The sequence below is a fragment of the Entelurus aequoreus genome, linkage group LG11 (assembly GCF_033978785.1).
Source record: "Entelurus aequoreus isolate RoL-2023_Sb linkage group LG11, RoL_Eaeq_v1.1, whole genome shotgun sequence".
NCBI lineage: Eukaryota > Metazoa > Chordata > Actinopteri > Syngnathiformes > Syngnathidae > Entelurus > Entelurus aequoreus.
Window position 1 is genome coordinate 30,177,387 of NC_084741.1, and position 72,089 is coordinate 30,249,475.

The window sequence follows — 72,089 nt, forward strand, 5'->3', positions numbered from 1 at the left end:
CGCTTCCTCCACTTGTGTTGACAACAATTTCACAGATAAGGAAGAGGGTCAAAGTCTCTCGATCGTTGAAGTGCCTTCCCTGTCTGTCCACGAGCAGATCTGCCCAGTGGCTCTATCATTTTCTGAGCCAACTTATTCTGTTGACCCACTCCGAGTGGGTATGCCGTCATCCCTTGACCCTGACTTGTATTATACTGCTCCCTCCACACCAATTAAGGCGGCATCATTTTCCTCGCACCTTAAACATCGTTCATATCCAGGCTCTCCTGCTTGCTCACCCTCACCTGGCTTACCCTCAGACAGCGATGACCTCTGCTCCCCTATGACCTCCCCCTCTGGCTCTTACATGACAGCAGAAGGAGGAAGTTGGACATCCTCTTATGCATCTTCCACCTCCCCCTCCACTTCTCCCAACCTGCTGACCACAGAAGATGCACAGGAGGCTCGGGCTTGCTTTGTGGAATCCTTGTCCGAGATTGGAGATGAAGTAGGGGAGGACAAGGTGCGAACAGCTCCAGAGCGGGATGAGGAAAGACCAGGCGACTTGTATGTGCAACGTTCTCAGGATGTGATTAATCCACGGCTTGGAATAACTGGTACAGCGATACTTGAGGAGGAAGAGACTCAAAAAGATGATGAGACCATTATTTGCAGAGAAAGCCATCGTCCTTGTTGGGTGACTGAACATACACCTCTGCCAAGGAGCAGTAGTAGCCCCACTAGTGACTCACAGGAGGATGGCGGTGAGTCTGAGAGCTCTCTCTGTCCACTAGAGGAGGCCAGGACAGCAAATGAGGAATATTCAAGAATTACTCATACAGGCCTGAATCTGCAACTGGACCCATGTGTATCGGGGGAACATTATGGACAAACGACTGATCAGCAAGAGAAAACCTTCACAGCTGTGACTCCTGATACAGACAACATGGCTTCATCCAACAATAGTCCTGACTCACCTGTTGTCCACATGGATTCTTTTTGTTCTGGATCCTTTGGTAGATTTGGTCCTGGCTCTTTCATGTTCTCTCAGACAGCAAGTGCTGAAGATATACCAGAAGAAGAAAGGATGATACCTGTCTCTCTCATCCCATTTCCTCCTCACACAAGCCTTGTTTTTAAAGCTGATTCCTTTGAAATAACCCTTTTCCCCACAGAGGCTGAAAATGAAATAGTGACGGATAGAAACGAAGGCAAGAACATTGACGCATATGCAGCAGGAGAGGAGGAAGCAGACATTGAAGATGATGACGAAGAGGATGACAATGACTATGATGATGATGATGACATCAATGGTAATGAAACTGTGGACACTGGGGACGCTGGTGACAACAAAGACAACAGTCTGGAGTCTGGTGTGGAAGCCAAGGTGGAAGTAAAAGTGGTTGAAGAAGAGGGGGAAGATGACGATGAAGATGGCCAGTGCATCAGGAAATCAGTGGAGGGTGCTACAGATGAGGACAGCTCAGGATCCTTGCTTCATACACTCTCAGACACGTCTATAAATGAGGGGTTGGATGACTACTTCTGTTTCCAAGTTGATACTGATGACTCATTAGATTCTGCCTCCTATAATGGGGAGGAAGATGAACGCCTATACAGCACTGAGAGGCATGCACAGGCACCAGAATGCTCACCTTTGGATTCACTTGAATCCACAGAAAGGTCAGAATCACAACAAGGAAATGTCACTAGAATGGATAAAAGAGAATGTTTGCACACACAACTGAGCGCAGATGAGACAGTGGATAACTCTGAAATCACGTGTCTTTCTACAGACACTGCTGCCCAGGAACCCAAAACCCCAGAAACACAAGGTTGTGCCAGTCCATTGGATAAAACAAAATCTGTACAAATTGATGAAGGCTTAAAACAATTTGCTATTTGCACATTTACAGCTTCTTGTGATCCTAAGCCATCTGGTAACAAAACTAGGGATGCAACTGAAAGGGTAAAACATTACAGTTCTTGTCAAGAACCTAAACATAGCTCCTGTGTCCTTTCCTACCCTGACCCCGCTACTCAAGTCTACTCCTTACCTCCTGTTGGAAAAACTCCTAGCTGTACAGTACAGGAACTAAAAGATGAAGATGGTGGCAAAGAGCAAAACAAACGTGCAAAAGAAGATCCCACTTGTGAACCAGACAGAGATTCGTATAAATTGCTCATTAAGCATCATCGTTATCAAACAGGAAGTCGTGGAACTGCAGGAGTGAGTAGACTCATATCATCCCAGTGGTCCTCCAATAGACATGATACACCTGACGAAGAAGACCAGAATAAAAAGAAGAATGACAACACCTCAGTAGAAATTAGAAGCATTGAGTGTAGAGCCGCTGACCCGGGTTTCTCTGATTTGGGTACTGCCACCAATGATTTGAACAAAGGCGTGCTTCCTGTCCCCTATCCTAAAGACCCAAGTCCAAATCCCAGCAATATCCCGATCTCTGCATCTCCAGAGGTTATTTTTGGACTTGCTGACAATCTAGTCTCGACTCCTGAACATTGCCCTGGTGACTCTGGCCAGGAGAACTTAAGTACAGATGAGAGGGTGCTCGTAGTGGCTGGTTCACCTCACTTTCCTTTGGCTATCTCACCCAAAAGGGAAAACTCAGAAACAGATACAAGAAGGGAAATTTGTCCTGTAGCGGAGATGACTGAATTACATTTAGGATCTTTGTCTGAATTTGGAGTATGGGGAGCAGGGGAGTCTCTTTCCTTGTCACTGGGGAAGAAGTATGAATTAGAAACAGAGAGTGTACTCATGTGTGACACACAAGGCCAAAGTACACAGACCTCAGTGATTCCTAACATGACCAGTGAAGCATACCAACAATATCCTTATGGTTGTGTTCAGGCGGAAAAAGACAACAAGGATGGAAAGATGCATGAGGCAGAAGATGCAGAAGTAATAAGAGAGGGAACTTCTGAGTCTAATTTAGTCTGTTGGAAGTCAATCGAGGAGATCTCGGAGGCAGGTGGCGGCGAGCGGAGATTCCCTGAAGATGATGTCAGTAATCAGGACAACGGTGGGGATAACACACAGATGCATGTAACATGGATGGATACAAATAATAATAATGATGCTACTTTTGATTCACTGGAAGTAGCAATATGTGGAGGACTGAATGCGTTATCAGAGGAAGTGAAGCCTCAGTTTGAGTGTGTCAAAGTCAGAAAATCAGTTTCTAACATTCCGCTTGAAGAGATGCCAATGCGAGTTTCTGTCAGTGAAGAACAAAAATCACCAGACATTTCATCCACAAATGAAGGTCAGTGTAGCGTGTTGTTAAATAACACTAGTGAGAACCAATGTGCAACAAATGAACATCTCAACAGCCCACCAATGTCAAGATGCCAAACAAGTCCCAAGTGTCCGACAATCACTGCAGCGAGTAATATAGTACCTTCTTTACTACATGGCTCGTTTGGTTTCTTTATTCCTAGATGTAAATCTAATGCATCTGCACCCGTCAAAGATGCAAAAATGTGTTTGCAGTTAGAATCTGAGATTGCGGTGGAGTCTCAAACTCGAGGCGAAAGAAAAAGCGATGCCGGTACTATGATTGACAGAGTTGTTGACGAGCCAAAGAATACAGGTGCCTATAAAGGACAGCCGTGTGAGAGTTCTAACTCAGGAATGGATGAAGAAAATAATACAAAGAAAATGAAAAAGAGATGTGCAAAGAATAAAAAAAAAGAAGAAAAACCGTCACCCACACCAACTCTTTTAGACGGGTTTGCACATGATGCTGCTAAGGATACAATTTGCACAGAGAAAACTGATGCTACTAAGAAAGGGCGAAGAAGGAAACAACACAAGGCCATGAAGGCAGGCATTCATTCGGATTCCAGCCCTGAAATTCTTGATGATGACAAGAAACCTCCTGTTTCAAAACTAACTTCAGCAGTGGCGATTGAGGATATTTCCAAAACAAAGACAAGCAAAAAGGCCAACAAAGTGTCATCATTAGAACAAAAGACTGACAAAGGTGTTTCACAGATTCAAGAAAAAAAGTGTCTCCCCCCTAACGTCACACGCCCTAAAGATTGGAGCCGCAACTCAAACAAGCGTGTCAGAGAGAACCTTAATGTCATGGGAGAACTCGACAAAGAATCACATAAGGAACAAAGAGAGCTGGACAACAGACCAGAAGTACTTAATAACATACAAGAAGGGCTTGATAACAGACCAGTGTCTAATGGTCAAAGAGGAATCAGAGTAGACATTAATGACAATAACATACAGGATGATCAGATCATACTATCACAGGCCATCACTTCATTTTCTTCCCCAACATCTCCCGTTTCCTCTTCCTCACCTTTCTACGGAGCATCAACAGAGACAAAACATGAACTTATCACACCTGTACAAGAATCACAGCCGGCACTTTCAGTCCAGCACTTGCTTTCGCTATCCTCGTCCCACACAACCTCTCCCACCAACCAGCAGTTTCTTACAAACCACGTAGAGGCCACCGTCATTCATCCTACGCTGAGCAAACCTTTACCATCTTCGTCTTCTGAGATGCCAAGTAGTTTGTCCGAACCAACACAGGAGTCTTCTTCCATCCCTCCTTGCCGTAACCAGTCCTCCCCACAGTCTCACAAAGAAAACCAGCAAGGCTGTACAAAGGACACAGCCAAAGGTAAGAATTAAACATCTAGCACAATAACTGATTCAGTGTTCTTCACTAGAAGGATGATCAATAAATGTGCTTTTTTTAAGATGTCACTTTAGCACAGGGGGGATCAGACAAGAGCGAGGAGGATTGTAGACTCCCTGGTAAAGGGTCAATTCTCAAAGAGAAAACCGGAAACAGAAGTGGATCTTTGCAGAAAACCGGTCCATCTGATCAAAAGGAAACCCAACCTTTCTCTTCTTATCAGCTGACCGACAAACAGTCTGGCTGTTCAATCAACCACAAACATCCAATCTCTGAAGACTTCAAAAACAGCTGTAAGATTTGTTTCCATTTTATTGGATTGCATTAGGTCAGGGATTTTCAAACTGTGGTATGTTAACAATCACTTAATTGATTATTCAAAGTGATACTATTCAAACTGCGCGTAATGTTACATTATCCAAACATATTAAATATAAATGTTTATTAAAACCTCTGCCTTATTTTTAATGAAAATGTAGGCCTACTATGCTACTGTATCCTTATATTGGTCATTGTGGTGGTACTTGGAGAGCCAAGTGTTTTCTGAGGTGGCACTTGGTGAAAAAAGTTTGAGAACCACTATTTAGGTTATATCCTTTTCATTCCCATTATGTTTGTAGCAGTATTCTACTACACTATTGTATGTGTGTGTGTGCTTGTCTAGGTTCCATTGTGGCCTCCTGTAATGAGTCGGAGAGTGAAGGGTCAGTGCCTGAGCTAGAAGAGGCAGAGCCAGTGACACCTCTTCAATCTCAGGTGCAACCCTTGACTATTAAACAGTAGAATTATATCCATTATACACATTGACAAAGCATTAGAAAGAGCAGTCACTATTAGCAGTGCTCAAGAGGTACATTTTTTTAATTATATATATAATAACATACCTGTTTAGTATTACTTTTATTTACAGTACTTGTATGAAGACAAACAATTGTGCTAAAACAACTAGACGTACACTTGTAAAGAACATAATGTCATGGCTGTCTTGAGTTTCCAATAATTTCTACAACTCTTATTTTTTTCTGATAGAGTGATTGGAGCACATACTTGTTTGTCACAAAAAACATTCATGAAGTTCGGTTCTTTTATGAATTTATTATGGGTCTACTGAAAATGTGACCAAATCTGCTGGGTCAAATGTATACATACAGCAATGTTAATATTTGGTCACATGTTCCTTGGCAACCAACAAATTTAGCTGAACTGCACCAATTTTGTCAAGAGAAGTGCTCACAAATTCAACCAGAAGCTTGCCAGAAGTTGTGGATGGCTACCAAAAGCACCTTATTGCAGTGAAACTTGCCAAGGGACATGTAACCAAATATTAACATTGCTGTATGTATACTTTTGACCCAGCAGATTTGGTCACATTTTCAGTAGACCCATAATAAATTCATTAAAGAACCAAACTTCATGAATGTTTTTTGTGACCAACAAGTATGTGCTCCAATCACTCTATCACTAAAAAAATAAGAGTTGTAGAAATGATTGGAAACTCAAGACAGCCATGACATGATGTTCTTTGCAAGTGTATGTAAACGTTTGACCACGACTGTATGTGGGAAGTCAATGTAGAGGTATGGCGGTGTTGGGCCTCAGAATATAACCTAGCCTACTTATATTTTCAGCTAATTAGGTCAAGGACTTTACGTGTCAGGTTTCCTCAAATAATCTTCAATGTAACACCTGCACCTCTCCTGCAGCTCCTCTCCTCTGCAGACGAAGGCCCGAACAGACCGAAACAGAGCCGCAGTGAGAAGAAGGCCCGTAAGGTCAGATAAGACACTTAAAAAAACAATGTGTTCTTCATTTTGATGATCATAATGCAGGCATTATACTCTAGCTGTTGCTCTGTGTGTGCGTAGGCCATGTCTAAACTTGGTTTAAAGCCTGTCCATGGTGTGACTAGGATCACCATTAGGAAGTCCAAGAGTATCCTCTTTGTCATCAGCCGACCCGATGTATTTAAAAGCCCCGCGTCGGACATTTATATTGTTTTTGGGGAGGCTAAGGTAAGTACCTTTGTTTCCTTTTCTTTCACTGCATCGTGTCTGATTCCTCTCCGCTCTCTTCCTCCCAGATCGAGGATCTTTCTCAACAGGCTCACAAAGCCGCTGCAGAGAAATTCAAGGTGCCTGTGACCTCTACTCCCCTGGCGCCCCCCGTCCCACCCAGCCTCAGCATCAAGGAGGAGAGTGAAGAAGAGGAGGAGGAGGTCTATTATTGCATGCACCACTCACTGATCTTCACTTGTGACATTGCCCCTAAACCTTTTTCGATCTTTTTTCAGGTGGACGACGGGGGTCTGGAGCAGAGGGACATCGAGCTGGTGATGGCTCAGGCTAATGTGTCTCGAGCCAAGGCCGTGCGTGCGCTGAAACACAACAAGAACGACATTGTGAACGCCATCATGGTAAGGATGGAGAGAATGGTATACTATAGGGCAGATGGTCAACAAATGATGGAGTGATAGACAAGCGATGGAGGATTTAGTGAAAGTGATAGAATAGAAGACAATGGCAAGTGTCATTTTTACTCAGTAAGAGCTCTTTGTTTGAAGTTTCTCTCCACTAGATGGCAGTAGAACCTCACACTGTTTACTGGATATTCAAAATGGACATTTTACTCTCCTCTTTTTTCAGGAGCTGACCATGTGAAGGGTGTGGATGATCTGAATCCATGCTTGACTCTATGCCTAAAGACTATGCTTTGTCGCTGCTACTGTATAATGTTGCATCTCCAAAACCTGCTAAATAAATAAAGTCTGTAAGGATGCAAAGCAGTGGTTTATTGGAAATAATGCATGCAACAGTTGACAGATGGGAAATGTTTTTATATTGCCCCAATAACTGCGTAGCTAAAAACACCTATATTTGTTTGGTCAACAGTTTTATGTTTCAATGGTGTTTTGGTGTGTCCACATTTAGTGACGGAGCTAGCCCCGTCAGAAATCTGTTTAGCCCAGGCCTGGGCAATTATTTAGAGAAAAACATGTGTCTGCGGGCTGGCATATCTATCTATCTATCTATGTGTATATATATATATATATATACACTACCGTTCAAAAGTTTGGGGTCACCCAAACAATTTTGTGGAACAGCCTTTATTTCTAAGAACAAGAATAGACTGTCGAGTTTCAGATGAAAGTTCACTTTTTCTGGCCATTTTGCGCATTTAATTGACCCCACAAATGTGATGCTCCAGAAACTCAATCTGCTCAAAGGAAGGTCAGTTTTGTTGCTTCTGTAACGAGCTAAACTGTTTTCAGATGTGTGAACATGATTGCACAAGGGTTTTATAATCATCAATTAGCCTTCTGAGCCAACGAGCAAACACATTACACCATTAGAACACTGGAGTGATAGTTGCTGGAAATGGGCCTCTGTACACCTATGTAGATATTGCACCAAAAACCAGACATTTGCAGCTAGAATAGTCATTTACCACATTAGCAATGTATAGAGTGTATTTCTTTAAAGTTAAGACTAGTTTAAAGTTATCTTCATTGAAAAGTACAGTGCTTTTCCTTCAAAAATAAGGACATTTCAATGTGACCCCAAACTTTTGAACGGTAGTGTATATATATATATATATATATATATATATATATATATATATATATATATATATATATATATATATATATATATATATATATATAGATATGTATATATATAAATATACGCACACACACACACACACACACACACACACAAACACACTTATATCTGCTGTACATTATGTGTGTGTTTTGGGTACTATTTTTAGGAACACTAATACAACAACTCACAATGATGTCTGATAGAATGCTAAAAACGTTATGACCGCCTTAAAAAACGTATATTAACTATGAACGATAAAACACTGAATATTGACAACATATGAACGTCGCTCCTCTTTTATCAATCAAGCGAAACACAACAAAAATGCAACAAACGCGGCAAAATATGAATGTGAAGGGTAAAAATAAAACCCACCAACAATCTTTTCTTTGCAGAACTTTGTTGTAAAAATCTCCTTCCACGTCGGTCCCTGACACCCGCATTTCAGGTTGGCCGCTCTCGAAACACTCTGTGGACACAAACCACGCCCACACTGGTTGGTGCCTCGTCTGAGCTGCTGTGACTTCGATGACCATACTAAAGTTAAAAGTTAAAGTGCCAATGATTGTCACACACACCCTAGGTGCTGTGAAATTATCCTCTGCAGTGAGCAGAAGCGGTGGCAGCGCCCGGGAATCATAGTAATAGTAGTAACTAGTATATCATGCAAAAGCGCAGCTTCCAACCATTGAAATAACATCACTGCACATTATAATGGCAGCGACAGTTTCCATCTTAAAGATCAAAAAAACATTTGGGGGGAATGTCCGGCAGGCCAGATTAAAAAACTTAACGGGCCGCATGTGGCCCCTGGGCCTTAATTTGCCCAGGTCTGGTTTAGCCCCATTTTAGGGCCCTTCTATGCGAAACCAACTTTTCTTACCAATTGTGTGATGAGGTGTAGACTTGTCCAGGGTGTACCTCGCCTTCCGCCCGAATGGGACCTTGAAAGGGACAAGTGGTAGAAAATGGATGGATGATACCTGCATTTGTGTATTTAGGTCTCGAAAATGTAAAAATGAAACCATGGAGGCATTGCAGGTAGGGAGGGGTGTAATAATGAATCGGTTTTAACTTTAGAGATATGAATACATCATTTGGCGAGCCTCTGGAGTGATCTATATGAAATATGGATCGGTAGATGTCCGGTTAGAAAGTCTTGAATCGGTTGATTGTAGATCTGATACCAAATATGGCTGCTCTAATCTGGCGAGATTTATCTGATGACGTAATGACGACCGAAAGTAACATTGTCGTTTGCTAATGACGACACAGCAACTTGGCAGACAGTAATTCTGATTGATTGACCAATCACAGATAAATGGTTTAAAAGGTGATTAAAAAAAACACTTGGATGATTTGGCTAATGAGTCACAATTTTACAAACACACTGCAAATAATATATATATATTAAGTAACAGACACATTCACACAATATGTGGTATGTATATTATTTACCGTATTTTGGTCATTTTGATCAAATCCTTGGCACATTTATTTTCCTTTCCAGAGCAGGGCACTTCCGACTACCGGCAACTACTGTGTGTCCTACTTCCGGAAACAAACGCGAGTGTGTTATAATCATGGCAGATTCGGTAACAAACAATGAAGACAACTATATGTGGACAAATGAAGATTTATAACCTTATCTTTTTGAATCTGAATATACGGATGACGAGCTACTGCTTCTGGAAACCAGCACGAAGGAGAGTGAGACGTTGAGAGCAGACGGAAGCAGACAGAGTGAGGTGAAAGTCACTGGTAGCTGCAAAATGTGGAACTTGAAGCCAAGCTATTTCGAGTACCGTATTGTTCGGACTATAAGTCGCAGTTTTTTTCATAGTTTGGCCACGGGTGCGACTTAAACTCAGGAGCGACTTATGTGTGAAATTATTAACACATTACCGTAAAATATCAAATAATACTATTTAGCTCATTCACGTTAGAGACTAGACGTATAAGATTTCATGGGATTTAGCGATTAGGAGTGACAGATTGTTTGGTAAACGTATAGCATGTTCTATATGTTATAGTTATTTGAATGACTCTTACCATAATGTTACGTTAACATACCAGGCACGTTCTCAGTTGGTTATTTATGCGTCATATAACGTACACTTATTCAGCCTGTTGTTCACTATTCTTTATTTATTTTAAATTGCCTTTCAAAAGTCTATTCTTGGTGTTGGGTTTTATCAAATAAATGTCCCCAAAAAATGCGACTTATACTCCAGTGCGACTTATGTTTTTTTCCTTCTTTATTATGCATTTTCGGCCGGTGCGACTTATACTCCGAAAAATACGGTACTTACCCAAATAAAACGGAAAAAATGTCTCCGGCCAGCTGGAGCAGACAGACAAGGGTCCATCGAGTGAGTCAAACTTTATATCAACCATGATACACGCAACACGTAATGAGTGTCATGACAGACAACATACGCTGTCTGGCTAGCTGTGTACAAACAAACCTGATATGTGGGCTAATACTTCACAGATACTGTAATGTTATTATTGTTCATGTTTTTCAGTCAGTACAGATTGGTGTCCTTTCGCATTGTGTTGTGCATTACGAACTCAAACGCATTTCTTGTTGTAGAAGCTAGCTTATCTCTCGCCGTAGCTAGCTTTTACGGCTAATACCGTAGCACGCTGATGTGTTAGTACGCTAGAAAAATACTTCCTCAGTGTTCGCTCTTACAATAACAATGTAGCTACAGTTTGGTTATTATAAAGGTTACAGTATTGTTGGTGGTTTTTGAATGCATTTTTTAAGTGATTTAGTGGTAGAATTGATTGCTCCCATTAGCTGCATTGCTAACCACCAAGAATGAGACAAGTTTTACATGTTCGAATGCAAAAAAATAAATAGCCTTTTGTCCCTCATTCCCTAACCCTCTCAAAATGAATGTGAACAGTAAGCAAAAAAAAAAGCACAGTCCCTTTAAATACTTTACAGAAAATGAGCAAGTACATATTTTTACATTACACCAAAATAAATGACAATCAGATTTTGGCACTCCGGGTTTATGTAATATCAATATAGTAGTTCACACTGCTTAAAACCAACATACTGAAAAAAAACAGACAGATTTTCCAATTTAATTAATTACAGCACAAGTAAAAAAGACAAGAATCCTAGTGGATAACAGTGAAAAATACAAACCATGTTGAGCTCATGATCAGAAGGAATGATTTCACAAGTAATTTAAATTTACTTTGTTAGGTGCTCACTGTTATCTGTGTGTTAGCAAACAGTAGTACATACACACTACACCATTAAAAGTCATTTTCCGATGACAAAAAAAAGCTACTTATAGCCCAAACGGTTAAATGGTTTAAGTCCAATGCAAGACACTTCTCTAGACTGAAATGCAGGACACAAACTTGACTGAAATGGGTTTTTGCATCATGAGTCCAGGCATCTTTAGGAGGTCAATCCAGGACCTCTAGCCGGGAGGACGTTGCTCTCAAAGTGCCCCTGGTTGGTGATATTCCCAGCTGGAAAGTATCTTGCCACCACGAAAGAGGAGCCGTCCGATGCAATGGCTTTACCCACTCCCAGCGTTGTAGTGCTCTTCCACACCATTGCTGTGAAATGGCCTAAAAGCATAACAATGCATGTTCCAATTTAAAGTAGCCAAAGAGGTACATAATAGAAGTGGTAAAGTCAGTCAAAAGCTGAAGAAGCAAAATGAAGTTTACATTTGTGCAGCTTGCCAAATACATTTAGACTGCCACAGAAGGATTTGCTCTGTTATTTTGTTATCAAGATTTGGCGCTATCTGCCTTGCATTAGGATTTGTCTGATTAGCTTGTTGTTGCAAATTTGTCCAATGGATGACCTCGTAACTTTACGGAGTTAGAGGAACTTCAGTTTTAGAAAGCCACTTTTACAATGTTAGCAAACAACTGGCTTGACAACACAGCTCAAAACGGTGCACGGTAACATATTTCAATACCTTTGGTGCCTGTGACGTCACATTTGGTTGCAGACTAGGGCCTTGCTCAAACACTTGGCGGGGATCAAGCTCTCAAGCAGCACTCAGTTGAACTGCCTCAAGGTAATGTTGTAATTTTCCATGTCGACAACAAAGCTGATAAAAAAAAGCTTGAACGCAAGGTAAGACTCCACTTTTCCAAAGTGCACTAGCTTGATGCTCACACACACACGCACATAATGTCATGGCTGTCTTCAGTTTTCAATAATTTCTACAACTGTTATTTTTTGGTGATAGAGTGATTGAAACATACTTGTTGGTCACAAAAAACATTCATGAAGTTTGGTTCTTTTATGAATTTATTATGGTCTACTGAAAATGTGACCAAATCTGCTGGGTCAAAAGTATACATACAGCAATGTTAATATTTGGTTACATGTCCCTTGGCAAGTTTCACTGCAATAAAGTGCTTTTGGTAGCCATCCACAAGCTTCTGGTTTAATTATTGACCAATACTCTTGGCAAAATTGGTGCAGTTCAGCTAAATTTGTTGGGTTTTCTGACATGGACTTGTTTTTTCAGCATTGTCCACATGTTCTCAATGGGGTTTAAGCCAGGACTTCGGGAAGGCCATTCTAAAACCTTAATTCTTGCCTGATTTAGCCATTCCTTTACCACTTTTGACATGTGTTTGGGGTCATTGTTCTGTTGGAACACCCAACTGCGCCCAAGACCCAACCTCCGGGCTGATGATTTTAGGTTGTCCTGAAGAATTTGCAGGTAATCCTCCTTTTTCATTGTCCCATTTACTCTCTGTAAAGCACCAGTTCCAATGGCAGCAAATAGGCCCAGAGCATTATACTACCACCAACATGCTTGATGGTAGGGATGGTGTTCCTGGGATTAAAGGCCTCACTTTTTCTCCTCCAAACATATTGCTGGGTATTGTGGCCAAACAGCTACATTTTTGTGTCATCTGACATCACATGGACAACGATAAGACCTTCGGGAGGAAAGTTCTGTGGTCATATGTGCTCCAATCACTCTATCACAAAATAAGAGTTGTAGAAAGGATTGGAAACTCAATACAGCCATGACATTATGTTCTTTACAAGTGTATGTAAACTTTTCACCACACACACACACAAATTTTATATTATATATATATATATATATATATATATATATATATATATATATATATATATATATATATATATATATATGCCATTTTACATGGTAATTTCAACCCCTCTACATTTGGTAATAAAAACTACACTAAGATACATGTTACAATCAAACAGCCAGTGTTAACACTTTAAGATTCAACATAAGACTAGACAGACACGTCCAGCTTCATGGCAAAGACTACTTCCTGGCTAAGCAACACAGTAGTCTATACACTACTGCCATCTAATGTCTTGTAATTGCAACTGCATGCAGAGTTTACTATTTGATACTTGCAAATTGATTGATTGATTGATTGAGACTTTTAGTAGTAGGTTGCACAGTGAAGTACATATTCCGTACAATTGACCACTAAATGGTAACACCCAAATAAGTTTTTCAACTTGTTTAAGTCGGGGTCCACTTAAATTGATTCATAATACAGATATATACTATCATATATACTATCATCATAATACAGTCCTCCTCTCTGAGCTGCCACCTTACTGTGATAGAGGAGTTTGCGTGTCCCAATGATCCTAGGAGCTATGTTGTCCGGGGGCTTTCATGCCCCCTGGTAGGGTCTCCCAAGACAAACAGGTCCTAGGTGAGGGATCAGACAAAGAGCAGCTCAAAGACTTCTATGGAAAGGAAACAACAAGGATTCAGATTTCCCTCGCTCGGACGCGGGTCACCGGGGCCCCCCTCCGGAGCCAGGCCGGGAGTTGGGGCACGATGGCGAGCGCCTGGTGGCCGGGCCTGTCCCCATGGGGCCCGGCCGGGCACAGCCCGAAGAGGCAATGTGGGTCCCCCCTCCAATGGGCTCACCACTCATGGGAGGGGCCATAGAGGTCGGGTGCATTGTGAGCTGGGCGGCAGCCGAAGGCAGGGCACTTGGCGGTCCGATCCTCGGCTACATAAGCTAGCTCTTGGGACGTGGAACGTCACCTCGCTGGGGGGGGGAAGGAGCCTGAGCTTGTGCGCGAGGTAGAGAAGTTCCGGCTGGATATAGTCGGACTCACCTCGACGCACAGCAAGGGCTCTGGAACCAGTTCTCTCGAGAGGGGCTGGACTCTCTTCCACTCTGGCGTTGCACGCAGTGAGAGGCGACGAGCTGGGGTAGCAATTCTTGTTGCCCCCCCGACTCAAAGCCTGCACGTTGGAGTTCAACCCGGTGGACGAGAGGGTAGCCTCCCTCCGCCTTCGGGTGGGGGGACGGGTCCTGACTGTTGTTTGTGCTTACGCACCAAACAGCAGTTCAGAGTACCCACCCTTTTTGGATACACTCGAGGGAGTACTTGAGAGTGCTCCCCCGGGTGATTCCCTTGTCCTACTGGGTGACTTCAACGCTCATGTTGGCAACGACAGTGAAACCTGGAGAGGTGTGATTGGGAAGAATGGCCGCCCAGATCTGAACCCGAGTGGTGTTTTGTTATTGGACTTTTGTGCTCGTCACAGATTGTCCATAACGAACACCATGTTCAAGCATAAGGGTGTCCATATGTGCACTTGGCACCAGGACACCATAGGCCGCAGTTCCATGATCGACTTTGTAGTTGTGTCATCGGATTTGCGGCCTCATGTTTTGGACACTCGGGTGAAGAGAGGGGCGGAGCTTTCTACCGATCACCACCTGGTGGTGAGTTGGCTGCGATGGTGGGGGAGGATGCCGGACAGACCTGGCAGGCCCAATGCTTTGTGAGGGTCTGCTGGGAACGTCTGGCAGAGTCTCCTGTCAGAGAGAGTTTCAATTCCCACCTCCGGAAGAACTTTGAACATGTCACGGGGGAGGTGCTGGACATTGAGTCCGAGTGGACCATGTTCCGCACCTCTATTGTCGAGGCGGCTGATTGGAGCTGTGGCCGCAAGGTAGTTGGTGCCTGACGTGGCGGTAATTCTAGAACCCGTTGGTGGACACCGGCGGTAAGGGATGCCGTCAAGCTGAAGAAGGAGTCCTAATCGGGTTCTTTTGGCTCATGGGACTCCGGAGGCAGCAGACAGGTACCGACAGGCCAAGCGGTGTGCGGCTTCAGCGGTCGCGGAGGCAAAAACTCGGACATGGGAGGAGTTCGGCGAGGCCATGGAAAACGACTTCCGGACGGCTTCGAAGTGATTCTGGACCACCATCCGCCGCCTCAGGAAGGGGAAGCAGTGCACTGTCAACACCGTGTATGGTGCGGATGGTGTTCTGCTGACCTCGACTGCGGATGTTGTGGATCGGTGGAGGGAATACTTCGAAGACCTCCTCAATCCCACCGACACGTCTTCCTATGAGAAAGCAGTGCCTGGGGAATCTGTGGTGGGCTCTCCTATTTCTGGGGCTGAGGTTGCTGAGGTAGTTAAAAAGCTCCTCGGTGGCAAGGCCCCGGGGGTGGATGAGATCCGCCCGGAGTTCCTTAAGGCTCTGGATGCTGTGGGGCTGTCTTGGTTGACAAGACTCTGCAGCATCGCGTGGACATCAGGGGCGGTACCTCTGGATTGGCAGACCGGGGTGGTGGTTCCTCTCTTTAAGAAGGGGAACCGGAGGGTGTGTTCCAACTATCGTGGGATCACACTCCTCAGCCTTCCCGGTAAGGTCTATTCGGGTGTACTGGAGAGGAGGCTACGCCGGATAGTCGAACCTCGGATTCAGGAGGAACAGTGTGGTTTTCGTCCTGGTCGTGGAACCGTGGACCAGCTCTATACTCTCGGCAGGGTCCTTGAGGGTGCATGGGAGTTTGCCCAACCAGTCTACATGTGCTTTGTGGACTTGGAGAAGGCTTTCGACCGTGTCCCTCGGGAGGTCCTGTGGGGAGTGTTCAGAGAGTATGGGGTATCGGACTGTCTGATTGTGGCTGTCCGCTCCCTGTACGATCAGTGTCAGAGCTTGGTCCGCATTGCCGGCAGTAAGTCGGACACGTTTCCAGTGAGGGTTGGACTCCGCCAAGGCTGCCCTTTGTCACCGATTCTGTTCATAATTTTTATGGACAGAATTTCTAGGCGCAGTCAAGGCGTTGAGGGGATCTGGTTTGGTGGCTGCAGGATTAGGTCTCTGCTTTTTGCAGATGAGGTCCTGATGGCTTCATCTGGCCAGGATCTTCAGCTCTCACTGGATCGGTTCGCAGCCGAGTGTGAAGCGACTGGAATGAGAATCAGCACCTCCAAGTCCGAGTCCATGGTTCTTTCCCGGAAAAGGGTGGAGTGCCATCTCCGGGTTGGGGAGGAGACCCTGCCCCAAGTGGAGGAGTTCAAGTACCTAGGAGTCTTGTTCACGAGTGAGGGAAAAGTGGATCGTGAGATCGACAGGCGGATCGTTGCGGCGTCTTCAGTAATGCGGACGCTGTATCAGTCCGTTGTGGTGAAGAAGGAGCTGAGCCGGAAGGCAAAGCTCTCAAATTACCGGTCGATCTACGTTCCCATCCTCACCTATGGTCATGAGCTTTGGGTCATGACCGAAAGGACAAGATCACGGGTACAGGCGGCCGAAATGAGTTTCCTCCGCCGGGTGGCGGAGGAAAGCTCTAAGTAAAGCCACTGCTCCTCCACATCGAGAGGAGCCAGATGAGGTGGTTCGGGCATCTGGTCAGGATGCCACCAGAACGCCTCCCTCGGGAGGTGTTTAGGGCACGTCCAACCGGTAGGAGGCCACGGGGAAGACCCAGGACACGTTGGGAAGACTATGTCTCCCGGCTGGCCTGGGAACGCCTCGGGATCCCCCGGGAGGAGCTGGACGAAGTGGCTGGGGGAGAGGAAAGTCTGGGCTTCCCTGCTTAGGCTGCTGCCCCCGCGACCCGACCTCGGATAAGCGGAAGAAGATGGATGGATGGAATAATACAGTCATCACACAAGATAATCACATTGAATTATTTACATTATTTACAATCAGGGGTGTGGAGGGGGTGGGGGGTAGGATATGGACAGCAAGTAGTGGACATATATAGAGAGAGAGAGAGAATGAGAGCGAGAGAGAGAGAGAGAGAGAGAGAGAGATAAGAAGGCATAAGAAAAAGTATCTGCATTTGATTGTTTACATTTGATTATTAGCAATCCGGGGAGGGTGTTAGTTTAGGGTTGTAGCTGCCTGGAGGTGAACTTTTAGTGCGGTTTTGAAGGAGGATAGAGATGCCCTTTCTTTTATACCTGTTGGGAGCGCATTTCACATTGATGTGGCATAGAAAGAGAATGAGTTAAGACCTTTGTTAGTTCGGAATCTGGGTTTAACGTGGTTAGTGGAGCTCCCCCTGGTGTTGTGGTTATGGCGGTCATTTACGTTAAGGAAGTAGTTTGACATGTACTTCGGTATCAGGGAGGTGTAGTGGATTTTATAGACTAGGCTCAGTGCAAGTTGTTTAACTCTGTCCTCCACCTTGAGCCAGCCCACTTTAGAGAAGTGGGTAGGAGTGAGGTGGGATCTGGGGTGGAGGTCTAGAAGTAACCTGACTAGCTTGTTCTGAGATGTTTGGAGTTTAGATTTGAGGGTTTTGGAGGTGCTAGGGTACCAGGAGGTGCATGCGTAATCGAAAAAGGGTTGAACGAGAGTTCCCGCCAGAATCCTCAAGGTGCTTTTGTTGACCAGAGAGGAGATTCTGTAGAGAAATCTCGTTTGTTGGTTAACCTTTCTGATTACCTTGGTTGCCATTTTATCACAAGAAAGGTTAGCCTCTAGAATGGAACCTAGGTGACCTCATCTTTCCTGGTGATAACAATGTCACCCACTTTTATGGTGAAGTCATTGACTTTCTTAAGGTTGATGTGGGACCCAAACAGGATGGATTCCGTTTTACCCAAGTGTATGGATAGCTTGTTGTCAGCGAGCCAGGTGCAAGTTCTACACAGCTCAGCACTGAGGATTTTCTCCACCTGTGACTTGTCCTTGCCGGATACCAGCAGGGCAGAGTCATCCGCAAACAAAAACAATTCACAGTCGCATGACGATGACATGTCATTTATGTATATTAGGAACAGTAAAAGGTCCCAATATACTGCCTTGGAGGACTCCACAGCTCACCGAGAGGGGGGGGACACGGTGCCGTTCACCTCTACCACCTGCTCCCTCCCCTCCAAGTAAGATTGCATCCAGCTCCATGAGGTTTTGTTAAATCCGATTGCTCTGAGCTTATCCAACAGTATAGCGTGGTTAACGGTGTCAAAGGCCTTCTGAAGGTCCAGCATGACCGTGCCGCAGTATTTGCCCGCGTCCACCTCATGTTTGATGTGGTCGGTCAGATAGAGAAGACATGTGTCAGTGGAGTGGTTAGTTCTGAAGCCGGATTGGAATTTGTACATGAGTTTATTAGTGGCAAGGTAACTATCGACCTGTTCATAAACTATTTTCTCCATTACTTTCGAAATGGAGCCGAGAATAGAAACAGGTCGGTAGTTGCCAGGTTCCAATTTGCTTCCTTTTTTAAAGAGGGGAGTTACTCTTGCTATCTTAAAATCTTTTGGTACTTGGCCTTGTGTAATTGATAGGTTTATTATGTGCGTGATGATCGGGGCAATGATGGAGGCAGAGTCCCTGAGGAATCTGGAGGGAATATTATCAAGGCCGGTGGCCTTGTTAGGGTGGAGCGCGCTCAATTTTTTAAACACCTCATCAGCTGTGACCATTTCTAATTTGAAATCATCGTTGGATACTCTTAGCTTTCTGTAGAAGGCTTTAATGTGTTCTACACCAAAGCGACCAGAGTGGTGGGACAGCTTGTTGACAAGAGTTTCGGCTATGCTGGTGAAAAAGATGTTAAGTCTATGACTCTGATATGTAATAAAACAAGATAAAACTCAACGGCACAGTTATCCTAATCAGCTCATTGTTAAAAATACATTTTATTATTAAACAACTGATTTATTGATTTTAACACATGAACGCACACACTAAAGTACAGAATATTGGTACTGGTACTGATTCCCAGGTACCTGTAATTGGTACCATATTGGGTCAAATGTGAAAGGTACACATCGCTAAACAACAATGAAAAATATATACTGTGTTTAAACGTCTTCTCCGCCTAAACACATAGGCTGACAAGACTGCGGGCTCCAGTTATTTAGTTACAACCATTTTATGTCCATAACAACTCAACATTAACTAAGTATTAAATTACTGCAGCAGCACCTCCCTCACTTACATGGAGCACAGGAAACAGGGATGCTTTTTTGGGTGTGTTATAAGGTGCACGTGTGCACGCCTACTGCAGCACTAAATGAAACCAATCCCTGTAAGTCACGGACTTCATGTTGTGTTGTTGGAGGTATAAAAACTTGATCACGTCGAATTTATGAAACAAACCAAAAAGCTCACTTTTACCATCCCCCACACAAACCTTGGGTTTTGTGTGGTTTAAAAAGAAACATCATAAAGCAGTTGCTGTATGTTGAAGCAATGGAGGTGCTGTTGTTCACCACAGTGACAAGCAGAGGGCGCAATTGAATCACATTTGCTGCTTGAAAGCCTACTACTGTATATAAAGTGCAATTTTATGTACTGTACAACATAGTGAAAAATTACAAAGTTAGGTTCACAAGCTGACTATTTTAATTCATGTGCATAGATGCCTTTGATGTGAATGTTTTTAACTGCTAGAATGTCATAAGACTGATTTTACATTGGAGACATTGAACAATTTCCCTTGTGGATCATTAAAGTTTGTCTAAGTCTAAGACATTTCCCAACAAAGTTTAGCCCAAACCTCCCTTTTTGCTACAGCTGCTGCACGAAACCACAGCTTGCTTTGCCTTTACTTGCAGTATTTCTTTCATTTTAACAAAGTGATGACTTGAGCCCTGTCTGTCATTTAAAGTTATTACAGTGGAACTAAACATAACTATTTCTTGAACAGGGTTTGTAAATTAAAGCAAATTTCTCCATAAGAAACAACGTAAACATGATTAATGGGTTCCAGCCTCAACAACAGTCCGTATTTTAGTAAATGTGTGTACACTTTGAACACATTAAGAAGCAATATACAGTACAGTATATCAAACAAACATTTGAGAGTGATGAATCACTTTTCTATTTTATAACAAAGTCAAAACAACTGAACTTTCCTCCGCGCAAACACTGTCACCAACGAGCTCATTGGCACCTTAGCCCGGTGGTGCACTCACCGTTTGAAATCCCCAACTCCCTAACTGTAACAGCCAAGCAGCTACATTGATCAGGAATAAAACAATTCAATCCACCTAACCTTGTTGGTCAGTCTTCTTTGTCTGCAGCTGAAGTGGAGGAGGGTTGGGTCGTTGCGTGGTGATAACGCTGTGGATACTCCCAGAATGTTTCATGTTTCTTTAGACTCATATTGAGCTACTGTATCAAAAGTAGAAACACGGCGTAAAAAGGCTAGAAGGCACTGTGCCCTGCCTTTTGAATGAGCACGAGAACAAAATGTTCATACAACAAGCATATTTCTAATAATAATAATAATAATAATAATGGATTCGATTTTTATAGCGCTTTACTAGACACTCAAAGCGCTTCACAGAAGTGAGAACCCATCATTCATTTTTACAACTCATTCATTCATCATTCATTCACCGGTGTGAGCGGCAGCAGGGGCAAGGGAGAAGTGTCCTGCCCAAGGACACAACGGCAGCGATTTTTTTTGGATGGTAAGAGGCGGGGAGCGAACCTGCAACCCTCAGGTTTCTGGCAACGCCGCTCTACCCACTACGCCATACCGCCCCTGGTAAGGTATTTCTAGTCAGTCTGTGGCTCGTAATTCAAAACGTTTGTACAAAAGGGGTTCATAAATGGAGGTTCCACTGTATATTGTATACTGATTTTCCCAATTAATTAAACAATTTCTTTGGATACACATTCCCACTTAGCACAACTCTCCAGGAAGTAAGACTTTTAGTTGAACCCTACATCAAAGTAAAGAGCCTTTAAATATTTACACAGAGAGGAATGTATACCTTTAAATCAGTCTCTACTCTTGCTAAACCCTTTCCTACATTAGTCAAGCATGAATCAGCATGACGGGCGGCTCAGAGCGATGCGCTCTGGGTGTGACCGAGTAGTCTAGAAAGTATTTGGAACAATCAGGGCGCACTGGAAGTGACACCAGCGAGAGGCTGAGAATGCGATCGGTCGTCAGCTTATTAACGGCCGGTCTCTTGAGCCAGACGGTCACGTTGTGATTGAAGCGTGACATCAGTGTGACCACGGCAACCTCATGCACGGCTCACTTGACAGGCGAGACAGACCAAGAGGCAACAAAAACAGTGATCAAGGTACTGAGAAAGTAGAGGAAAGGAAACCAACAAGCTCATTGGCACCTTAGAATCCATACCTTTTTAAATTAGTATTTTGTGTGTTTGAATAAATGTTAATTGTTTGATGATACATTTTTTTAATTTATTAGCTGATTATGATGATAACTGTGCTGTCCAGTTGTTACAGTATATCATTTGCAAGTATTACATAGTAGACTTTGCATGCAGTGGCAATTCCAAAACATTAGATGGCAGTAATTTGTAGGCTATTGTGTGCTGCCTAGCACTTAAGTAGCCTTTGCCATTAAGGTGTATGTGCCCTACTAAGTGTTAATACTGTAAGTATTGTACTTATTACAGACCTGCTATTTGATTGTAACATGAATCTTAGTTTTAGTTTTCATTAACAAATGGTGGTAAAACTATGTTAAAATCGCAAATGCTAATTAGTGGGATGTATATAGCAAAGCCAATGTACAAACCCAAAACCAGTGAAGTTGGCACGTTTTATAAATTGTAATTAAAAACAGAACACAATGACTTGCAAATCTTTTTCAAACTATATTCAATTGAATAGACTGCAAAGAAAATATACTTAACGTTCGAACTGGTAAACTTTGTTATGTTTTGCAAATATAAGTTCATTTGGAATTTGATGCCTGCAACATGTTTCAAAAAAGCTGGCACAAGTGGCAAAAAAGATTGAGAAAGTTGAGAAATGCTCATCAAACACTTATTTGGAACATCCCACAGGTGAACAGGCTAATTGGGAACAGGTGGGTGCCATGGTTGGGTATAAAAGCAGCTTCCATGAAATGCTCAGTCATTCACAAACAAGGATGGGGCGAGAGTCACCACTTTGTAAACAAATCCATCCATCCATTTGCGTGAGCAAATTATCGAACAGTTTGAGAACATTTCTCAACGAGCTATTGCAAGGAATCTAGGGATTTCACCATCTACGGTCCGTAACAACATCAAAAGGTTCAGAGAATCTGGAGAAATCACTGCATATAAGCGGCAATGCTTACGATCGATCACTCAGGCGGTACTGGATCAAAAAGCAAAGTCAGTGTGTAAAGGATATCACATGGGCTCAGAGACACTTCAGAAAACCATTGTCAGTAACTACAGTTTGTCGCTACGTCTGTAAGTGCAAGTTAAAACTACTATGCAAAGCGAAAGCCATTTATCAACAACACCCAGAAACGCCGGCAGCTTCGCTGGGCCTAAGCTCATCTAAGATGGACTGATGCAAAGTGTAAAAGTGTTCTGTGGTCTGAAGAGTCCACATTTCAAATTGTTTTTGAAAACTGGACGTCCTCCGGACCAAAGAGGAAACGAACCATCCGGACTGTATAGGCGCAAAGTTCAAAAGCCAGCATCTGTGATGGTATGGGGGTGTATGAGTGCCCAAAGCATGGAAACTTACACATCTGTGAAGGCGCCATTAATGCTGAAAGATACATACAGGTTTTGGAGCAACATATGTTGCCATCCAAGCAACGTCTCTTTCATGGACACCCATTTTTAATGGAGTGTTGTTAAAAGGAAAGGCCATGTTAACACAGTGGTAAAATGCCCCTGTGTCAACTTTTGTGCAATGTGTTGCTGTCATTAAATTCTAAGTTAATGATTTGCAAAAAAAAGAACAAGTTTCTCAGTTCGAACATTAAATATCTTGTCTTTGCAGTGTACTCAATTGAATATAAGTTGAAAAGGAGTTGCAAATCATTGTATTCCGTTTTTCTTTACAATTTACACAACTTGCCAACTTCACTGGTTTTGTAGATTACCATCAATTTTAGGAAAGTGGCGCCTTTCAGGTATACTTGCTTTGTTGGCATTGAACATTGCAACATAACCAAGAGGCATGTTGGTCTTTTCTGAATGCTGATTGAGTAAATGTTTCCTTGCCAAGTGTTTGAGCCGATGTTAAGTCCGCAATTGGACGTGACGTCACAAAGCAACACAGGTATTGGAATTTTATTTTAGGTGAATTGATATGTGGTAGTACCAACCGAATTCAGTCGGTGCCTATAAAATTACTGAATTCTGTACCCATCCCTATTGGTGACAGAGCAGGAAAGGGCTGGGATTTAGCTTGCCCTAAAAGTTAACATCAAGCGCCCTGTCATTAATAAAGTCCATCAACATTTTACAAACGTACTTCCCATAGTATCAGGGGACAACATGCGTCCTACCCTTTTTAGCTCAATATTGGATGCACACTTTTGTCTCTACATATGTGACAATCCAGTTTTGGAAAAAAAGTGTGCAAAAAAAGTTAAAGCGCCATTAACCAAAGACCACTTCCTGGTTCATGGAAAAAAATTATCTAAGATGACAGTTACTAATCTAAGATTAAGTCCTATACCATTTTTGGATTTGATCAAATTACATGACTGATGTTATAAAGTGATAATGTTGTAGTTAGTCAATTTCTTAGCTAGCAGAATACTTTATTGTTCATGGCGAATGACGTAAGACGTTACGATTAGACAGATGGTATATTGGAAGTCTGGGCCAAAAGGAAAATGCTCCAGTAGCATTCTAGCCATCTTGGTGCCAAAATGTAATAGCTTCTCCCAAAGAAAAAATGCCACCTGTCTACAAAATGATGATGATGACGATGAATGGATGGTCATCTATACCTGGTGTTCTTCCAATATGCAAAGTGTTAAAAGGAGGTCCTCACCAGTGCCAGAGGAGAATCCAGGAGAGTTAAAGTTGTACTGTTTGACTTCATCGTACCAGCGGTCGGACACATCCTTCCCTGAGCAGACAGTAACCTCAATTTAAAGTGCCATCACATCAGTTTTCTGTCGTACGCCATAATCACAATGACAGCATTGTCACTGAATACTTTTTGATCAGCACAAAATCCCTTCGGGGTACATTTTTATTTACAATGCTGCACTTCTGGTCACCCCGTGCGGCACCATAGGAGATGCTTTATGACTCAGAGTGTCGCATATTTCAGCAGTGAATCACACTGTCTGAGCTCTAAAATGGAATAGAATAAATAGACCCCAGCTTCTCAATAAAAGAGTGTGCATTCACAATCCACTTTAAATCTCTTCTTAATAAACATGGTTGTCCAGGGAAGAAAGGTTAGTGGGATGGACCGATACAAATAGTGCCGGATAATGGCAAGAGAGGTGCTCCTCATCAGTAAGTGTATGGTACTTCAGTTAAAAAGGGGACAGCTTTGGATTTCTTATTGTTTGTAACTGGGGAAAACTACTGAAATATATAATAATCTTTTAGGATATACCTGTATTTTCCTGTGATACCTCCCTTTGGCCACTAGGGGCTCAAGTGCGCAATGATCTCGTTCGTAAAACAGCCCCAAAGAACATTAGCTGAACAAACCCTAAATAATTACATTTATGAAAAGATTTAGTTCATGTTAAGTCTGTCAAATTATTATTATTTTTAATTAAATTATCCACATTTTGGAATTTGGATGAATCATGATTAATCACAATCTGATTATTTTGCTTGCTTATATGCACTTGCTTGATTGCTTGTACACAAATGCAATTGTATAGTCAGAATGTCATCCAGCAAGCTTTTTCAACATTTTACTCAAATGCATGTCATTTGTTTGCACAAAACTTGGGAAAAGTGTTATCTAAAGTTTTAGAGTAAAGTTAGCACACTAGTGGGAGTCTCATTCATTTTTGTACTGACGGTAAGCGGTTAAGGTAAAAGAGATTGTACAGTCAAAAAAATTACATGATTAATCTAAGTGTGTTCGTGATTAAGCGATATTTTTTGTAATGAATCACAATTAACGAACAGACTTGTTAATTTTGACAGCCCTATTCCATTTACGTTGGTCAATTTACAGTTGTCTATGCATTGTGTACGTACCTAATTGATCATTGGAGGCCCACGCCAGGTTCTCTCCATAGCTTCCTTTACTGGAATCCTCGCTGTGTTTTAAGATGCGTGTGCTGGCCAAACTCTCAGCATAGCTTTGAAGAGATAAAGAAATACAATATCATTGTTTGAAATCAAAGACTTCATCCATCCATTTTGTACCAGAGAAACTAAAAAACATGTAAAACAAAACAAGCACGCAGAAAATAAATCATTAAGGGAGCTAAAAAGTCTAAACCATTAGCTTCTTCCCATCAGCTTTTTGTCTCACTGCTTTGAAATGTTGCTGCACTGTAAACTACAGAAATCCCCCAAATTAACTCAAGAAACTACTCCCAAATTCTCAAATCATTCATTTTGTTTTGAAACAGAAACAAACAAGGAATATGAAGCTTAAGGTAGGAAATACATACTTTTTAAATTTGATTGTAATTTCTTTCTTGTAGCAATAAAAGTGAAAACCTAGTATAGCATTCAAAAGTTGAAATACACATCATCTAATAGGAGGAGATGGTGTATCCACAAACCTTTTCATTAGTTCTATGATACTTTTCTTGCAAGTTCTGTCACAACCACAGTAGCAGTGACGCCCTGTGCAAAAATACTCACCTCCCTTGGATATTTCAGACGTTTGCCTTATAAATTAAATTTGGCTTTTTTGATAAAAACATTATAGAAAAGTGTGTTTCATGTCAAAGTGAAACACATTGTTTACAAATTGATGTCAATAAAAATATATCTTAAAATATATATTAAAATATATCTGGCGAATATATCTGCAAAAGTCCTCATCCCCTTCAGGTCATTATTTAGTAGATAGACCACTGGCGTCCAAACTTGTAATTTACATAACTGAGGCGTTCCTCAAGGCACCCCTTTAAGTCCTCTCCTGTTTGGCACATTTTATTCCTAATGTGATTTATATAACTGGTGTTGCTGTAGCTTGTTTATGTCAGATGCAGTTAGTAGTCATTTGTTTAGCTTATTTATTTATACTAGTGTTGTTTCTCAAGGTTCCATTTTAGGTCTTCTCTTTTTCATCATTTGTGCCATTTAACCTGTGGCCGGCGAGCTCAGTTCATAAAACTTGACTCACACTTTTGCAGCAGATTCTTAAAAACACAAGAGTGATGTCAGAGAAATTATCTTTGAGTAGCTTTTTTGCATACACTCCTTAAACAGCAGTGCACTCCTGTAGCTGACAAAATAGACTAAAATCAAATGTCTACTGTAGAGTACGGTGGTTCTTAGGAATACACGAAACAACAATAATAATAATGAATGGAGCAGAAATGTGGCCTTCAAAATTATTCAATTGGATGTCCCTGTCTCAGAGCATTTTGGTGGTTTCCCTCACTAGTCTTTTTCTTGCCCAATCAATCAGTTTGAGGACGGCTAGCTCGAGGCAGATTTAGAAACATGCCATGCTCCTTCAGTTTCTTAATTATAGATTAATCTCGACTTTGTGAGAGACCCAGTAAGTTGGAAACATTATTGCAACAATCTTCTTTGCTAAACTTTTAGGATCGACTTTTCTTTGAGTTGTTTAGAATGTTCTTTTGACTTCATGTTGCAATTATAGCAGGGACTGGACCCCCGCTGCAGACACAGGTGTTTTATACCACAATCACATGACACATATTGTACTCCGGTGATCCCCATTTCACACACTTTCACACTGCAGGCATCAATTAACTGGATCTCAGCTGAATTAGCTCAGTCACTTTAAAAGGAGAACTACATTTTTGGAGAATTTTGCCCATCATTCACAATCCTTATGCAAGACCAGGAATTTTTTTCAGTTTTTTTCTTGCATTTTAAGTCATAAATTACATCAAGTACAAGTTGGCTAGTAATGCCTCTAATAAGAGTACTCTATTGCGCTCATAAAGCCTTCTAAAAAAACCAAAAAACATCCAAAATCCACCAACAATACTCCATTTAAATGTCGTGACTTAAATATTAACGAAATATTAGCGATATTCTTATTAAAAGCGCTATTGCAGACCAACTATTTTTAGCGGCGCCGTCACAGAGAGCCAACTAGCTTATTCTGCTATATTGAGCCGGTGAGCTGCTGCATCACCTCTGAGTTGGTGAAAACTATTTCTAGAAACCTCACACCTGGATAGTAGAAGGTTGTGGCTATAAAACGAGAATTTGGTCAACTTTGACAGCCAACTTGATGCTTGTTTCCAGAACTTTTTTTTTTTTTTTTTTAACTAGAGAGGATTGTGATTAATTATTCATCTAAACAGGAAGTCATGAACATCCCATAAGTCTGCATCCCAGTGAGAGCAGACATTGTACAGTAAGTGATTGTTTTACTATTGTTTTACAATTTGCACCAGTCCCTCCGTGATCTTGACTGTGTTGACACTTTTAAGAAACATTTTAAAACTTCTCTCTTTTTAGTAAAGCTTTTAGTTAATGCACCTTTTAACTATCAATTTTAATTCACTTTGTATTATTTTTATGATGTTGCCCCTGTTTTAATTAAATTGTTGTTTTACTTCACTTATGTTTTGTACAGCGCTTTGTGATTTAATCCGTGAAAAGCGCTTTATAAATAAAATGAAAAATGTACTTACTTACTAGGTTCAAAATTTGTATTTCTTGTTCAGCACTTAAAAAAACTGCTGTATGATGCTTAGTGTTTCACTAAAACTTAATCTGTTTAGCACACAGCTTCTAAAACGTGTAGCTCATCCTCCTTATATTCAGGCTAAAAAATATTAGGTTCTGGACCATCATTTGTCCTAAAGTAGTCTTTGATGGTTCTCATGACGTCCGCCATGATTAGTTGCGTTGAAGGGTAAAGTGAACGTTGAGATGCATCTGTGAAATTAATGCATTGCTGCTGTGGTTCTCAGACTTGTTTCACCAAATACCACCTCAGAAAATAGTACCACCATAATGACCAACATTAAAATACAGTAGCGCAGTAGGCCTAGATTTTAATTAAAAACAAGGCAGAGGTTTTATTTAATAAGTATATTTATTATTTTTGGCCCCTGTAACCTTACACACAGTTTGAACAGTAACACTGTGTTTGAATAGTTCATCAAGTGATTTTTTGGCGTACCAGTTGATGGAGCCAAAGTACCACTCGAGAAGTGCTTCTCAAATATTTTCAGAAGAAAATATTGTGCGCCCCCCTGGACTATAAATAGTATGTCACCTATTAAAAAGTGTTATAACTATACCTCTGCATAACATTGTAAGCAACACACCAGTCTTTCCTCGTCTCTCACCGTGGTTACAGTGAAGAAGTGCTACATATACTTCGTCATACGCTTCGCACCGTGCCCCGCCAGGGAAGCCAGCAGTGGCGGGTCGTGAGTTTCCCACCTAGGCCTTCGGTGATGTCCGACTTCAAAGATTACCTCTCAAAATACCATCATGTATAATTTATTGAATCACATCAACAGTATACAAAACGGGTTATTTTCTGTCGCATTTGAAAATAAATTAAAACGCATCAGCTATTAAAACATATCTTATGTGGTACTGTCAAAATTAAAATTGCAAAAAACATATTGAAAGTGAAAAAATACAATATTTGAACTCACAACTAGTAGGACCTATTTGACGCCTGTATAAGTTAAAGTTAAAGTTAAAGTACCATGATTGTCACACATACACTAGGTGTGGTGAAATGTGTCCTCTGCATTTGACCCAGCCAGTGGTACCCCTCGTCGTCGGCTTATTCGAGTGAAAATGGCGAGCATTTCATCGCCAGAACAGCTGAGCTGACATATCACAAGATGTAGTTTCTCTTTAAATATCCTTCTTGAAAACGGCCTTGCAAATATATATCTGCCACCTCATCAACGTTTTGTTTTCCCGGTCTGGCTACCGAGCAACACTTCCTGCTAAATAGCAACTGGGGACAAGTGTTGTAAATTAGCTTTGGCTACAAACACTTTGATGCATACATTGGATACCTGTTTCAGATGTCTATGTTTTTGTATCTGTCACTATTTCAAATAAACCTCTGTAATAATTATAACTTGTGAATAAATACTCACTTTGGAATGACGAGTGAGTATCCAATCACAGTCTTGTTAACATCAAGCTACTTAGATAGGCTACTGTCAACAACTTGTGATCTGATTGGCTATCGCAACTGTCTATCATCTCTGTGTGTTCTCACATTTATCCGCTAACGGTCCCGATGAGTATCCAATCACAGGACATGTAATTGTCACATCCAACCTCAGGCCATCTAGAAGGCCTTACTGACGACAACTTGTGATCTGATTGGCTATCGCAACTGTCTATCACTGTATGTCCCTGATCACTTACAGTGCACGGACGCCCGCATTGTTGATTCTAAAGGCCTCTGACAGATTTGGTACAGCATGGGAACATAAGCCAGCTGAATTCTGATTGGATACAAACTAAAACTAAAAACAACAGCACTGGAAAGAGCATAATATGACATGAAGAGAATATGAATACTTTTAGATATTTTTTTTAAATCTTTAATTATGATCATGATTTGTTGTTATGTTAGGCCAGCAGAGAAGGCCTTGCTGGCCCTGACGGCACATCACTAGAAGCCAGTCCCACTAATTTAAGAAGGACTGCACTAGAGGTACACATACCATAGTTTGAGAATCATTCTGCTACGGTATGCTTAAAATGACATACATACATTAAATAGCATGTATAGGTGTTTGGATGTTTTTTTAGAGCGCTTTATATGGCAGAATGGAGTGCAGTTCGCTTGCATTATATATGTTTAGTGCTGACACGGCTAAGCGGAAGAAGATAGATGGATGGATGGCATTGACACCAGTTTACACATGTTTTCACTTTGAAATTTTTTTTAAATTACACGGACAGTTATTTAATTTATAAAAGCAAAACAAGGGACTAAATACATAATATCTATAACCGCCACTGATAAAATTACTTTAAAGGCCTACTGAAATGATTTTTTTTTATTTAAACGGGGATAGCAGATCCATTCTATGTGTCATACTTGATCATTTCCCAATATTGCCATATTTTAGCTGAAAGGATTTAGTAGAAAACATCGACGATAAAGTTCGCAACTTTTGGTCGCTGATAAAAAAAGCCTTGCCTGTACCGGAAGTAGCGTGACGTCACAGGTTGAAAGGCTCCTCACATTTCCCCATTGTTTTCAATGCAGCGAGAGCGATTCGGACCGAGAAAGCGACAATTACCCCATTAATTTGAGCCAGGATGAAAGATTCGTGGATGAGGAACGTGAGAGTGAAGGACTAGAGTGCAGTGAAGGACGCATCTTTTTTCGCTCCTACCGTAACTTAGGTACAAGCTGGCTCATTGGATTCTACACTCTGTCCTTTTTCTGTTGTGGATCACAGATTTGTATTTTAAACCACCTCGGATACTATATCCTATTGAAAATGAGAGTCGAGAACGCGAAATGGACATTCACAGTGACTTTTATCTCCACGACAATACATCGGCGAAACACTTTAGTTACGGAGCTAACGTGATAGCATCGGGCTTAACTTTTTTTAGAAACAAAAGAAATAAGCCCCTGACTAGAAGGATAAGACAGAAAATCAACAATACTATTAAACCATGGACCTGTAAATACGCGGTTAATGCTTTCCAGCCTGGCGAAGCTTAACAATGCTGTTGCTAACGACGCCATTGAAGCTAACTTAGCAACAGGACCTCACAGAGCTATGCTAAAAACATTAGCTATCCACCTACGCCAGCCAGCCCTCATCTGCTCATCAACACCCGTGCTCACCTGCGTTCCAGCGATCGACGGAGCGACTAAGGACTTCACCCGATCATCCGTGCGGTCGGCGGCTAGCGTCGGATAGCGCGTCCGCTATCCAAGTCAAAGTCCTCCTGCTTGTGTTGCTGGAGCCAGCCGCTAATACACCGATCCCACCTACAACTTTCTTCTTTGCAGTCTTCATTGTTCATTAAACAAATTGCAAAAGATTCACCAACACAGATGTCCAGAATACTGTGGAATTTTGAGATGAAAACAGAGCTTTTTGTATTGGATTCAATGGAGTCCGAATACTTCCGTTTCAACGATTGACGTCACGCGCATACGTCATCATACATAGACGTTTTCAACCGGAAGTTTAGCGGGAAATTTAAAATTGCACTTTATAAGTTAACCCCGCCGTATTGGCATAGGGACGGCGTGGCGAAGTTGGTAGAGTGGCTGTGCCAGCAATCGGAGTGTTGCTGGTTACTGGGGTTCAATTCCCACCTTCTACCTTCCTAGTCACGTCCGTTGTGTCCTTGGGCAAGACACTTCACCCTTGCTCCTGATGGCTGCTGGCTAGCGCCATCAGTGTGTGAATGTGTGTGTGAATGGGTAAATGTGGAAATACTGTCAAAGCGCTTTGAGTACCTTGAAGGTAGAAAAGCGTTATACAAGTATAACCCATTTATCATTTATTATGTGTTGCAATGTTAAGATTTCATCATTGATATATAAACTATCAGACTGCGCGGTCAGTAGTAGTGGGTTTCAGTAGGCCTTTAATTAGGTGTCAAGTGAGATATCTAGTACTGGCATATCTTATTTGTGTCTGATAAATAGGATATCAATTATTCAGGTCCAGAAGTACTTTATGTGCGCTTCATTCACTAACTATTACAAAAAAAGATCAATTAGAATAATACATAATGTTGGCTATAGGGAACATACAACCCTTTTATTTAGGGATGTCCGATAATGGCTTTTTGCCGATATCCGGTATTCCGATATTGTCCAACTCTTTAATTACCGATATCAACCGATACCGATATCAACCGATATATGCAGTCGTGGAATTAACACATTATTATGCCTAATTTGGACAACCAGGTATGGTGAAGATAAGGTACTTTTTTTAAAAATTAGTAAAATAAGATAAATGATAAATGGGTTATACTTGTATAGCGCTTTTCTACCTTCAAGGTACTCAAAGCGCTTTGACAGTATTTCCACATTCATCCATTCACACACACATTCACACACTGATGGCGGGAGCTGCCATGCAAGGCGCTAACCAGCACCCATCAGGAGCAAGGGTGAAGTGTCTTGCCCAAAGACACAACGGACGTGACTAGGAAGGTAGAAGGTGGGGATTGAACCCCAGTAACCAGCAACACTCCGATTGCTTTAAATAAATTAAAAACATTTTCTTGAATAAAAAAGAAAGTACAACATTATAAAAACAGTTACATAGAAACTACTAATGAATGAAAATTAGTAAAATTAACTGTTAAAGGTTAGTACTATTAGTGGACCAGCAGCACGCACAATCATGTGTGCTTACGGACTGTATCCCTTGCAGACTGTATTGATATATATTGATATATAATGTAGGAACCAGAATATTAATAACAGAAAGAAACAACCCTTTTGTGTGAATGAGTGTAAATGGGGGAGGGAGGCTTTTTGGGTTGGTGCACTAATTGTAAGTGTATCTTGTGTTTTTTATGTTGATATAATAATAAAAAAATTAAAAAAATAAACAATTTTTAAAAAAAACGATACAGATAAAAAAAAACGATACCGATAATTTCCGATAGTACATTTTAACGCATATATCGGCCATCTCTACTTTTATTCATTAAATCACAATTATTGAAATTTAACGATTTCCAAACAGCTAAAATTATGTACAAAGCAAACTATAACCTGCTACCCAAGAATGTACAACAATTCTTCTCAACAAAAGAGGAGAAATATAACCTAAGAGGTAAATCTAATTTAAAACATTTGTATACTCGTACAACACTTAAAACCTTTAGCATATCAGAATGCGGAATTAAATAATGGAATTGATTAACTAAATAAAACAAACAAAGCACCAATATGATTCACTTTAAGAGACTTTTCAAACTACAAGTGTTCACAAAGTACACAAAACAAGAATTATGATGAACATCTTGAACCCTTCTTTTTTCTTTTTTATTGAGACAAAGATTATTTAGGTATTTAATATTTGTTTGCTTACTATGGTATATTATTTATTTGTTCACTGTTCTGTTACAGAGAACAAGGAAATTGGATAAAATTGCTATGATATGAAAAGGGGTAGGATTAAATAAGCTCTGCTTCTTTCTACTTATTTTCGGACATGCTGTAATGAAACAACAAGAAAAATGTGATGCATTACATTGTATCGTATGCATGTTCGAAATAAACTGAAACTGAACTAAACTGAACTTCATAAATGTAGGCCCAAGTGTCAAAATGAAACTTGCAAGAGGAAATGAAAAGGACTTCCTTATCTAAAATATTGTCACGTTGGCCTCGAAACAACATCAGAGGAGTTGGATGCAACAACATTAAGAAGAGAACTAAAAAAGATCTATAGTATTTTGTGGCTATTACATTCACCGCAGGGGTCCAGATCTTGTTTTGACATTTTCACGCACACTACAAGAATATATATATTTGTGTGTGTGTGTTCCTGTATTTCTACCCTTCTTGAGACATCAACAAGGAAAAGTACCTTCCATATGAGGACTGGTGTTTATGTTAGGACCGTAATCATGGTCCCAATACGGAAAACCCTTGCATCTAAGAGAATGTCTCATTTGCACCCCTGTTGGTGAAATCCATCTAAATTAGGGTGGTACCAAAAAGGAGGGATTTTTCAATTTGACTGTGTGTCGGTTTTAAAAGTGCTCCCCCTCTGGTCAACATATGAAATAACAAGTGTGTGTAAACATTCGAAGTGCTCCCCCTCCGGCCAACATATGTAATAAGTGTGTGTAGGAAATTGAAATGCGCCCCCTTTGGCAAAAATTAATTCAAAAAATAAAATGAATATGTATAGAGACATACTGTAATAACTTGAAGTAAATAATGAAGATTGAAAACCAATTACAAACAAGGTGGGGGGTGGGGGGGGGGGGTGTTGGTGGTAGCAGGGGTGTATATTGTAGCGTCCCGGAAGAGTTAGTGCTTCAAAGGGTTCTGGGTATTTGTTCTGTTGTGTTTATGTTGTGTTACGGTGCGGATGTTCCCCTGAAATGTGTTTGTCATTCTTGTTTGGTGTGGATTCACAGTGTGGCGTATATTTATAACAGTGTTAAAGTTGTTTTTACGGGTACCCTCAGTGTAACCTGTATCGCTGTTGATCAAGTATGCGTTGCATTCCTATTTTTATTCATACAGAAGCCGCACATATCATGCGAATGGGCCGGCACGTTATTAAAATGGATGAATAGCGGACGTGACGACAGCTCGTAGAGGACGTGAAATTAAGGCAGTGCCTTTACGGCACTGCCCCCAAGACTGTAGTCCGGGTGTACTACGAGATCTAATGACTGATGAACACCTACGTTCGATAATGAAGGTTGCCTCAGCTCAAAGCCTGAGCCCCGACATTAATGAACTAGCATTCAAGAAAAGATGCCAGGTATCTGGCTTGGGCACATCAGATTAGATCAGTGTGTTGCAAACTGAGCAGTTTAAAGGCCTACTGAAATGCGATCTTATTTAAACGGGGATAGCAGGTCCATTCTATGTATCATACTTGATCATTTCGCGATATTGCCATATTTTTGCTGAAAGGATTTAGTAGAGAACATCGACGATAAAGTTTGCAACTTTTGGTCGCTGATAAAAAAGCCTTGCCTGTACCGGAAGTAGCGTGACGTCACAGGTTGTGGAGCTCCTCACATCTGCACATTGTTTACAATCATGGCCACCAGCAGCGAGAGCGATTCGGACCGAGAAAGCGACGATTTCCCCATTAATTTGAGCGGGGATGAAAGATTTGTGGATGAGGAAAGTGAGAGTGAAGGACTAGAGGGCAGTGGAACCGATTCAGATAGGGAAGATGCTGTGAGAGGCGGGTGGGACCTGATTTTCAGCTGGGAATGACTAAAACAGTAAATAAACACAAGACATATAAATACTCTATTAGCCACAAAACAACCAGGCTTATATTTAATATGCCACAAATTAATCCCGCATAACAAACACCTCCCCCCTCCCGTCCATATAACCTGCCAATACAAATCAAACACCCGCACAACACACTCAATCACACAGCCCAAAGTACCGTTCACCTCCCCAAAGTTCATACAGCACATATATTTCCCCAAAGTCCCCAAAGTTACGTACGTGACATGCAGATAGCGGCACGCACGTACGGGCAAGCGATCAAATGTTTGGAAGCCGCAGCTGCGTACTTAAGGTACCGCGTCTGCGTATCCAACTCAAAGTCCTCCTGGTAAGAGTCTCTGTTGTCCCAGTTCTCCACAGGCCAATGGTAAAGCTTGACTGTCATCTTTCAGGAATGTAAACAATGAAACACCGGCTACGTGTTTGTGTTGCTGCAGCCGGCCGCTAATACACCGCTTCCCACCTACAGCTTTCTTGTTTCCATTGTTCATTAAACAAATTGCAAAAGATTCACCAACACAGATGTCCAGAATAATGTGGAATTTTGTGATGAAAACAGACGACTTAATAGCTGGCCACAATGGTGTCCCAAAATGTCCGCTACAATCCGTGACGTCACGCGCAAACGTCATCATACCGAGACGTTTTCAGCAGGATATTTCGCGGGAAATTTAAAATTGCACTTTACTAATCTAACCCGACCGTATTGGCATGTGTTGCGATGTTAAGATTTCATCATTGATATATAAACTATCAGACTGCGTGGTCGGTAGTAGTGGGTTTCAGTAGGCCTTTAAAGTCCTGAATGGTTGGTTTATTCATTGTTATTTTATTTTCAAATTTATTAGCCTGTGGAAAAAGTTAATGTTGATATTTACCTCAGAAGGCTGCAAATAGAAAATAGGCATTCAATTTTTATTTAAAAATTGTATTTGATATGCCATGGATATTTTTTTATTTTTATTATTATTTGAAACTCGATGTTGCATGTCACTATAAAGTTATATAAGCCTTGCTTGTTCAATATTCAATGCAAAACTTGTTTGGGTCCCTATTAAAAGGTTAATTTGTTCAACCTTGGCCCGCGGCTTTGTTCACTTTTAAATTTTGGCCCACTCTGTATTTGAGTTTGACACCCTTGGACTAGAGGTAGACAGTTTTTTGCAGGTCTCAAGAAGGTAACAAATACAAGAATGCGTGTGTGTGTGTGTGTGTGTGTGTGTGTGTGTGTGTGTGTGTGTGTGTGTGTGTGTGTGTGTGTGTGTGTGTGTGTGAGAGTGTGTGTGTATACAAACCGGGCGGCCTCTCTGTTCAGTTTGCTGCTCAGCTTGAGTGGTGGAGCCTGGTGCTTCTTCCTGTGCTCGTTATGGCGACGCAGCGCCTCCTCGGCAAATTGCTTTGAGGCTGCGAGACACAAGAGGACAGACAGCAGGCGATGTTAGACACGAAGCCGGCGCAAAGAAGACACGACTATAGAACACGGGGTTCAATAAAAGTTATTGCAGAATCCATACGAGAGTGTGGTCATTTGGAGCCCAGACAGAGGCAGTGTGTGTGCATGGTGCCATCACTCACTGCTCTTTTCTCCAACACAATAGGCGCATTCAAACAGCCACAAATTAGCAATTTGATTTACAACGTGCACACAGTTTGACGCGGCTGCATTTCCCACTTACCTGACTTCCCCATAGTGCCAACACAGGAAGTTGTCAGTTAGTCCAACACTAACACGCTTTTCAACTGACAACTATGTTTGGTACTTCTGCCTGGCAGCTGTTTCCAATATGCTAATAACCCAAAACAGCTGCTAAATGCATCATGTTTCAAGCCAGGACAGCCTTCCAGCCGGGTCTCATTCCTCCTTAAATTCTGCAGTTGTACAAAAAAATTTCAAGTTGCAACACTACACAATCATGGCTGTCTGTCAAGTTCCACGCATCTGCCTTGAGAGTGGTTTGAAGCCTCAAGAGAAGAACACACCCTCTGCCTGGCCTTCCATTGATAGGGGAGCTCAGCATTGGATGACGTCATCTCTGGGAGACATATGCCCATATAAGGCTGTAAGATCTTTGGTGGGAACTATCATGCTTCAAGCTTGTATCCATTTTCTCTTTGATTAATCACTTAACTGTACACATTTAGTCTTTCATGACTCAACATTTAAGGCTCTTGGAGCGCCAACTGCCAAATCTTCATTAAGTTGAATCAGGGGTGTCCAAACTTTTACCAACAAGGGCCGCATACAGAAAAGTTGAAGGCTCTAGGGGCCACTTTGTACTTTTTTGTACATTCAAGACCCGAAAACCTCTTACATGCCAGTTATTATTAGTTTTTTTTATTTTGCATGATTTCCTGTCCAGCGCTCTTATTTTTTGTTCCACGTCCTTTTTTCCTCCATTTGCCAGCTGAGCGCTGGTTGCCAATCAGGATGCTTTTGGGGACTGGATTATTTTGCTTTGTACCCCAACGTTGTACCTTTTGCACTTCATACGTCTCTTTTCCATTTGTGCACCTGCCTTTCTCTGGTAAAGAAGACTTATTTTCTGCACTTGCCTGCCGTCTCTGCACCCCGGAGTGCCTAACGTAACAAAAACTAATACAAAGTAGTTGAATCAATTATTCTCATTATTTAATTATTAATCAATATTAGTATGATTATTACATTATAAGGCTTAGCACACTCAAAATCTTACCATTACCATTCTTTTCTGCACTTGCCCGCCGTCTCTGCAACTACATAAAACAAAACGTAACAAAAAACTAGTACAATTTAGTTCAATCAATTCTTCATCTTATAATTAGTCTTTATCAATACTTATTATTATTCATATTTAGCTTTTGCAAACTCTAAATCTTACCATATCTTGCAAAAAATGTGTACATATGTTCATCAAACACCATGTAAAAGACGCACAGGTTAACAGCAATTTTGGTTTTCAGGTCCCATTTTGGGGGAATTTGGTCTGGTTCCATTTTTCCTAAGCACAAATTGTATTTTGCCAGTGTCGCGGGCCAATTAAAAACGAGCTGCGGGCCACAAATGGCCCCCGGGCCACACTTTGGACACCCCTGAATTAAATGAATACCCAAAGGAAGCCAAAGTACTTGTTGTCATAAGACATCAAGGAAATGGACAAATATTGCAATATGACATCATCTGGACTTAAAGTAATTAAAAGACACAAGTCACAAAGATTTGATGTCACTCGCGACTACGAAAGGGGCAAGTGGTAGAAAATGGCTCATTGTTATGTTTTAGTTATGTAAGTTACAAGTAGGGAAGTATATCGTTAGGATTTTATCAATATGAAAGTTAAAGTCCCAACGATAGTCACACACACACTAGGTGTGGTGAAATTACCCTCTGCATTTGGCCCATCCCCTTGTTCCACCCCCTGGGAGGTGAGGGGAGCAGTGAGCAGCAGCGGTGGCCGCGATCGGGAATCATTTTGGTGATTTAACCCCCAATTCCAACCCTTGATGCTGAGTGCCAAGCAGGGAGGTCATTTTTATAGTTTTTGGTATGACTCGGCTGGGGCTTGAACTCACGACCTACAGATCTCAGGGCGGACACTCTAACCACTAGGCCACTGAGCAGGTTATTGATACTGTATTCATCTCTCTTATCGGTACTAAAACAAAGATGTGAAAAAATGCATTTTTAATTCACATTTGTATTAGCACAAGAGATTGTACACCAGCAACTAGTGTTGTCCCGATACCAATATTTTAGTACCGGTATCAAAATGTATTTAGATACTTTTCGGTACTTTTCTAAATAAGGGAGACCACAAAAAAATTGCATTATTGGCTTTATTCGAACAAAAACTCTTACGGTAAATTAAACATATGTTTCTTATTGCAATCGAATAACAATTTTGTCCCTAAATAAAATAGTGAACATACTAGAGAACTTGTCTTTTAGTAGTAAGTAAGCAAACAAAGGCGCCTAATTTGTCTGCTGACAATGCAGGAACATATTGTGTCATTTCTCATTCTATGTTGTAAAAATTATTAAGGACAAGCTGTAAAAATGTATTATTTATCCACTTGTTCATTTACTGTTAATATCTGCTTACTTTCTCTTTCAACACATTCTATCTACACTTCTGTTAAAATGTAATAATCACTTATTCTTCTGTTGTTTGATACTTTACATTAGTTTTGAATTATACCACACATTTCAGTATCGATCCGATACCAAGTAGTTACAGGATCATACATTGGTCATATTCAAAGTCCTCATGTGTCCAGGGACATATTTCCTCTGTTTATAAACATAATATGAATTTTTTAAGAAGGAAAAATATTTTGTGATGATAAAAAATATTGATGTAATCATAGTAGTATTGACTAGATACACTATTGTACTTGGTATCATTACAGTGGATGTCACTTGTAGATCCACCTATGGCATTTGTTTACATTCAAGGTGCTAGCTTGCTGTTAGCGGTTAGCTATTGTATCCTCCCACGGTGTGTAGCGAAGCATGTTTTTCCTCGTCCTGCAGGGATGATACTTGTAAGAAATGTACTTTATTCGTCGCCATGGAGACGAGGATTGGTAATTTTGAAGTAGCTAAAGCACTGCCGACTCTTCCTGAGGGCGTTTCAGTGTTATAACTTTACCTTTATCATTAGTTTTTAGGCCAAAATGTGTCCGTTCTCTGTTTTCCTGTCTACACACTGTGTCTGCTTGTAAGTACTCAGTGAATGTGCGCTGTCGAACATGCTTGTCTGCTCGCAAAACCAGCATGACGTGACGACGCGCCGTCATGCCCGGGAACCGGTACTTTTCGAACAGAGTATAGTACCGTTTTTGATATGGTACAGCGATACTTTACCAGTACCGGTATACCGTACAACCCTACCAGCAACACCACAAAACATTTCACAGCAGGTACATATTTTTCAACACCTGCTTTTTAGTCCTAAACAAGTCAACTATGTGTGCAGTGCAAGATGCAATACAGTTATGTCATCATCTTGTAAAGACCATGCACACATCCATCACCGTGTTTTTCTCTTCATTAAAATTACACTCATTATATCCGTCCATTTTCTACCACCTGTCCCTATAATAATATTTAAAATAATAGTATTAAAGAAATAGATAGTAAAGTAAAATGATATTTACAGTATGTATAACAGAGCACCAGAGCCGGCCCAAGGCATAAGCGTACTAAGCGCTTGCTTAGGGCCCCGCGGCCACCAGGGGGCCCCCAAAAGCAATTAACAAAAAATTCTTATTTTTTTATTTTTTGCATGTACGAGTCTGACTGATGATTTCTAAATGATCAAAGATCAGTGAGTTGTACCCACATCTTTGGGTAGCTCTGCGGATAGCCTGAGCTCTTCCTGTGACTGTTGCATCTGCAGAGCGGAGCTTTTCCAAGCTCAGATGAATAAAAAACTACTTGAGATCTTCCATGGCTCAAGAAAGACTGAGTGGACTGGCAGTGATTAGTATTAATAACAAAGTCGGCCATCAGATTTCTTACAGTGATGTCATAAATGACTTTGCCTCCAGAAAAGCCAGGAAGCACAGGTTTTAAGGAGTGGGTGGAGTGCTGTGGGTGGTGAAGAACAGAGGAACAAAACTGTGATGTGATGGTCAAATGTGTGAATTAAGGACCTTAATTTAAGGTAGTTTATTTTGATTTTTTCCCCAAATTTTTTTTGCACATCGTTATGTACATTTACATAGTTTTAATATGAAGTAACTTTATATTTGTTTATAAACCGTTATGTTACCTTGTTTCTGGTAACTCTGTTCATTAATATTATTTAAGTATTTGCTGGATATTTAATTTAATTATGTTGTTTTTTGTACAATTGAATTTGTTCCTTTTTATATATATTTAAGTGATTTTATTGTTGCACTTTATTGTTTTTCTTGCACTACGAATTTTTTTTGCACATTGCTGTTTCAGGTTTTTGTTACCAAAAATAATCAAGTGAATCAGAATCAGCTTTATTGTCCAGTTATGTTTAACACACATGGAATTTAACTTCAGTAGACTGCGCTCTCTTTGTACAAAGTAAACATTAAATATGAACAATTAACTAAAAATATAAACTAGTAATTAAAGACTAATATGTACAAGACTGATGAGACAAGATGACACTTTTACTGTAAATACAAAGCTTTATCACTTGGACTGTTCAACCCCAGGCCACTCTTGTAGCTGAATGTTTTCTACATTTTAAGATTAGGAACCATATGTGGCACTCTGGACATCATTCGTTCATTCATTGGTATTATTTATGTTCTTAACTGGGCCACCCCCATATCTTTATAAATGACATGTCATTTGTAAAGACATGTCAGGCTGACAATAGGATAATGTAAACAACACTGCCAGAGCCGCAATGAGTTTATAGTAGGTGTGTGAATGATCAACAATCAATATTATTGGCAGAAATAGAGGGCCCCAAAATCGAATTTTGCTTAGGGCCCCATGGAGGTTTGGGCCGGCACTGCAGAGCACAGACCTTTTACATTATACATCATACAAAATATATAATATAAGTCAATACAATTAATTAGCAGGTTAGGTGGGTGTGCATTTTGTAACAGTAGGACATTTTATTTGTGTTTATGTAGCACACTGACGTATTTGAGTGACTGACCGGAAGCCATATTGAGTGTTGACAGCTACTGATGTATGTCTGTGTTGTGTGTGTAATATATGTATACATAAAAAGTGATTATTTAATTTTTGACTTTTTTGAGTGGATTAATATTGGCATGTGGATTACTGGATCGTTTAGAGGACGGTTGACGAAATGTGTGACTTTGAGGGACTAGGAGGACATATTTTTAATACAGACTTTTGTGTGGTGTTGCTTCCTTATTTGTGATTATTTCAAGATGGTTATCGTCTACTCGTGTCTTTTTTTAATGCGTAACAGCTGCACTTTACTGAATGTGACAGCGTGTCATAATTAAAGGATCAGCTACAAAACCCAAAACCAGTGAAGTTGGCACGTTGTGTAATTCGTAAATAAAAACAGAATACAGTTATTTGCATATCCTTTTCAACGTATATTCAATTAAATACACTGCAAAGACAAGATATTTAATGTTCGAACTGACAAACTTAGAATTTAATGGCAGCAACATGTTGCAAAAAGGGGATACAGGGGCATTTTTTACCACTGTGTTACATGACCTTTCCTTCTAAAAACACTCAGTAAACGTTTGGGAACTGAGGAGACCAATTTTTGAAGTTTTTCAGGTGGAATTCTTTCCCATTCTTGCTTGATGTACAGCTTAAGTTGTTCAACAGTCTGGGCTCTCCGTTGTGGTATTTTAGGCTTCATATTGCGCCACACATTTTCAATGGGAGACAGGTCTGGACTACAGGCAGGCCAGTCTAGTACCCGCACTCTTTTACTATGAAGCCACGTTGATGTAACACGTGGCTTGGCATTGTCTTGCTGAAATAAGCAGGGGCGTCCCTGGTAACGTTGCTTGGATGGCAACATATGTTGCTCCAAAACCTGTATGTACCTTTCAGTATTAATGGTGCCTTCACAGATGTGCAAATTACCCATGCCTTGGGCACTGAAACACCCCCATACCATCACAGATGCTGGCTTTTGAACTTTGCGCCTATAACAATCCGGATGGTTCTTTTCCTCTTTATTCTGGACGACACAACGTCCAGAGTTTCCAAAAACAATTTGAAATGTGGACTTGTCAGACCACAGAACACTTTTACACTTTGCATCAGTCCATCTTAGATGAGCTCGGGCCAAGCGAAGCCGGTGGCGTTTCTGGGTGTTGTTGATAAATGGCTTTCGTGTTAAGGTTTTGCAGAAGAGGTGACGGCAAACAGACACTAGATGGCAGTATGTACAATTATGTATTATATATATTAACTATATATATATATATAATAATCAAACTATACAAATAAACAATAGAGTGGAGTGTGAACTAGATCCAAAAGTGTATGTGGTGTAAGGCTATGTGTGTAGTTAGTTGAAGTGTGTGTTACCAAGCGTTGAACCAGAGATGAGGAAGTCTAGGGGAGAGAGAAGTCCGAGTCCAATGCGGGGGAAGTCAAGGATCGAGGGAGGCAGTCAGAGTCCAGAGGGAGATCCGGGGAACAGTGAGGCGCACAGCTCACTATCGAGATGACGGAGGGTACTGCGGAGACGACACAAGAAAACACACTGAGAACACGAAGGGGCACAGGGAGCGCAGGATTGCGTAATGCAGCAGATGATCGCTTACTGTACAGTAGACTATATTCCGGCCCCGGCATGCCAAGTTGTCCAGGCTTATGTAGGCAGCTCCTTCATTACAGGCAGGTGAGCCGATTGCCGGTAAATGATTGCAGCTGACGGCACCTGCAGGGCGGAGACGCGCACAGCGTGCCCCTGGATGTGCGCCGCGGCCATGGGTGTGTCCCGAGGTGCGTTCGTCAGGACGAACAGATGAGGGCGCATCAATGCGCCCTGGCCGTGACATTTCGCTTTGCATTGGTGAGCATTCCTCAACTTTCTCTTTTTTTGCCACTTGTGCCAGCTTTTTTGAAACATGTTGCAGGCATCGAATTCCAAATGAGCTAATATTTGCAAAAAAATATTAGTTTTCCAGTTCGAACGTCAAGTATCTTATCTTTGCAGTCTATTAAATTGAATATAAGATGAAAAGGATTTGCAAATCATTGTATTCTGTTTGTATTTACGATTTACACAACGTGCCTACTTCACTGGATTTGGGTTTTGTAGATAAAAACACATATCAAGGTTCAAGGTTCAAGGGTTCAAGGGTTTTATTCGTCACATGCAGAATACACAACAGTGAAATACTTTTTTCCATGCTCTTCAGATATTGCGTACAGTGGGATCCAAACACTAGTTGCTGATTCTAATACACTAAATACAAAAAATACAACAAATTCAACAGCTCTGATGTACATTAATTACAAGACAATAAGTTGCACAATAAGTCCCAGTAGCTATGGTAGAAGTATCAGTACAAGCACAAGTACAGTAGTCACATACAGTAGCAGTGCAATGTCAAATAGTATAACAGTATATACAGTATACACAGTATATACAGTATAGGAAGTAATAAATATTAAGGTGTCTACAGTTCTTTTGGCAGTTAAGTAGTGACAGTAGTATGAACAAAGGTAATGGAACAGTATGACTTCTTTATACTCTTGTTTTTACAGTATTTACAGTCATTGAATGAAGAGTATTGTAGTCCGGTAATTACAGTGGAAAGTAAAGTGATTCTTGTGCGTGCGGTTTTGTGCAATTGTGATAAGTGTTAATCAGCGGTGCAGTTGAGCAGTCTGATGGCTTGGGGATAGAAGCTCCTCCTGAGTCTCTCCGTGTTGGCCATGAGACTCCGGTAGCGCTTGCCTGACTGCAGCAGTGAGAAGAGGCAATCAATAACTGTGTCATTAGTCCAGAATCTTAACGGTCTTCTTGGACCGGTACCAAAAAATATCAGTAGTTAAAATCATCCCCGTAATTAATTGGCGTAGCAAATGCCACAGTGTCTTACTTGCTAGCATTAACTTATTGCTAGAGATGGATATATCTTTGTTTTTTCAAATATTCATTGAATTAAAAAAGAAATAATTAAAAACGTGTCTCCATCTCGGGGAAGCAGTTTGATCGTATTACTGCTAGCTGGCACCATACTGAAGCGTTATGCGTCGATTACGCCAGCCAAGAAAGTTAAAATAACAACCTAAACATTTATCCATGAAAATATGGAAATGCTGCGGATGGTGTGTTTGACGGAGAAGCAGCTGTAAGGAGATGCCGTAAAAGTTTACTTTCCAATGCTCAACATTATTATTTCATGACTTTATAAAACTACTGTAGTTGTTGTTGTTTATATTTTTAAAAGGCATGTTACATGTTAAAATTGTGATGCATCAATTAAATAATTTCACTGGGAGACGTTGATTTGAGATACATGTGTTATGATTTAAGAGCTCTGTCACAGAACCATTTGAGTTTGAAAGTTGCGGTACTACTGTAAAGTATATAATATCTCCTATATCTAGGAACATATCTTGTAACATGCATTTTCTTGCATCCTGATCACAGGTGTCAAACTCAAGGCCCGGGGGCTCAGATCTGGCCTGCCACATCATTCTGTATGGTCCGCGAAAGCCTGGAAATAATATAACAATTTGGAATCCATCCATCCATCCATCCATCCATCCATCCATCCATCCATCCATCCATCCATCCATCCATCCATCCATACATCCATCCATCTTCTTCCACTTATCAGAGGTCGGGTTGCAGGGGCAGCAGCCTAAGCAGGGAAGCCCAGACTTCCCTCTCCCCAGCCACTTCGTCCAGCTCCCCCCGGGGGATCCCGAGGCGTTCCCAGGCCAGCCGGGAGACATAGTCTTCCCAACGTGTCCTGGGCCCCGTGGCCTCCTACCGAAACACCTTCCTAGGGAGGCGTTCGGGTGGCATCCTGACCAAATGCCCGAACCACCTCATCTGGCTCCTCTCGATGTGGAGGAGCAGCGGCTTTACTTTGAGCTCCTCCCGGATGACAGAGCTTCTCACCCTATCTCTAAGGGAGAGCCCCGCCACCCGGCGGAGGAAGCTCATTTTGGCCGCTTGTACCCGTGATCTTGTCCTATCTATGGGAACGTAGATCGACCGGTAAATTGAGAGCTTTGCTTTCCGGCTCAGCTCCTTCTTCACCACAACGGATCGACACAGCGTCCTCATTACTGAAGGCTCCGCACAGATCCGCCTGTCGATCTCACAATCCACTCTTCCCTCACTCGTGAACAAGACTCCGAGGTACTTGAACTCCTTCACTTGGGGCAGAGTCTCCTCCCCAATCTGGAGATGGCACTCCACCCTTTTCCGGGCGAGAACCATGGACTCGGACTTGGAGGTGCTGATTCTCATCCCAGTCGCTTCACACTCGGCTGTGAACCTATCCAATGAGAGTTGAAGATCTTGGTCAGATGAAGCCATCAGGACCAAGTCATCTGCAAAAAGCAGAGACCTAATCCTGCAGCCACCAAACCAGATACCCTCAATGCCCTGACTGCGCCTAGAAATTCTGTCCATGAAAGTTATGAACAGAATCGGTGACAAAGGGCAGCCTTGGCGGAGTCCAACACTCACTGGAAATGGGTCCGACTTACTGCCGGCAATGCGGACCAAGCTCTGACACTGATCATACAGGGAGCGGACCGCCACAATCAGACAGTCCGTTACCCCATACTCTCTGAGCACTCCCCACAGGACTTCCCGGGGTACACGGTCGAAGCCTTCTCCAAGTCCACAAAGCACATGTAGACTGGTTGGGCAAACTCCCATGCACCCTCAAGGACCATGCCGAGAGTGTAGAGCTGGTCCACAGTTCCACGACCAGGACGAAAACCACACTGTTCCTCCTGAATCCGAGGCTCGACTATCCGGCGTAGCCTCCTCTCTAGTACACCTGAATAGACCTTACCGGGAAGGCTGAGGAGTGTGATCCCATGATAGTTGGAACACACCCTCCGGTTCCCCTTCTTAAAGAGAGGAACCACCACCCCGGTCTGTCAATCCAGAGGTACCGCCCCCAATGTCCACGCGATGTTGCAGAGTCTTGTCAACCAAGACAGCCCCACAGCATCCAGAGCCTTAAGGAACTCCGGGCGGATCTCAACCACCCCCGGGGCCTTGCCACCGAGGAGCTTTTTAACTACCTCGGCAACCTCAGCCCCAGAAATAGGAGAGCCCACCACAGATTCCCCAGGCACTGCTTCTTCATAGGGAGACATGTTGGTAGGATTGAGGAGGTCTTCGAAGTATTCCTTCCACCGATCCACTACATCCGCAGTCGAGGTCAGCAGAACACCATCCCCACCATACACGGTGTTGACATTGCACTGCTTCCCCTTCCTGAGGCGGCGGATGGTGGTCCAGAATCACTTCGAAGCCGTCTGGAAGTCGTTTTTCATGGCTTCCCCGAACTCCTCCCATGTCCTAGTTTTTGCCTCCGCGACCGCTGAAGCCACACACCGCTTGGCCTGTCGGTACCTGTCTGCTGCCTCCGGAGTCCTATGAGCCAAAAGAGCCCGATAGGACTCTTTCTTCAGCTTGACGACATCCCTCACCGGACACCAGCGGGTTCTAGGATTACCGCCACGACAGGCACCAACCACCTTGCGGCCACAGCTCCAATCGGCCGCCTCGACAATAGAGGTACGGAACATCGTCCACTTAGACTCAATGTCCTCGTGACATGTTCAAAGTTCTTCCGGAGGCGGGAATTGAAACTCTCTCTGACAGGAGATTCTGCTAGGCGTTCCCAGCAAACACTCACAATGCGTTTGGGCCTGCCAGGTCTGTCCGGCATCCTCCCCCACTATCGCAGCCAACTCACCACCAGGTGGTGATCGATAGAAAGCTCCGCCCCTCTCTTCACCTGAGTGTCCAAAACATGAGACCGCAAATCCGATGACACAACTACAAAGTCGATCATGGAACTGCGGCCTAGAGTGTCCTGGTGCCAAGTGCACATATGGACACCCTTATGTTTGAACATGGTGTTTGTTATGGACAATCTGCGACGAGCACAAAAGTCCAATAGCAAAGCACCACTCGGGTTCAGATCCGGGCGGCCATTCTTCCCAATCACGCCACTCCAGGTTTCACTGTCGTTGCCAACATGAGCGTTGAAGTCCCCCAGTAGAACGAGGGAATCACCCGGGGGAGCACTCTCAAGTACTCCCTCGAGTGAATCCAAAAAGGGTGGGTACTCTGAGCTGCCGTTTGGCGCGTAAGCGCAAACAACAGTCAGGACCCGTCCCTCCACCCGAAGGCAGAGGGAAGCCACCCTCTCGTCCACTGGGTTGAACTCCAGCGTGCAGGCTCTGAGCCGGGGGGCAACAAGAATTGCCACCCCAGCCCGTCGCCTCTCACTGCTTGCAACGCCAGAGTGGGAGAGAGTCCAGCCCCTCTCGAGAGAACTGGTTCCAGAGCCCTTGCTGTGCGTCGATGTGAGTCCGACTATATCTAGCCGGAACTTCTCCACCTCGCGCACTAGCTCCGGCTCCTTCCCCCCCAGCGAGGTGACGTTTCTTGTCCCAATAGCTAGCTTATGTAGCCGAGGATCAGACCGCCAAGTGCCCTGCCTTCAGCTGCCGCCCAGCTCACACTGCACCCGACCTCTATGACCCCTGCTATGGGTGGTGAGCCTATTGGAGGGGGGACCCACGTTGCCTCTTCGGGCTGTGCCTGGCTGGGCCCCATGGGAACAGGCCCGGCCACCAGGCGCTAGCCATCGTGCCCCACCTGGCTCCTGAGGGGTGCCCCGGTGACCCGCGTCCGGGAGAGGGAAATCTGGGTCCTTCATATTCTTCATGTAGGTCTTCGAGCTGCTCTTTGTCTGATCCCTCACCTAGGACCAGTTTGTCTTGGGAGACCCTACCAGGGGGCATAAAGCCTTTGGACAACATAGCTCCTAGGATCATTGGGACACGCAAACTCCTCTACCACGATAAGGTGGCAGCTCAGAGAGGAAAATTTGGAAATAATTTGAGTAAATACAGTACATTATCTTTTCTTACTAAACTTTATATTCATTGTTTGACGAGAAAAAACACATACTGCATGCAATTGCATACATTTTAAACTTTGATATGATCTAATAACGCCACAAATATATTATCATACATTGCAACCATTAAATTAAAAAACTAAACAAACAAACCACTTTCATATCTACTTGACTTGTTATTTCAAAGCACGTTATCCATTAAACACTGTAAAAATGAAAATAGATTTTATGGTAAAATTCTGAGGTGCCGTTTTTTTTTTACTACAAAATTTATGGCAGGGGTGTCAAACTAATTTTAGATCATGGCCCACATGGAGGAAAATCTATTCCCTAGTAGACCAGACGGGTACAATTATGGCATAATAACTTAAAAATACAACTACCACAACTTCATATTAATTTCTTTGTTTTACTTTGGCCCAAAATAGAAGAAGCACATTCTTGACAAAACACTTTTAAGTTAGTTGAAAATTCTGAGGAAAAAATTGGATCAGTTTCAAAAACAACATGAAAAGCACAAATAATTTACACTTAATCTCAGTGTATCTACAAAGCAATTAAACTTTAAGTCACAGCCACTGTAGGATTGAACAAAAAACTAAATAAAGCATAAATAAAAACTTTATGTATCAACTACCTCATTTGTCATTTCCACATAATAATCCTGTGCTAAGTCAACAAACCATACAAACTGAGGTAGGAACTATTTAAGTGGGTTGAGTGTGTGAATGTGAGTGTGAATGTTGTCTGTCTATCTGTGTTGGCTCTGCGATGAGGTGGCGACTTGTCCAGGGTGTACCCCGCCTTCTGTCCGATTGTAGCTGAGATAGGCTCCAGCGCCCCCCGCGACCCCGAAGGGAATAAGCGGTAGGAAATGGATGGATGGATGGAGTTACTCCCTTCCTTCGAGGCATCACTGTGTATCGATATTGGAATCTTTATCAAGCATATTTGAAAGGGGAGCAGCTTTACATTATTGTAGTTTTATTCAACAGCGGTTAACTTACTTTTTCTACTTGTATGAGAGTTAAGGTTTTGTTCAAATGGAAATAAGAACATTGCATCTGAAGTTATGGACGGTTGTGTGACTGTCCTAGCCTGGAAAATAATCTACATTTTTTTCTTATGGAAGATTGGGATGATGCTCGAAACCGGTTTTCCCGGTTGTTCGATAATAAAAGAACCGAGTCCTCGGATTCGAATCCCTTTTTGAGAACCGGTACCCGTTATCGAGACCACTATAGTAAAGAAAAAGAGTTGGTTCTTTATGCGAATCCCTGGGAACGAATCCCGTCCCGACAAGAAATGCTCCGTGGGACATCACAAGAAATGACGTCATGGAGCTCAGTCATTAGGAGCAGATAGAGAAAGCAGGAAAAAAAATGGACCGGAAAAAGTGCTCCAAGGTGTAATAAAGTTCAAAAGAAAAGGTATAATCCAATGAATACTTTACTGAGAGATTTGAGCAGGGTACAAACACATGACGAACACTTTTACGACCAATCGGAAACATAACAACCAGGCTAGCAACGCACCTCCTTTACGGCAGCTGTCGCAACGTTCTTAAAGCAACCGCAGCACATACATATATAAACAACATATAACTCCCTTTTTTAACTTTTGTTTTTCTTTCCTTGTAAACAAAACAAAATCACACTGCATATGTGTTGTCTGTCTAATTATAAATAATGCAGATGAGGCGTGTTGGCTGAGTTCTTGACGTTTACTTTCACAGCGTGCTCATAACCTCATTCTTAACTGCCAGGTGGTGACTGCAACAACACTTTTCGGGGCTACCGCGCATGCTCGTCACTCCCGTTGCATGCTGGGTAGTGTAGTTGTTATATTCCCTAGCTCATAACATAACATCTTTCCCCCTATAAAGAAATAATGTTAACTCAATAAAGTGTATTTCTTTTTTTAGCTTTAACTTTTCAATTTTTAGCATTGTAACCACATTTGCAAACAACTTTTCTCTTTATAGAATTTTCTTTCAATAAAGAAATAAAGTGCAAAAATGTCAAAGCATCATAACAAACAGTTTTTTGTTTTTTTAAACAACTCGAAAAAACCAAGAGTTCTTAACAACTCTCAATCAGCCTCTTAGGTGGCTGAAGATGTCTCTTAGGTCCAGACAGTCTCTCAACAGCAGGTGACGCGGACACTGCTGTCAGTCCTTGGTCAGGCTCCGTAACAGCAAGTTCTCCAGGTCCAGCTGAGTCCTGTTGAGCCTTTTCCTGAGTAATAGCTGTAGTTAGTATGTTCCAATAGCAGCAGAAGTGCACTTTTTGGAGAGCTGTATTATTATCTCTATGGAAGACCTAAATATTTAATGGACCACTATGGAAACAAGCCTTTTGGCTTTTTGTGCCATCCATTTGCCTTTTTAAAGCATTACATGGATTAAATTATTTAAGATGTCAATAAACTTTTCAATCAATCAATCAAAAACCTGGAGGTCAACCAGGGTCACCAAACTCGTTCAAAGTTCAAAGAGAATATCTAGGATCCAATTGATTGTCCCTCCGCCATACAACGATGACAAAAGAGTCCAAAAGTCAAATGTAGGTTTTGTAGGCCAATAAGAATTTGTTTGTCTATGTGTGATGGACCGGCGATGAGGTGGCGACTTGTCCAATTTGTCCCCTACCTTCCGAAAGGGACAAGCGGTAGAAAATGGATGGAATATAAAATTGAACATTATAATGTTTAAAATGAAACCTAGTCTTTCACCCCCGCCCCTCCTTTTTCCATCAGTTTGTTTGAATGAAATGATATGTTTCCACCAATATTGTGTAAAAGTACAGACATTATTTCACCAACTGAAGCACACTGATTAAAATAAGCTCATATATTTGCATGCTGTTATACAAACAGTAAACAGTTTTATACAAGACGTGGCGAGACGATGGCCGCAGTAATTAAGCCAAATGTATTTTTCTCATCGCCTGCACAGAATAGACAAGCATCGGGCGGGCGTGCGGGAGGGAAAGGTCAAGTCCCGCTGTTACATTTGATATGTGAAGCACCGTGCTGGGATGAGTTCATTAGCAATTCAGTCTCTATAAGGGCTGCGAGGGCGAAAACTTCAAGAACACATGAATATGCTAACAATCTTCATTGGGCAAGTATAACATCTGCACTTCATGTCTGATGTTCCCTGATGGCAGCAACTTTTAGTATTAGGCTCCACTTAGTTTCACAAATGATGTGTGTTATTGATCCCAATTTGTCAATGTATTTGTTTTGCGCCATAGCCTATTGTTCTGTTTTAGTTACATAGTTTCATACTTGCCAACCTTGAGACCTCCGATACCGGGAGGTGGGGGGCGGGGGGTAGGGGGTGGGGTGGGGTGGGGGGCGTGGTTAAGGGCGTGGTTAAGAGGGGAGTATATTTACAGCTAGAATTCACCAACTCAAGTATTTCATTTATATATATATATATATATATATATATATATATATATATATATATATATATATATATATATATATATATATATATATATATATATATATATATATATATATATATATATGTATGAAATACTTGACTTTCAGTGAATTCTAGCTATATATATATATATATATATATATATATATATATATATATATATATATATATATATATATATATATATATATATATATATATATATATATATATATATATATATATATATATATATATATATATATATATATATCTTTTATTATACATATAAATAAAATAAATACTTGAATTTCAGTGTTCCGGAGGCTATCCAGTAGATGGCAGTATTGTCCTGTTTAACTTCTCCGTTCATGACTGAGTATATCATTTCGGCCACCGTGTTCAATGGAGAAGTCTGTTCTACAAAATGTACAGGCAACATACATACCCCTTCCCCTTCGAACTGTCCTGGATGAACTGAAATTCTTGTTTCCATTCGTTTTGGAACTTGCAAGCGTATTTCTTCATCTTGCTCGTCGACGGCGTCGCCATGTCTGTAACTTCCTCGTTCTTCTGCATCGTCTCCTTGTTGTGTGCGCAGTTGTGCACTCTACTCTCTAAAAGCCGTAGATGTTGTGACGTCATTGGGCAGGCAAGCTGTTTATATTATGGGAAAGCGGACGTGAGAACAGGCTGTCCCCACTCAGGTCCGCATTGAGCTGGAGGGGGCGTGGCCTCCAGCTCCGGCTGAATACCGGTAGTTTGTCGGGAGAAAATTTCTGCCGGGAGGTTATCGGGAGAGGCGCTGAATACCGGGAGTCTCCCGGTAAAACCGGGAGGGTTGGCAAGTATGTAGTTTGATTTTCCCCAATATAACTAACTGCACAGAAGACAAATAGTAAATGGCATTTATTTATTTTATAATAGACGCATACAGCAGCTTGGCATGCCTCACATTAAACACTAATGGATCTTCTTTTTAGAATAAAATACAATTGTTAATTGGTTTCCGGGCATGACCGTGGTAAAGGAATTTCCGCTAAATAAGAATGATTAATTATAAATCATATATTTTCATAGCCAGAGCATGAAAACACTTTTTGCAACCTTCTAAAATACATTATGAGAGCCATTTAGACAAGAAATAACACCCACAAAGTCACTTTTCCACTCTTCCAATAAAGAAATGCAGTCTGAGGATGAACTTATCAGTGGCCACGATACTGAACTCTGATTGTTTTGGTCTCATCTAGCAGCTAATAAAGCTGTAGTTAGGGATAGGTACAGAATTCAGTACTTATAGGCACCCACTGAATTCCATCGGTACTACCAGCTATCGATTCACGTAAAATCAAACGGTGCCGTATTTCAATACTTTTGTTGCAAGTGGCGTCACGTCGGGTTGCAGACTCATCCGGCTCAAACACTTGGCTGGCAAACAAGCACTCAAACAAATAGGAGCACTCTCAGCCAAACTGCCCTTAGGTAATGTTTAAATTTTCTATTGCAATAAAGCAGGTATGCCTCAGAGAAATAGAAATAGCTGAGACTTACAGTAAGGCTCCGCTTTTTAAAAAGTGCTAGCTCAATGCTAATTTACATGGGCTTTGCCAAGGACATGCTACTGATTAGCATTAACAATTTTAAATGGCAATTTCAACACCTTCCAATTTGGTAATGAAAACTACAGCAAAGATGTACTTTACAATCAAACAGCTGTTGTGTAATATGTACAACACTTGGGTATGATCTACTAATGGTTTGCATGTACAAAACCCACAACCAATTAAGTTGACACGTTGTGTAAACCGTAAATAAAAACAGAATACAATGATTTGCAAATCCTTTTCAACTTATATTCAATTGAATAGACTGCAAAGGCAAGATTCCTAACGTTCGAACTGGAAAACGTTGTTATTTTTTGCAAATATTAGCTCATTTGGAATTTGATGCCTGCAACATGTTTCAAAAAAGCTGGCACAAGTGGCAAAAAAGACTGAGAAAGTTGAAGAATGCTCATCAAACACTTCTTTGGAACATCCCACAGGTGAACAGGCTAATTGGGAACAGTTGGGTGCCATGATTGGGTATAAAAGCAGCTTCTATGAAATGCTCAGTCATTCACAAACAAGGGTGGGGCGAGGGTCACCACTTTGTCAACAAATACATGAGCAAATTATTGAACAGTTTAAGAACAACATTTCTCAATGAGCTATTGCAAGGAATTTAGGGATTTCACCATCTACGGTCCGTAATATCATCAAAAGGTTCAGAGAATCTGGAGAAATCACTGCATGTAAGCAGCTAAGCCCGTGACCTTGGATCCCTCAGGCGGTACTGCATCAAAAACCGACATCAGTGTGTAAAGGATATCACCACATGGACTCAGAAACATTTCAGAAAACTACAGTTTGTTGCTACATCTGTAAGTGCAAGTTAAAACTCTACTATGAAAAGCGAAAGCCATTTATCAACAACACCCAGAAACGCCGCCGGCTTCGCTGGGCCCGAGCTCATTTAAGATGGACTGATGCAAAGTGGAAAAGTGTTCTGTGGTCTGACGAGTCCACATTTCAGATAGTTTTTGGAAACTGTGGAAAAGAACCATCTGGACTGTTATAGGCTCAAAGTTGAAAAGGCACCATCTGTGATGGTATGGGGGTGTATTAGTGCCCAAGGCATGGGTAACTTACACATCTGTGAAGGCACCATTAATGCTGAAAGGTACATACAGGTTTTGGGGCAACATATGTTGGTACTAGACTGGCCTGCCTGTAGTCCAAACCTGTCTCCCGTTGAAAATGTTTGGCCCATTATGAAGCGTAAAATACCACAACGGAGACCCCGGACTGTTGAACAACTTAAGCTGTACATCAAGGAAGAATGGGAAAGAATTCCACTTGCTTCAAAAATTGGTCTCCTCAATTCCCAAACATGAGTGTTGTTAAAAGGAAAGGCCATGTAACACAGTGGTAAAAATGCCCCTGTGCCAACTTTTTTTGCAATGTGTTGCTGCCATAAAATTCTAAGTTAATGATTATTTGCAAAAAAAAAATTAGTTTCTCAGTTCGAACATTAAATGTGTTGTCTTTGCAGTTTTTTGTAACTGAATATAAGCTGAAAAGGATTTGCAAATCTTTGTGTTCTGTTTTTATTTACGATTTACTAAATCATAAATAAAACTTCAAACTTCACTGGTTTTGGGTTTTGTTCTAAAACCCGTGCAAACTTGAAAGACCATGCAAAGCTGATCAAGTAAACGTGTGCAAAGAGGATTGCGCCTCTTTCGTGAGCAGCATAAGGAGCGCAATTCATTTAGCGTGTCCGTCTTTATGAATATGCAGAATATATGCTGATCATCAGAACGTCCACAATACCGGGAGAAGAAGATAATAATAATAATAATAATAAATTAGATTTATAGATACAAATATTATTCTGCATATGCAGCTTGATTTATCTAGAATAAAACTAAACTGTGAATGCTATTTTACGTCTTTATTTAGCACGTCTGAAAAGCACATGCAAACTGAACCAGTTACGCACCTGGCTGTGATAAAGGAGGTGATTGCACAACAGCTCCATCCTACGTGTGCTTGTCAACATACTGTACATGGAATGTCAAAAATAAAAACATTATACATATTGTCCATAGAGCAATATCATTTTATAATTTTACAGCTTCTGGATGATTTAAAGGGGAACTGCACTTTTTAAAATTCATTTTGCCTATCGTTCACAATCATTATGAAATGACGGATGTATTTTTATGAATGCATGTAAATAAAAGTAAATAAATATGTGCTTGCAGCGGAGCCAATGGGAGCTCCTCTATTTCGCCCATAAAATCCAATAAATAACCATTCAGAAACCACCAACAATACTCATTTACATTTTGTGACTTGAATATTAACCACGTATTAGTGATATTGTTAATATAAGTGCTAACGCAAACTAACTATTTAACCACCATGATCACAAACTTGTGTGCCTATGTTTACATCATCGAGTGGTCTGCCGCTTCCTCGTTTCCTTGCTCCCTGTAGGTTAATTGTAGATCATAAATCATGCATCTCACCTGGACAGAAGGAGTCTGAGTAGGTATTCCGACAAGTTGGTATACTTTTACAGCTATTTAGGAACTGAAACTGGCGAGGACGACACAAAAAGACGCTTGGTCTCCCAACCCCTTTTCTTCGTGAGGATTATGAGACATTCTTCACCAAAATGGGAATAAATGAACATTCCAGCAGTCGGCATCCTAATGACAGCAGACCTTGCACAGTAAGTGATATATTTTATTATGTTTGCTGGCTCTCATAAAGTCTACAGTGAGTAATAATTGGGGATGAAGAAAAAAAAAGCAAACGTTGTGATGCGCTTTTTAAATTAATGCTCCAAAATTATCATAATACGTAAATATTCAATGTTATTATAAATGTGCCTGTTACTACATTACATATTTATTTATATAATGTATATAAAACCTCAATGGAGGTGTTTGTATGTTTTTTTAAGGGCTTTATAGGCCTTGGCTGCCATAGGCTCCATTCAGGGGCGGATTAAGAAATTTTGGCCCCCTGGGCCTGACATGGTCTTGGCCCCTCAACCCCCCGCGCGTGTGGGCGCACACACACGCACGCACTATGCAAGAAATACTGTATACTGTGAACAGACATGCACACTGTACTGTACAGAAGAGTGCACATACTGCACACACACTATTAGGTATACCACACAGACACTGACAAGCACAGGTTTCACACAGACACAGGGGGAGGGGATAAATGGCCTAAAAATAAACATTTTGGAAAATGATTACGCCCACTTCAGTGATGGTGCATTGGGTCATTTGAGAGATATTATGTATTGGAAGTTGGTAGCTATCATGAAATAAACCCCCCAACCCACCCAAAAAACTAAATCGGACATGATTTTTGCCCCCTTTTCCTCCCTTCTATCATTAAAAATAAAATAATATCTTAGGAAAACACATTGGCATAACGGCAGCTGTGCAGCAAATTGAGGCTCAAAGTCTGTATCTATTTGTGGTTAAGCTTGAGGAGAAGGAGAAAGGTAAAATGATAACATGCATCGGAGAGCACCACAAAGAAAGGTGTAGGCCAGTTCATGGTACAAGGGCTGCATGCAGGTCAAGATAGCCCATTTCCAAGAATGCTATAGTGGCTGGACAGGCACTGGACATGTCCTGAACTCAGTGTCAGACGTGGCTGCCGAATACTTGGATGAAGTGAAGCAGCTGACAGATCTCATGCTGCCCCATCTGAAGACTGTCCTGGCCAGGCAGAGGATGGATGAGGAGACCTTCCCAATGGACCCTGTCAGTGAACAGGCTAGTAACATTGATGGCACCCCTGTGCACAACATTGGGATGGAGAGACAATGTGGCAAGGTGGACTACAAACTGAAGAAGTTGGGCACACTGAACGCAGTCAATAGGTCAATAATTTTACAGAAGAGCCAGGAGCTTCAGAGGTTTCAAGGCAGCAGCACAAGCAAAAAGGGAGGTTGAACTCAACTGGAGTAAATTCATGAAGGCAAAATTCGAGAGTAGGGCAGATGAGAAACAAGAGATGGCTCAAAGAAAGGAGAGTAAGAGACTAGACATGCTGGACACACTGAAATCTTTTGATGGCCCCTTCACGATAGTGGGGAAGTTGAAAAGTTCCTTGTGGATGAAAGTCTGCACAAGAATGCAAAGCTGCAGAGAATGAAGCTTGAGGTTCAGTTTGCCAGAGAAAGCACCAAGCTTCTGCCTAAAGTCAATCCTATCTTCACAATCCAGGTGACACTTCCCAGAAATGGCAAAAGTGCAATTCTCCAAGTCATAATGGATACTTAGAATTTTATGGTGGTGGTAAGTATTCATGAAAACAGGTAGCCTAACATTAGTGAATGGGTGAATTCTGGAAATAACCTAAAAATCTTACACAGTGCACCTTTAAGCAAGGGGTTTCTTTCGTGCTTTCAATTTTGCAAAATCATCCACCACATCATTGAAGTCCAACTCTCTTGTCAGCTCACTCTCAATTGCCATTAGAGATAACGCATTTAATCTTTTCTGAGTCATTCTTGTGCGCAGCTCATTTTTTACTCTTGACAAAAGAGAGAATGAGCGTTCTCCCTCACAGTTACTGACCGGTAGAGTGAGAAAAATCTGTAGCGCAATGTATGTATTAGGAAACGTAGGCTGTAGTCCAAAATGTATTATTGTTTTGAGCAGTCCTGAAGGGGTCCTCTCCTCATCAGTGTTGTTGAGCTGTATAAAAGATTTGAACTGTATAAGCTCCTGTCCAAGACTTTCATTGAGGTCAGATGGGTATGATTCAGTGAGAATCTTGGCCTTGTGAAGGACTGAAGCATTGGACTCTGTATCCAAAGAGAAAAGGACACTGAACAAATTGTTCAGATGTTTGTAGGCCTCCAGACGGTGATTAAGGCTTGAACTCAGTTGATCAATAGAGGCAATAAATGTCTCTATTTGAAACAGTTGCCTTCCCTCAAGCACAACATCTGGGGATGCTGATTCATCAGCAAACTTTTTACGTTTCCTCGTCCGTTCAGCCCTGTAAGATGGGGTGCCACCCAACATGTTTAAGGCTTTCTGCTCAAAATGATCAAATAGATCTCTTTGGGAGAGAACAAAGGTGCGCAGAGATTCCAGCAATCTAACTGCTGTACCAAGGTCCATGTCTGCTTTTTGAAGTTGCAGACTTGTGGCCTGAAATCTGGACAGAACAGTGTCCCAAAAGCCTGCCATGAAGGCCATCTCAAGTGAATCCAGCTTCCGCACTAGACTGTCAGCTTCAGTTCGTGTGTCTCGTTTCTCTGTGTCATCAGTGGAAATAACCTGTAGTGCTGCTTTTATTTTACTGTAGTTCTGCCACAGTGCTTTGGTAGATTCTGCACGGCAACTCCAACGCGTGTTGGATAAAGCTTTAAGTGTGAGATCTATGTTGGAATTGCCAAATACCCTGTCCCATCGGTGTGTGGATGCAGTTGTGAAGTTGTAAATAGACTGAATCAAGTCAAAATACTTAGAGACTTCATTTCCACATCTGTCAATGCTGTTGACTCCCACCAAATTCAAAGAGTGAGCTGCACATGGAATATAGTGTATTAATGGGTTGCTTTTCTTTAAGTGAGCCTGCAACCCATTATACCTCCCTGACATGTTGCTGGCATTATCATAAGCCTGCCCCCTGCAATTTGACAGCTCTAACCCTAGATTTTCCAACACAGACATGACACAGTTAGCCAAACTTTCACCTGTATGGCTAGTAATGGGCTCAAAACCCACAAAGCGTTCAACAACACTGCCCTCTTTGCTAACAAAACGGAATATGAATGTCAATTGGTCCACATGAGATAAATCTGGGGTTGAATCCACAATGATAGAGTAGTATTTGCTTGCTTGCAGTTCATCTGCTATAGCCTGTTTGGTTTTTGCACCCATCAATTCAATGAATTCCTCACAAATGGTGGAGGACAGATATGAGGTATTACCTCGACCCATCTGCCCAAACTTTCTGATGTGATCCTTTAGAAAGGGATCAAATTCAGCCAGGACCTCCAGAATACCAAGGTAGTTCCCATTGAGAGGAGACCCTAACGATTCATTTTTACCCCTAAATGCAAGGCCCCTTTCTGCAAGGAATTTAATGACTGCAACAACTCTTTGTAACACCTGCCTCCAATAGCTGCTCTCTGCCTGAAACTGTTTGAACAGGTCTGCATCAACTGTGGCACCTTTGGCGCGGTTCAAGACTGCTTGCATGCAGGTTATGTGCTCAGCACTTCGCTCATGTTCACCAAATCTTTCTGAGTGTTTCCAATCACAATAGCCTGTCACAAAAGAATGCGTTTTTGGGGAAAACAGTTTGCATGCAAAGCAGTAAACATTACCAGTAGAGGGAGAGTACATCAGCCACTCTCTTTGTACTCGTTGTCCATTGGGCAAGTGTGAAGTAAAATGTTCATTGTTTAGGCATCGGGTTTTGCCTCCTAGCCCACTGTTCCTCACAGAAGCTGGATAATGGCTGTGACGGTTGTGAAATGATTTTGCACCTCTTTGAATAAGAACTTCCTTCATTGACTCAGTGAGGGTCTCAGCCCATTTAGCGGGATCACTAGGTAGAGTTGTCACTGTAGATGGTGTTGAAGAAAGATTCAGCTCATTTTCTATGCTGTCCAGAGGTGCAGTGACCTCACATTCATCCGAGCAACTGGCTACTGCTGAATTGGTTGAATCATAAGCATCAGAAGCATTTGGTTCAGTGTCTACACTTGTAGTGGTCTCAGGATCTTGGGAGCTACATGCTAGCTCAGGTGCATTGCTAACCTTAGCTGAATTTGCAGTAGCATTTATAGAATTGCTTTCAGCAGATGTCTTTGTACTGAAGAAGCTGGAGATATTTGGAACACTCTCAAGTAAAACTGATTCCTTTTTTTTCTTTTCTTGCTGAATTTTTTTTCTAGCTCCTCCACTTAAACGTTTATGATCCATATTTCCCTTCTTTCTTTGCACATTGGCTCTTTGCCTATCACAACAGATAAACCAACTATGTGTGTGTGTGTGTGTGTGTGTGTGTGTGTGTGTGTGTGTGTGTGTGTGTGTGTGTGTGTGTGTGTGTGTGAGTTTGTTTGTGTGTTTATGATCGGTGCTGCTTCCTTCAAGTGTGTGAGGTGATTTAGAAAACTAGCAACCCAGCATCAACACTCCAAAGCAGAGAATAACAGCTTACTAGCATAGACAATTGAGAGCAGAGAATCAACTGATTCGTCTGATAGACAGCAGGAGAGCAGAGTGGTCAGTGATGATCGAATCAAGAAAATGTCTAAATGGCAAGGGAACAGACTGATTTGTACTGAGGAGAAAGAGAGAGAGAGCCAATTACAGTGAAATATATTCCAAAAGAGCCAAGTGACTAGCTGAAGGCAGGGACAAATGCCTTGGAGTGACCAACAAGAGTGCAAAGTACCAAATGGCAAAATGTGGAAAGACCAACAGGCAGATCTGCTTTTACCTCTTATCTTCACAACCAAAAAGTTGCTAAATGATGTTTTCAGTCGCTAGCCAGGTATGGCCAAAAGACGCGAAATCTAGCGGCAAAGTCGGTCAATCACACTGACAGTGAAACAAATATTTTGAAAAGATAATAATTGTACACCTTTGTGCACTTTAGTCTTCTATCTAAATATTTTCACAAAGGACACCAAGGCAGCTTGCTAGCTATGATGGGAGCAACAATGTCTGATAGACAGCAGGAGAGCAGAGTGGTCAGTGATGATCCAATCAAGAAAATGTCTAAATGGCAAGGGAACAGACTGATTTGTACTGAGGAGAAAGAGAGAGCCAAGTACAGTTAAATATATTCCAGAGCCAAGTGACTAACTGAAGGCAAAGACAACAGCCAGATACCTTAGCAGAGACCAACAAGAATTCAAAGTACCTAATAGCAAGATGGCGAGACCAACACAATAAATTGTATTAGGATTTAATTTATTAACGTTAATCTTAACAGCCAAAAAGTTGCTGAATAATGTTTGTAGTCGCTAGCCAGGTATGCCCAAAACAAGAGTCGCTAAACCTAGCAGCAAAGTTGCTTAATTGCAACACACTCTAGGATTCAGGGGAATTAAGGATAATAAAGATATTAATTGTACAACTTTTTGTACTTTTTTTCTAGTTTTTTGAGTCGCCAGCCATGTATGGCCAAAAGTCGCTAATTGAATGCCAACGTTGCTTAATCGCCAACACACTGGGACTCACTGAAGGACTGACTGAATAAAAAAGATAATTAAGATAATTGTGTACTTTTCTCTTCTGATATTTTCTCTAAGGACCCCAAGCTATCTGCAAGCAGCAATAATGTCTGACAGACAGGAGAGCAGAGTGGTCAGTGATGAATGGCAAGGGAACAGGCTGATTTGTACTGAGGAGAAAGAGAGAGAGAGAGCCAATTACAGTGAAATATATTCCAAAAGAGCCAAGTGACTAGCTGAAGGCAGGGACAAATGCCTTGGAGTGACCAAGAAGAGTGCAAAGTACCAAATGGCAAAATGTGGGAAGACCAACAGGAAGATCTGCTTTTACCACTTATCTTCACAACCAAAAAGTCGCTAAATGATGTTTTTAGTCGCTAGCCAGGTATGGCCAAAAGACGCGAAATCTAGCGGCAAAGTCGGTCAATCACACAGTGAAACAAATAATTTTAAAAAGATAGTAATCGTACAATGTCTTGTACTTTTGTCTTCTTTCTTAATATTTCTCAAAGGACACCAAAATGTCGCTATCTGCAGGCAGCTTGCTAGCTATGATGGCAGCAACAATGTACCTTAGAGTGACTGACCAACAAGAGCTCAAAGTACCTAATGGCAAAATGTGGAGAGACAGACACAATAAATTGCATTAAGATGAAGAGAACTGTTGCTATTATTAATCTTAACATCAACCAGAAAGTCGCTAAATGTCACCAGCCAGGTATGGCCAAAAGTCGCTTAATTGGCCACACACAGTAACAGAGAAACTAACAAAAAAAAGATCATAAAGATAATAGTTGTACAACTGTGTGTACTTTTGTCTTCTTTCTAAATATTTTCCCAAAGGACACCAAAATGTTGCTATCTGCAGGCGGGAGCGTGCCTATGTTCCCCGGGTCCTATGTTCCCCGGGTCCTATGTTCCCCGGTTGTTCCTGGGTCTTTGTATGCGACCGGGGAACTTAGGACCCTTTTTCTAAAAAAGGGTCCTATGTTCCCTGCATTGTATCTGGCGAAATTGCGAAATTGTGCCCTGACCAAAACCATCCCTAAACCTAACCTGTCACAGGGCGTTGTGGAGCACTTTTTTTTGGCGAAATTGTGCCCTGACCAAAACTATCCCTAAACCTAACCTGTCACAGGGCGTTGTGGAGCACTTTTTTGGCGAAATTGTGCCCTGACCAAAACCATCTCTAAACCTAACCTGTCACAGGGCGTGCGGCAGCAGATAGAGCAACTCAAACGCGAACTTCCTTCCTTCGACAACTTAAACGCGTCTCTGTCATGCGTGTCTGCGTGCGTCTTACTTAGTCGCGCATTGGAAGCAGCGGGGAACATAGAACCCTTTTCTGGAAAAAGTGTTGTACGTTCCCCGCAGCGGGGAACATAGAACCCTTTTTTTTAAAAAGGGTCCTTAGTTCCCCGGTAGAGGGGAACATAGGACCCGGGTAACATAGGGACGGGGAACATAGGGATGACCCGCTGCAGGCAGCTTGCTAGCTATGATGGCAGCAACGATGTCTGCCAGACAGGAGAGAGTGGTCAGTGACGATCGAATCGAGAAAATGACAAAATGGGTCAAAGACCAAAAAGTTATTAACTGACAGCAGTGACAAATGTCAGACTGTAAACTTTCTCGAAAGAAAAGGACAAAATGGGAAGATGCTGATAATAACAGCAAAATGGAAAATATAAGAATTTCCAAGTAATGCTCAACTCAAGTGTGTGTGTGTGTGTGTGTGCGCGCGTTAAACTTCTTGTTGAATGATTTCAAATTATCTCTGAGTCTGAACTGAGGGAAAGGAAACCAAATTTTGAGCAGTCTCTCACGAGTTCAAAATACCAAATGAGGAGATTCTAAAAGAACAGACCGGTTTATGAAAGACTTGATGGGGGAGGGGCACAGCTAAGAATACTTGAGTGAGATTCTGTGATCCAAATTCGAGATAGAGCTTTTTGATAATGATAATTTGTCAGAGTAAGGTTGTGTAATCAAAATTTGAGAATGAACTTTGTCAATCAATCAAGAATATTTGCATTAAGTTCTGTGATCAAAATTCAGAAACAACCTTTAATAATTGATAAAGAATATGTGAGTGAGGTTGTGTGATCCATCCAATTTGAGAATTAGCTTTGATAATAATGATTGAGAGCCTCTGGCCCTCTGTGGATCATGGCCGCGGGGCCAATTTTGCCTGGCCCCTTGGGGCCTCTGTGGGTCGTGGCCGCGGGGCCAAGTTGGCCTGGCCCCTTGGGGCCTCTGACCCTCTATGGATCGGGGCCAAGTTGGCCTGACCCCTCGGGGCCTCTGGCCCTCTATGGATCATGGCCGCGGGGCCAAGTTGGCCTGACCCCTTAGGACCTCAGGCCCTCTGTGGGTCGCGGCCGCGGGGCCAAGTTGACCTGGCCCCTTGGGGCCTCTTACCCTCTATGGATCGTGGCCGCGGGGCCAAGTTGACCTGGCCCCTTGGGGCCTCTGGCCTTCTGTGGCTCGCGGCCGCGGGGCCAAGTTGGCCTGGCCCTTTGGGGCCTCTGGCCTTCTGTGGGTCGTGGCCGCGGGGCCAAGTTGGCCTGGCCCCTTGGGGCCTCTGACCGTCTATGGATCGTGGCCGCGGGGCCAAGTTGACCTGGCCCCCTGGGGCCTCTGACCCTCTATGGATCGTGGCCGCGGGGCCAAGTTGGCCTGGCCCCTTGGGGCCTCTGACCGTCTATGGATCATGGCCGCGGGGCCATGTTGGCCTGGCCCCTTGGGGCCTCTGGCCCTCTGTGGGTCGCGGCCGCGGGGCCAAGTTGACCTGGCCCCTTGGGGCCTCTTACCCTCTATGGATCATGGCCGCGGGGCCAAGTTGGCCTGGCCCCTTGGGGCTTAAGATTATTATTTTTGCAAAAGTAGTTTTGCTTGGGTCGCGGCCGCGGGGCCAAGTTGGCCTGGCCCCTTGGGGCCTCTGGCCCCCTGGGCCTGGGCCCGGTAGGCCCGGTCATTAATCCACCTATGGCTCCATTGTAAGCAAACTTTTGATTGCATTTATTCAAAGGGGAACTGCACTTTTTGGGAAATTTTGCCTATCATTCACAATCATTATGAAAGACATGACGACGGATGTAATTTTTTTTAAGGCATTCTAACTATTAAATACATGTAAATAAAAGTCTGCTTACAGCGAAGCCAATGGTAGCTCCTCTATTTTCGCCCATAAAATCCAATAGAAAAACATCCAAAAAGCGCCAACAATACTCCATTTACATTTCCTGACTTGGATATTAAACAAGTATTAGTAATATTGTTATTATAAGCGCTAACGCAGACAAACTATTTATAACTGTGACGTAATCACTTCTGTGTGTCCCTATGTTTACATCATCACATGGTCTGCTGTCTTATCGCTTTCCTGCAAGTTTATTGTAGATCATAAATCATGCATCTCACCTGAAAAGTAGAGGGCTGAGGATATATATATCGAACAAGTTGCGACACTTTGACAGTCATTTAGGACCTAGAACTGGCAAAAATGACATGGAAAGCGCTTGTCCCCCTCTTCCCTACACCCCATTTATTTATTTGTGAGGATTATCAGACATTCTTCATCTAAATGACAATATATGAACATCCCAGCAGTCGGCATCCTAATGACAGCAGACCTTGCACAGTAAGTGATGTTGTATTATGTTAGTTTGCTCTAATACAGTCTGCAGTGAGCAGAAGTCAGTGATGAAGAAAAAAACAAAAACAAAAACGTTGTAATGCATTTTTTTTATTAATGCAAATTTTGGCTTTTGTTGCGCCCTAAAAAGTGTTAATTCTGTAAGTGTTGTGTTTATTACACACACGCTGTTTAATTGTAAAGTGCATCTTAGTTTTAGCTTTCATTACCAAATTTGTAGGTGTTGAAATCGCCAAGCTAATGCTAATCAATAGCTTGTCTTAGCATCACGCTGGCGCATTTTGAAAAAGTAAATTCAAGTGTTTTCCTTTGTTGGAATTGAAAATTGCAACATCACCTAGAGGTCTACTCTTGACTGCTCCTTGCTCGGTTTATTATACATAATGTTTGAGCTGGCTTAGTCTGCAACCGGAATTGATGCCACTTGCAACAAAGATATCGAAAATGTGAATCAATATTCCCAATTCATTTGGTGCTTATGAAAGTACTGAATTTGGTACCCATCCCAACTTTAGTTTATATACTACTGCCATTTAACGTCTTGGAATTGCAACTGCATGCAACATCTTCTCTATATTACTTGCAAATGAGACTCAGAAGTGTAAGAAAACCATATATAACAACTGGACAGCAGCATTATCATTATCGGCTCAGTGTTCAACGTTAAATACAAACAAATTTAATCATTTATTATTCAACAAGTTAATATTCATAATTACATGAACACACAGAAGTACCGAAAATTGTTACCATTGAATACATCTATTTCAATGTATCGGGAATTGGTATCAATTCTGATATGAAGGGTACCGTAACTAATTGTAGTATTGACATTAACAGGTCATTTAGTCAGTTTTATGCTTAAAATTTGTTTAATTTAGGCAAAAAACATGTAGAATATGCTTGAAAAAAATCAGCGATTGTGAAGTCGCAAACTTTAGAGCGCGATTTGATGAGGGTCGACTTTGTTAATTTTGTACGGGGAAGAACCAGATGATGATATGGCAAGAACAAATAACCACACCACAGCTGTCATCATCATAAAGTTCACCTACAAAAACACAAGTTGGCATTGCTGAGGCAGAGAAGGAAGTTAAAAGGAAAAAACATATACAGTACTTGAAAGGTATCTGACAAAACGCAATTAATCACGCAGCTGAAAGAAGATTCAAGCACTTGGAGCACCTACTGCAAAGTGTACATCAATTTAAATGGAGGACCAGAGGAAGCCAAAGTGGTTGTCAAAGGCATCAAGGAACTGAGGAAATACTGAAGATATATCAAATTTCGACTACAAGGAAATAAAACACACAAATCACAAAGAAATTGATGCAGCTTGACGTCATTAACAATCGATAAAAATCGTACAATAATAACGTACATCTAAATTAACAATATTAGGCAACGCATTTTATTCATTGATGCTCACTAATAATCTATTTGATGAACTTTAATCCAGAAATGATGTAAACATTTTTTGATTTAGTCAAAGCGTTGACTAAAACTGCTTATCATGTCTCCATATGTTCAAAGCTACTTACATTGTATTTATTATTAACAATCATTTGCATAATATAAACAAGTCTGGAACAAATACACCATTTTATTCTGAAAAATGTCTCACCACATCAAGAAAGTGCAGAAAAGACCAACAACGTATACTTTGGCAAATAACTTGTTTTTTTACCTTAATGAATCATGAATTAAAGTGACATTCACACTTCTTTTGTTCAAAAATGCAGCAGTGTCATCAGAAATGTTTGCTTCTGGCGCTCCACTTGATTTATACTCTGGGATAATAAAGCTGTCATTTTCACAGCGTTCTTCCTCACACAAAGTGCATTGGAAAGAGTGGCCAGGTGATCCATCACAAGGCTTTCCGTACTCACTATACTTTGTTTTGCCTTGCGTCTTTTATTTGCTTGGAAGTGATGAATATCTGATTTAAAACATATACAGCCAGATGAATTGAAGGAAAAGTTCAAACATTCACTTGTTGAGGGCATGATGACATCTATTCGGTAACTTTTGCTGGTTCATGGAGATACAGCAGCTTTCGAAGACTATAGAAAAACATGTCTGTGTAGATTTAGATGCAATTAAACTGCGGACTCTGGACTCGAAGAAACTGAAATGAGGTTGTGAACGACTCGTGCCGTAGTGCGGGTTCCATGGACCATCAAGAACAGACATTTCTGCGAGCAGGGTTGACTTTATTTTATTTTTCAATAAAACCTTGTGTGCGGTCGGGTCGCTTTTCAGCTGCGCCTCCCTCTGCTGCTCGCTCCGCCGTCTGCTTTTCAGCAGCACGTCGTCGTTTCCGTCTGCCTCTTGCTCTCCGTCTACGTCGCTCTCTCCATTGCTCTCTCCGTTGCTCTCTCCGTTGCTCTCGTTCCACATTTGTTGGGTTCTCTCCTCCTTCCCCCCCGTCGTTCTCTGCTGCTGCCCTTTTACACCTTGCGAGAAGATTAGATGATTGTGCCCAGGTGCGCGATCCACGCACCTGATCTTGTTTACGGCGTCGATCCTGGCGCGCCCCACCTCGCCGCTGGCCTGCCGGCCACGCCTCCTCGCTGCCATCTTGGAGTGGGCACCGGTGTGCCCTGCCTCGCCATTGGACTGCCGGCCCCACCTCTCCACAGAGGTCTACAGAAAAGTAGACTACTCACTACTCACTTGGGCGGTTGGTAGAGTGGCCGTGCCAGCAACTTGAGGGTTACAGGTTCGATTCCTGGCAAGGTGTCTTGCCGTTGTGTCCTTGGGCAAGACACGTTACCCACCTGCTCCAAGGGCCACTTCACACTAATCCACACAGATCAGTACTTGAGCAGACATGCAGGAGAGAGGGGAAAAAGTAGGAAAGGAAAGCGGCAGATCAACTGGTCCAAACAGGAGCTATCCAAAAGGTTGAGTATATAGTTTTAGGTGGGACTTTAATGCTTCTAACTGTTGCCGGTAGGGCATTCCAGGGTACTGGAGCCCGAGTAGAAAATCCTCTAGAGCAGTGGTTCTTAACCTTGTTGGAGATACCGAACCCCATTACTTTCAAATGCGCATTCACCTTCTTTAGTAAAAAAATAAAAAAAACATATTTTTTTCAAATTCAAGTTATATGTTTTTTTACTGCTGCACAAAATGAACCGTGCATGAACATCACCTTGTTCAAAGAACAAAACCAACACAGTGCATGAACTCACAGCAAATTACACACCTGCAAATCAGTGTGACTTCTGCTGTTGCCGTATCCAAAATACGCCGATAGGGAGAAGTTTTTATTTACACGATGAGTCGGGTGTGTCTTGACTTTAGCGGCGGAGGCTCCGCCGAACCCCTGAGGCCGACTCACCAAACCCCTAGGGTTCGATCGAACCCAGGTTAAGAACCACTGCTCTAGAGCTAGCAGAGTTCTTTTGGGCTCTGGGAATCACTAATAAGCCGGCAAAGTTTTTTTAATGCAGGTTTCTGGACAGAAGGTAGGGTACAATACAATCAGCAAGATAAGATGGTGCTAGACCAGGAATTCCCAAACTGTGGTAGTAGTACTACACCGGCTCCATAGTGGTACACCAAAGAATCACTTAATCAAATATTCGAACACAGTGTTACTGTTCAAACTGTGTGTAATGTTACAGTGACCAAATATATTAAATATACTTGTTAAATAAAACCTTGTGTCACAACCTTTGGTGCAGGTTTGACATGTTCTTGTGTTTCCTTATTTCCTGTATTTGTTTCCTGTCCAGCGCTCTTATTTCTGTTCTCTTCCTGTGTGGTTACAACACTCTGGCCTGAGCGTCGTTTCCCTCACCTGTCCCACAGTGTGACACTCTGCCTTGTTTTTAATGAATATTTAGGTCTACTATACTACTGAATTTTAATGTTTGTCATTACGGTGGTTCTTTGAGAGCCAAGTGTTTTCGGAGGTTGTACGTACTGAAAACATTTTTAGACCATTTAGTAATTTGAACGTAAGTACAAAACCCGTTTCCATATGAGTTGGGAAATTGTGTTAGATGTAAATATAAACGGAATACAATGATTTGTAAATCATTTTCAACCCATATTCAGTTGAATATGCTACAAAGACAACATATTTGATGTTCAAACTTATAAACATTTTTTTTTTGCAAATAATCATTAACTTTAGAATTTGATGCCAGAAACACATGACAAAAGAAGTTGGGAAAGGTGGCAATAAATACTGATAAAGTTGAGGAATGCTCATCAAACACCTATTTGGAACAGGCAAATTGGGAACAGGTGGGTGCCATGATTGGGTATAAAAGTAGATTCCATGAAATGCTCAGTCATTCACAAACAAGGATGGGGCGAGGGTCACCACTTTGTCAACAAATGCGTGAGCAAATTGTGAACAGTTTAAGAAAAACCTTTCTCAACCAGCTATTGCAAGGAATTTAGGGATTTCACCATCTACGGTCCGTAATATCATCAAAGGGTTCAGAGAATCTGGAGAAATCACTGCACGTAAGCAGCTAAGCCCGTGACCTTCGATCCCTCAGGCTGTACTGCATCAACAAGCGACATCAGTGTGTAAAGGATATCACCACATGGGCTCAGGAACACTTCAGAAACCCACTGTCAGTAACTACAGTTGGTCGCTACATCTGTAAGTGCAAGTTAAAACTCTCCTATGCAAGGCGAAAACCGTTTATCAACAACACCCAGAAACGCTGTCGGCTTCGCTGGGCCTGAGCTCATCTAAGATGGACTGATACAAAGTGGAAAAGTGTTCTGTGGTCTGACGAGTCCACATTTCAAATTGTTTTTGGAAACTGTGACTGTCGTGTCCTCCGGACCAAAGAGGAAAAGAACCATCCGGATTGTTATAGGCGCAAAGTTGAAAAGCCAGCATCTGTGATGGTATGGGGGTGTTTCAGTGCCCAAGACATGGGTAACTTACACATCTGTGAAGGCACCATTAATGCTGAAAGGTACATACAGGTTTTGGAGCAACATATGTTGCCATCCTAGCAACGTTACCATGGACGCCCCTGCTTATTTCAGCAAGACAATGCCAAGCCATGTGTTACATCAACGTGGCTTCATAGTAAAAGAGTGCGGGTACTAGACTGGCCTGCCTGTAGGCCAGACCTGTCTCCTATTAAAAATGTGTGGCGCATTATGAAGCCTAAAATACCACAACGGAGACCCCCGGACTGTTGAACAACTTAAGCTGTACATCAAGCAAGAATGGGAAAGAATTCCACCCGAGAAGCTTAAAAAATGTGTCTCCTCAGTTCCCAAATGTTTACTGAGTGTTGTTAAAAGGAAAGGCCATGTAACACAGTGGTGAACATGCCCTTTCCCAACTACTTTGGCACGTGTTGCAGCCATGAAATACCCTAATAAGTTAATTATTATTTGCAAAAAAAAATAAAGTTTATGAGTTTGAACATAAAATATCTTGTCTTTGTAGTGCATTCAGTTGAATATGGGTTGAAAGGATTTGCAAATCATTGTATTCCGTTTATATTTACATCTAACACAATTTCCCAACTCATATGGAAACGGGGTTTGTAATAAAACCTTGAATCGAATTCATCACACTTTTGAATTTGGATTAATGATGATTAAGCACTTGATGAAAGTAACTTAAATAGTTGGACACAAATGCAATTTTATTGTAAAAACGTCATAAGGATTTGTTTTTTTATATTTTACTTGAATGCGCGTCATTTTTTTGCTCAAAACATGGTAACAGCTTTATCTAAAGTAAAGTTGGGTTTATTTTGGAGTGAAATGGGTCAGTGAGCGTTTTATGCATTGACCTGATCACTGACCATATAACAATCTGTGTCGCCTTTCGAGTAACAATCTGCGGTCCAAACACATTGCACGATTAATCTGCTTACATACAGTCACGATCAAAAGTTTACATACACTTGTAAAGAACATAATGTCATGGCTGTCTTGAGTTTCCAATAATTTTTACAACTCTTATTTTTTTGTGACAAAGTGATTGGAGCACATACTTGTTGGTCACAAAAAACATTCATGAAGTTTGGTTCTTTTATGAATTTATTATGGGTCTACTGAAAATGATTTAAGTCAAGACTTTGGGAAGGCCATTCTAAAACCTTAATTCTAGCCTGATTTAGCCATTCCTTTACCACTTTTGACATGTGTTTGGGGTCATTGTCCTGTTGTAACACACAACTGCGCCCAAGTCCCATCCTCCGGGTTGATGATTTTCGGTTGTCCTGAAGAAAGTTCTGACTTAAACATGTGGACAATGCTGAAGAAACAAGTTCATGTCAGAAAACCAAAACATTTAGCTGAACTGCACCAAATTTGTC

The 72,089-nt window shown here is 41.8% G+C and overlaps 2 protein-coding genes across 2 annotated transcripts in view; one reads left to right on the top strand and one right to left on the bottom strand.

Moving 5' to 3' along the window:
- Positions 1–7,443, top strand: part of nacad (NAC alpha domain containing) — a 13,390-nt gene extending 5,947 nt beyond the window's left edge. The window contains exons 3-10 of the mRNA XM_062062925.1: positions 1–4,646; positions 4,727–4,957; positions 5,329–5,420; positions 6,368–6,436; positions 6,530–6,676; positions 6,745–6,879; positions 6,955–7,077; positions 7,307–7,443. The exon at positions 1–4,646 is cut by the window's left edge and continues 314 nt beyond it. Of these exons, the coding sequence (XP_061918909.1) occupies positions 1–4,646; positions 4,727–4,957; positions 5,329–5,420; positions 6,368–6,436; positions 6,530–6,676; positions 6,745–6,879; positions 6,955–7,077; positions 7,307–7,321 (5,458 nt within the window). The 3' untranslated portion in view covers positions 7,322–7,443. The remainder of the gene's footprint in view (positions 4,647–4,726; positions 4,958–5,328; positions 5,421–6,367; positions 6,437–6,529; positions 6,677–6,744; positions 6,880–6,954; positions 7,078–7,306) is intronic.
- Positions 7,444–11,351: 3,908 nt separating this feature from the next.
- glipr2l (GLI pathogenesis-related 2, like) lies at positions 11,352–37,324 on the bottom strand. Its single transcript, XM_062064188.1, has 5 exons — positions 37,009–37,324; positions 36,628–36,736; positions 25,444–25,547; positions 24,263–24,340; positions 11,352–11,866 (listed from the first exon to the last, which is right to left on the bottom strand). The coding sequence occupies exons 1-5, from the start codon at positions 37,019–37,021 to the stop codon at positions 11,691–11,693; spliced, it is 480 nt and encodes a 159-aa protein (XP_061920172.1). The 5' UTR covers positions 37,022–37,324; the 3' UTR covers positions 11,352–11,690.
- Positions 37,325–72,089: the final 34,765 nt, after the last annotated feature.

Excerpts from the sequence above, each read along its gene's own strand:
- glipr2l (XM_062064188.1), bottom strand. Across the intron at positions 24,341-25,443 it reads GGCCTCCAATGATCAATTAG|GGAAGGATGTGTCCGACCGC; the intron begins GTACGTACACAA and ends CTGTCTGCTCAG. Across the intron at positions 11,867-24,262 it reads TGGATTCTCCTCTGGCACTG|GCCATTTCACAGCAATGGTG; the intron begins GTGAGGACCTCC and ends TTATGCTTTTAG.